At 37.6% G+C, this 72,089-nt stretch overlaps 1 protein-coding gene and 1 non-coding gene across 2 annotated transcripts; both read left to right on the top strand.

The window, feature by feature from the left end:
- The first annotated feature begins 39,917 nt into the window (after positions 1-39,917).
- LOC131046493 (uncharacterized) lies at positions 39,918-41,093 on the top strand. The gene is made up of 2 exons (XM_057980254.2): positions 39,918-40,338; positions 40,536-41,093. Exons 1-2 carry the CDS (start codon positions 39,936-39,938, stop codon positions 40,892-40,894), a joined length of 762 nt encoding a protein of 253 aa, XP_057836237.2. The 5' UTR covers positions 39,918-39,935; the 3' UTR covers positions 40,895-41,093.
- Positions 41,094-70,858: 29,765 nt separating this feature from the next.
- TRNAT-AGU (transfer RNA threonine (anticodon AGU)) lies at positions 70,859-70,930 on the top strand. The gene has a single exon. It is a non-coding gene; the product is annotated as a tRNA-Thr (tRNA).
- The last annotated feature ends 1,159 nt before the right edge of the window (positions 70,931-72,089 follow it).

Here is a 72,089-nt window from a genome sequence, read left to right as displayed (position 1 = left end):
CATTCGAGCAAAGAAAGGATGCAAAGTGGTAAGCCTACCAAACTGTAGATGAAGAGGGTAGGACCTTGTCAAATTCTGGAAAAATATGGTGAGAATGCATATAAGGTTGATTTACCTTCAAACTTAGCCATCTCACCAGTCTTCAATGTTGTTGATCTGGTAATGTACAAGGGAGAGATAGTAGAGTAGAATGAGACTCAAGCCAAGGTGTTACAAGACTTGGATGTGAACACCTTACCTCCAGTGAAGAAGCCTAAAGTAGTGGAGATCTTGGAATCAAGAGTGAAGAAGTCTACCAAACACTAGGTCTACATGGAGCACTTAGTGAAATGGGCAGATCAACCAGTATCTGAAGCTACATGGGTGGAGGAGAGCAAGTTCAGGAAGCTTGGCATAGACCTGACTCTCATCTCTTCTCCTATTTCTTAATCATGTGTAGAGGGGGAGTATGGTGTAGGAGAACCCTTTCAAGCTCTCCCTCCTTCTTTTTTTGTTTGTATTATGCTTCTTATGAAGCCATTGTATATAAAATAATGAGCCAAGTGCTCATAGGTCCTAGGTAGGGTCCTAGAGGAGATCTTAGGGGTCATAAGTCAAAATTGTGATTGCTTTGAAAATGGAGGTTGTGTGTGTCCCAAAAGTGTTTAGGGGTCCTTCATATCATGGTGGTTTCCTTAGGTTGGCCCATTGTGGGTCTAGGAGTCATGAAGAGCAACATTGGGAAAGTTGCTCAAAAGTTGCATGACAACTTTTAAAAGTTGTCAAGCAACTTTTCCACCATGTTGTCAAAATCATTAGGTTCGCATGGAAAACCCTAAATGTGGCACACTGACCAAGGTATGGGTATTATAAGATGTTTTAAACCCTAAGTTAAAGGGTTGGTTGTCAGAGATTATACGGCTCAAGCAAACTGTACTGACTGTGACTGTTTTGAAGTTACCAGTCTGTTTGAATGAAGTTACCAAGAAAGCAAATGGATTGATTTGTGATCAAACCTATGTGGAATGTTTTCTTTGATGTACATATCTTCATTTTGAGTGATTATATTATCATTTTGTTTACCGGTTGAGTGTGTTTGTAAATAATTTGTGTATTGCAGTTTTACTGTCCAATTTTGGACCGTTTTGAGTAAATAAAGTCTTGACTCCATTCCCTATTGTGGAACCACCATGAAACCATGGGGAATCTATGTGGAGACCCTTTAATATAGTCCCAACCAAACAGGGCCTTTGGAATTTCAGGGTGGCCAAGAAATACCCATTCCTAGGCGAGACTGGACAGTGCCCGATTAGGAATGGCTGTTGGTGCAGAGGTCTTGGAGAGCAAGGTTGTATAGTGGGGAGTGCATCCTTTGCAAGAAGTGTAGGGGAGTGAGTGAAGCATCATTGGTGTGAAGGAGGAGCTTCCACCAATCCAAACAAGGTGGCTAGAATACAAAACCTTCACTGTGACCTAGATAGACTCTAAAAACCCTCACAAAAACCCTTTAAAACCTTAAAATCCAAGAAGGAAAGAGTACAAACACTTGGAGGCCTAAAACCTAGAAAATCCTTGAGTCTTTGCCAAATGAATGGCAGTCCTTTTTGGGAGATTGGGTTGTTTATGCATCATTTGTGAGAGGGAGCCCTAGAAGACCGGTTAGGAGGCCTAATTGGTCCTAATCCTTGTAGCCCTTTTTGAAGGCAAAAACACTAAATTGTGAAATCGGTAAGGGATTAAAGGTTTGAAACCTCTTGGGGGCTCATGAATGGGTGGAAAAACCTTGAAAAAGATCTGAAACAACCTTGCTAAGACCTTGGAAGGTGTAGAACAATATTAGCCCTTATTAGCCATAGTAAGGGAACTTGAGTCTCATGGGTAGGAGAGACCTTTGGAGTAGCATTGCAACTCATTGGTGGGTAGATTGGGAAAGGTCAGGGGATTCCTCAAGAAAAGGGAAGTCCTAGAGACTCTAGGGTGTGTAGAGAACACCAGGTGATCCAAGGAAAGGATCCAAGAGCATAGACTAGGCTAGTCTATCCCATACCCCATCCCGTCAAAGACGAGCTCACTAATTTGGGTAAAACAGGCCTCATCTTCTGGTTTGTGGTTTTTTCCCAAATTAACTCCAGGTGAAGAAGGAAATTGAACATAAAACAAGCAGCTAAAGAACACCCAGATCTTTAAAAACAAACTACAGTAATTTTCTCGCTTTGAAAACTCCTTCCCCAAAACCTTCTCACAAAAAATAATACTTCTGATGAGAAAAACACTCAATTTTAAAGCAGATAAAATCTTACCCATCATTACTAAAACTGTCCTGATTACTCCTTGTTCATGTGAAGTTACCTTGAAATGATTATGCTATGGTTCGCCTTAACCGTTAAGTCACTTCTCTTCTGACATTGCCGATTTTCACACATTCTTGCCATAAATGGCAGATTTCAAATCACTGGAAAAAGAATATTCTTTCCTTTGGTGGTCGTCAATCAAGTTCTGAAAACCTGCACCATCACCATGTGGCAAGTCACACACCTTCCAAAGAACCCAAACATATAACTCAGAACCTTGCACGAGCACCACAAAAAAAACATTAACACGATGAATGTTGAACTTGAACCTTGAACCAAAATGGTTCAAGTTCAAGGTTCAAAGAATGCAAAATGCTGGTAATACTAGCAAAGCTTAAAGTTGCATGGGAGGAAAGGACACTCAAAACAACGCTCATTGAACTTTGAACCTTGAACCAAAAAGGTTCAAGTTCAAGTTCAATGCAATGAAAACTAACAAGGACCGAAAGAAAAGAGAAAAATTTGAACAAGCCTTCGACCAATGAACTAGACCATCATGACTACAAATAGGGGTGCATATAGAATGGAAATTTGTATATGGGCCCAACAGTGGCTCTACATGGGGACTGGGTGTCATAAGATACCAAGCAATGAATCACAGGATCTCTGGTTCGCAGCATAACTGACTAAGGATCTACCCATAACAAAATGAACATACCTAAACTAGCACAACAAAATAAATATGTACAAGTCAATAGGGGATGCCTATTTATAATTGATACAATTATAAATCCTACCCATTTTAGTACAGGGGAATCTCAAAACCATCTTGATAAGCAATTTTAAAATATTGGGCTCCTTTTCCTCGTAGATCACATAAGCTCCTTTCCACAGTGACTCAAATTTGCCATGAGCACCTTTCGGTTGTCTTCTTTTATCCCATAATAACACTAGGTCTCCTTTCATGAACCTCCTAGGCCTTGTCTTCTAATCAAAAATATTTTTAACCTTCATCTAATGCTCTGTGATCCTATCAACCAACTTTTCTCCCTCTTCTTCAATTTTGGTTAGATACATGACCCGCTTTTCGAGAGAACTCTGAAAAAATGCATCTTCTATCACCATCGGCAGTTTAGAAGTAGCTAATTATAAAGGAAGAGAGACTTGCACGCCAATTCCATAAACCAGCTCAAATGGTGACATCCCTATGGCCCGCTTTGGTGAAGTTCGATCTGCCCATAGTGCTTCATGTAACTTCTTATGCCAATCCTTGAAATTTTCTCTGACTAACTTTTTCATAATATTAATCAACTTCTTGTTACTTGATTCCACTTGACTGTTACCTTGTGGATAATAATCAGAAGCGTGTGCCAAGGCAATTCCATGGTCATAGCAAAAAAAGCTCAATTCTAACGAAGAGAAATTTGATGCATTATCTATGACTATTTTCTGAGGAACTCGAAACCTGACAAGAATATTCTCCTTAAGAAATGTACACACAATTTCTGAGGTAGTTTTTCTTATAGGGATAGCCTCCACCCATTTGGTGAAATAATTCATCGTCGTTAATATGTGGGTGTGCCCCACACTAGAACTAGGATTCAAAGGACCAATAAAATTGAGCCCCCACTGCTTAAATGGTTCTTCAATCACCACAGGCCTTAAAGGCAAGGCAACCAATTGGGGTTTACCAGTAAAAAGCTTGCATTTCTCACACCTCGCCACCCAAGAGTATGCATCCTGAAACATACCTGGCCAATAGTAACAATTTCACAGGATTTTGTATGCAGTAACCGTAGAAGAAAAATGACCACCTCATGCTTCATTATGGAAAGCTTTTAACGGAGCTTCTTCATGCAGCTTATCCATACATTAGAGAAAAGTGCCATCCAAGCCCTTTTTATACAATATGTTATTTGAGAGAACATACTTCGCAGCTTTCAAACTCAAATTCCTTTTCTCTCTAGGAGAAAGACAATCTAGACAATCCCCATATGTAAGATAATACGCCACATTAGTGAACCATGAATCTTGATGATCGATGAACAGAGTTACAGGTAAATTGTTGTCCTCTTTGAACTCATTCTCGGCCATCAATCTACAGAGGCCTTGTCCTCTGACTACTTTAGTGGGCTTGATATCTAAATTGAATTCTTGTATCTTGGAAACCCAAGACGCTCTATTGTTGATGCCAACCTCTTGTTGAGTTAACACAACCTTCACTGAAGTATTAGGAACAAAGACAATTTCATCTGAGTGAAGTATATAATACCTGAACTGCTTAACGGCCTTAACCATTGCATAAGTGTGCTTCTCTATCTGTGAGTATTTCAGCTCATGCTTCTTTAGGGGAACACTCATAAATGAGATTGGCACTTCCTCATTATCTTTGCCTTTTTGTACCAAAATCCCGGACATAGTATGGTTTGATGCATAACAATAAATAATAAAATCTTTATTAAAGTTTGGATTTACCAGGGTGGGTGCATGTGCAATTTCCTTTTTAATCTCTTTGAAAGCTTTTCTGCCAGCTTCATTCCACTTAAAATCTACCTTCTCACTCATCATATTCACAATGTACTTGGTAGTCTCAGCAAAGTCAAGAATAAAGCGTCTCAAGAAGTTCACCTGTCCAGAGAAAGACCTCACTCCATTTCTACTTGAGGGAAGGCCAAGCTGTTGTATCATCTTTACTCTCTGAGGATAAACTTTCACTCCTTCCTGTGAGACAATGTGCCCAAAATTTTTCCCTCTGTGACACCAAAAATAGACTTTTTAGGATTTAAAGATACGCCATGCTCTCTGCATCTCATTAAAACTTTCCTCAGGTCCCGCACATGATGTTTCCTTTTTCTGGAGAGTACTATTAAATCATCCAAATACACCACAATAATCTTATCCTTCAAGATTCCAAAGGAAAGGTCCATCACTCTTTGAAAAGTAGCTCCCGCATTAATCAGCCCAAAATGCATCCTGTTATAAGCGAAGGTGCCCCAGGGAGCTATAAAGGTTGTCTTGTGTTGATCCTGGTCAGCAACACTAATCTGATTATATCCAAAAAAACCGTCCAACATAGACATCATTTCTAACCTGGAAACAGTTTGTAAAATATGATCCATCGTAGGCAGAGGATAATTATCTTTCAAACTTGCTTGATTTAAATTTCTGAAAACAACACAGATTCGTATCTCGCCATTCTTCTTCTGGATAGGAACTATGTTTGCAACCCAAGTAGAATGTTATATAGGATAGATAATTCAAGCCTTCAACATTTTGTCAACCTCATGAAAAATTGCTTCTACTACCTTGGGATTAAAGTTTCTTAACTTCTGTCAGAATGGACTAACACCTAGTTTTAAAGGAATTTGATGCTAAAACTTACCATCCCTAAAGTTCTTCAAATCATCATAGCTCCATGCAAATACATCTTTAAACTCTACCAGTAAATCAATGAACTTCTTTCTTTCCACTTCTGAACAACATTTTCCCAAATTAACCAATTTAGGATCCTCATCAGTACCAATATTAATTTGCTCATATTAATGGGCACAAGTTGAGTAATTGCATAATTGACTCAGGAGCGTCCGATAACATCATGCCTTTGGTTGTAGCAAAAGCTTTAGATTTGACCCTAACAAAGACCTTTGGCAAGTGTTATTCCATGGACTCCAAGCAGGTTCCTTTATTAGGACAAATTAAAGATGCGCAAGTCGCCTTAGTTGCACATCCTGCCAAGAGAATTAAGTTGACAATCCTAGTGGCTAATATCCCTGCTAGCTATAGTATGTTGTTGAGTCGCACATTTTATAAAGACATGGGAAGGGAGATTAAGATGGACTGGTCTCAAGTAACAATCTTAGTTGGAAAATAGAGAGTCCTTTTGCACCCTAAAATGAAGGCTAAATACACAGTTTTTCCCTCTGATGATCCGAAAGCTCAAATTTTGTATCAAGATTGTGGCTTTGGCAATTACATGATAATGACTGACCCTCAAGATGAGAATATTTTAATAGGCTCAGGTAGGTCAAATGAACTTTGGTCCATGGAATTTGATGGGAGTTGTTCATCTTCAGAATCAGGTGCTGGGGTCGTTTTGGTGTCCCCTCGCGGAGAGATTATTCCTTATTCCTTTAAGCTGGATTTCCAAAACACAAATAATATGACCGAGTATGAGGCCTTACTATTAGGTCTGGATGAAGCAAAGAGGTTACAAGTTAAGATGTTGAGGGTGAAAGGTGATGTAGAACTTATTGTGAAGTAGGTGAGGGGCTTATTTGCTATCAAAAATGAGAGATTAAGACACTATATAAATCATGTTTGGGATGAGATTAAGGCCTTTGATTCTTTTTCAATTGAAGTCATTCCTCAAGAACTTAATTCAGAGGCAGATTCTTTGGCAGTATCTGGAGCCTTACTAGTTCCACACCTAGATTTCACAACTCATACGTATAGGGTTGAACTGGTTTATAGACCTAGTGTGCATGATAATTATGAATCCTGACAGGTGTTTGAAAATGATAAGCAGATTTAGAGCTTTCTGCAATGTGCTGACATTTTCACCTCCTTGTTTTATGAAGGTTTGGTGGAGAGTTGTAAGGAGTTTTCTCCTGATACGTAAGAAGAAGCACATGATGGGGTGTTGCAATTGAAGGGAAATAAAATTCCAAAAGTTTTAGTTTCTCTTGAACATCTCTTTGACAGGAAAGATGGGTATGTCAAGCAAGGGGATAAAGAAGCCCCTAAGGGTTACTTGAGCAGGACTGACATCAACATGTGTTGGTGGAACAATATTCACGGGTGTCTGGGCTTCGCTAGCTAAGGCATAGGCATCATCCCCTTTAACAAATTCAACTAATCTATCAAATTCCCATGGGTTCAACTTCAAATAATCAACTGGAGAAATCTAAACATGAGATGTTTTACAAAACTCAATGATATCAAAAGGGTTAGTAAAGGAATGAGAACTTAAAGGAGCAACATTTGCAACCACTTTTGACATACCTCCATGACGGGTTAAGATTTTTTTTCCCTTCTCTGAACTGTGTATGCATGTTGAAACATCTTGAGATTTCAAATTCTATTGAGTTCTTGTAAGAATTGCATATGAAGAATCCTCTAAAGATACCAACATGTTTCCTCCCCTCTCTGAGTCGGAGACATATGCCATATAATGAATTTCAGAGTTGCCAGGCATAGTTTGAGAGCTTACTTCATTCACTTCTAAGACTATTTCTCCTTTACTAATCATTTGAGAAAAATGAACCATTTCCAGGCATGAAAATCCATCATGTTCATCAGTTAAATGGAACACACAAGAATTTGTTTTGAGTGGTGTTGCCTCAATAGAAAGTCTTTGTTGGACAAGGGGTAATTGTAATTGTCTTCCTCCACCCGCTACCTATTGGTTAGGATATCTCCTAGGAAGGTCTTGATATGGCTGGGAATAGGAAGTATTTGCTTTAGGGGTCCATCTCTTCAAGGCAATTACATCATTCATTAATCGTTGAATGATGGGATCTGAAGAAGAAACAGGCTGTGCATTGGATGTTGCACTTCATGTTTCCATTTGCCTGCAGTGAACAAATCATCTTCTAGTTCAATTGCAAGGGTTTTAGCAGCACTCAAATCTACAACCCTTTGCCTACGAATCAAGAAACTTATTTCAGAGGGTATTGAGTTAATAAAGAAACATTTGAGATTGTCATTTGAGGGTTTTTGGTTGACCAGAATCTTGTGTAGAATCTTATCAAATCTGGCCATGAAATCTCTCATGGATTCAGGAAGTTCCTTTTTCAACTAAGACAACTGAGCTAGAAGTGAGTGTTCATCTTCAACTACCTTGAATCTAGCTTCGAATCTTGTCTTAAAATCTTGCGAGGTAGTTATCACACTATTTGGCAAATGATAAAACTAGTCCGCTGCCACTCCTGTCAATATTTGGATAAACAACCTAATAGCCACATCCTCATGTTGAACCACTATTACTCCATAGGCTACACTAAAAGCATTCAAATGTTCATCTACAATGACCATCCCATCCCCGCTAAACTTAGGCAGATGATCTCTAGCAGCCTTAGGCAAAGGGTTAAGGTTCAAGCATAGGTTCAATGGGCCTACAGTCGCCCCCCAAGGGTTATTGGCTTCCATTGGAAGTATAATATTAAGGGAAGTAGGGTTGAATGAAATGGGGATGGGAACGCCATGCAAGACCAAAGCTTGACAAATGGGAGAAGTAGGTGCTAATGGCAAAGGAGATGGAGGTCTACTTCTTACCCTTCATTGGGGTGAGAAATTGGATTGGGAACCTAGATTTTGTAATTCTTTAAAGATAGGATCAGAAAGCCCCCCTCTCCTCAAGGATCTGTATATGGTCTGGAGTCTAGTGTGGAACAATCAAAGCAACAAACGTCTAGGAATTTGGAATTGATTATCAGGGATGTGAATAAAGAAGACCCTAGGAACCACTATTCTTTCAATGGGTAACTCAGGCTGATCCGATTGTCTTTCAATTTCACTAAGAAGAGCACTGATTCTATCATATTCTGCCCAACTTCCTCTAGGCCTCTAGGCTAGAGTATCCAAATTTGAGGTAATGTTACTTTGTTCCTCTTGTACCCAGTTTAAATTTGGTTGCAAGAAAGGCAAGAACCCTTCAAGAGGAAAAACCATTTATATAAAATGGAGTATACTATAAAGATGATCTGGTTTTGCAATTCAATTTTTCTCTTCGTTCCCCAGCAGAGTCGCCAAAAATTTGTTCGTATACAGATTTGTCTTTCGTTATGTAATTAAATAACCTCAGTGTGAAACACAGAAAAACAAACAATTTCTCCTACCAAACAGTTGGAAAACCATTTAATTGATTAACCTCTGAATTTAGGTACAACTCCCTCTAGTTAATGTTCATTCGGCTCCAAATTACATACAATCAATGGAATGCTTTTCACCAAAAAGCACTTAAAGGCAGTTGCATACACCAGTCAATACAAAATGAATGTAGGTACTAATCCATATATAATTTTATATATAAAGCTGACAAACTTCATATGATCACTAAAACAAAATGAAAAGGCTTCTAAAATGAATCTAGCCAATAACCTTCTGCATATATAAAAAGTATAACAGCCCTTTCCTCAAAATAGACTTGCATAGAAATCAACTTTGAAATCAAACACATAGATTTGAAATTGAAAATAGTTGTTAAAAAGATTCACATTCACAGGTGTTCCTCCACTTTCTTCATACACAAAATGTATTTAACTAGTCTTAAAGCTAGTCTTTTCAAAAACTTAGCAAACCTTGACAAAGTCAATACACTAGATACTTATAGGTCACCAGACCCAATAGTTTTTAACCAAAGTAAAATTAACTCATAAGAGTTGATGGAAATCAACCCTAGCTACAATAACTAAATTTAAAAAAAAATAAACTAGACTTGCTGGCAAACAACTGCCAGCAATGCTAGTCATGCAGACTGCTCTTTTTCGGTGTTATTGCTCGGATTAGTGTCTTGGATAGACACCATCACCACCTTGGTTGTGCTCCACTCTCGAGGTACTTTTGAAAACTCCTGGATTACCGTTACGTGTGGCAAACTGATATGAATAACCCTCTACTTCTAAAGCTCCTTCTTCCTCTTTACCATTTGCACTTTATCCCTGTGAGAATCCAGATGATCAAGGCACACAATGAGCATTGATTCCACCTTAGATATCCATGTGAAATCTTCCATAGATAGGGTTTTCTCCATCTTAACATGCCTGATGTGACTGTTGAATTGATTAATTATTTCCATGGTGTCCTCTAGAGTTTCACTTCCTTCCTTAAGTAATTGAACATCCACACACCACAAGTCCTTCTACATGGTTGTCCTCAGGGCTGTTAATTCACTGTGTAGGCTGGCTAATTCATTATAACCCTGCTCAATAATCTGATTGCGTCATTCAAAACTTTCTTTGCAAATGAAAATGACATCTTTATTCAGGCTTGACACTTGGTTTTCAGTAAGAAAATTCATTAGCCCATAACGTTGGATATCCTACATCTGCTTCGAAATCATAGTCCATTTAGACTTTTCTTTCTGCCATGAGACCAAGTCAGTATATAAGGTTTTGGTGACCTCATTGGCATCCTTAAAAATCTGAACCAAGTCGGTTATGTAATTGGTTTCCTGGCACATCATTGTGGTCAGCCATTCTGAGAAAACTTCGGCGATCATCCTGTTCCATTGAACTTCATCCAGGAATTTCTGATTGCTAGGTGACTTTGGACTAACAGGTCCTGAATGTTGTGATAATGGAAACAGGCTGTTTTGCAAGGCATGGATATATTGAGCCATTTGTGTCAAACTCTATTTCAACATATCCTTGTCCCTTTCATCCTTCCAGGTACGCGAGATGATTCATTTGGTAGAAGTCTCCAGGTGTTTAACATCCATAGCTCTGGTTCTGACTCTCAAATCTATCTGTTCCACAGCATAATCCACTTCTAAGGCCATAGTAGCATCTTTGTTAGGCCCGGGTCTAGCGATATCTATAGTCCAGTGCTTCATATTTTTATCAAAGTCAATCATTGACTCTGTTTTTTACTTTTTAGGCTTCACAGACCTTCCCAGGCATTTGCTTACAGCGTCCTCCATTGATACTAAAATCGGAACTACTTTCCTTTTTCTCAAGATGGAGTCATTTAGCCATTTTGGTGCTAGGGTTAACTCTTTTGAGGACATGGATGAAAACCCTGCTGAGGACAGGGGAGTGGTATGACCTGCATGAGACTGAATCTCAAGTGTTCCTGAATCTTGAAAAATAGTATCAATGTCAATTGAAAGCTTGTCTGCTTCTAAAATAGGGGATGTCATTTTGCTCGGTGTTTCTTCTGGATCCAAATCGAGAATGAGGTGAGAAGCTAGCGGTTTGAAACCCTTCTTGATCTTCATCTGGTTACCCGACCAGCAACAGGAAATTCGACCCCGATGCTAGGTTTCTCCTCCTTAATCCTTCCCTGTACTTTCCCTGCATCAGAAACAAGAATGTTAGTCACAGCAAAAATTATATTCATAGTATTCCTCTTCCCACTTTTACTTCTTGGGCTGGTGGTTCACGCTAGGTGAGAATGATGACCCCTCAACCAATTTTTTGTCCTCCAGATTACACCAAAAGTGCACGTCTAAACATTGTCACTCATCTTCTTGTTCCAATCTACTTCCAGAAGAGGTTCATTATGAACCCATCTCATAAACTCAGAGTCAAGGGTATCCTCATCATCACTGGTGACACCTGAAGTATCCATGGGTAACTTCATATCATGAATTTTCTTCAAAGTTAGTCTTGACCAACTCCTTCTCCGTACTTCAAATTCATCTTGACAGCCCTCCCAATAATCTTCCAACTGAGAGACATGTTGATCAGACACCGCTTTCTTTACATACCGAGGAATGAAACCCCTACTGTCAAAGTTATCCCTCTTTACAAAGGACTTCAAATGAAACTTTTTAAATTCATGTTCAAGGTTCAATGCATCAGAAACTGATCTGTAGCTATAATGTCCTAAATCAATGAAAAAAATCTCGCTTGTGTTGGAGTCCTCACCATAATCTTTGGCCACATAATCAAGCTGTCTAGATACCTCAATCAATATGCAAGAGTCTGAGACATACCTAGGAAGCCTAAAGGGCTCACCCTTAAATCCTCTAACTCTTAAATAAGTGAAATGGCTGAACTATATGAAGCAACTGCCATATTCATTGATGAGTTCAACCGCTTCTACGGATATTCTTCTATGCAAATTTTTGTGTAACTCGAAGGTTAGCCTTTCAGCGAAAACATCATTCCAATGGAGGTAATCATCAACATTCCCTTTCAAGGTTAAACTAGGATGATACTCATAAATTCTCATACCTTGAACCCATTTTACATGTGACAACCTAGACCATTCTCTGACACAAGCAAGCATGTATAGCAGATAGGATGACATATAAAAATTGGACATTCCAAGATAGTTACTCAGACCCTCATGTAATCTTTCTGAGATAAAAGTTCCCCAATCAATAAGCCGATTTTTATCCAAAGTAACCTGGATGAAGAAATACATCCAATCTCCCAGTAAAAAGAATGAGAATTACCTTTTACCCTGCTCAGTAGTATGACCACATCTCAGATTACTAGGATTAACTGTTCATGAGTTAAGGGTCTCGGTACCCTCGAGCCTCCCTTTTGGAATTTTATTATCCAATTTCGGGCAATCACTATTCTATAATACTACTTCTTCTCATAGAAGATCCCGTATGATTTAACAATGGTCCAATCTTCATAGGGTTCCTAGTGTCGGATACCCATAGCTGCCATTAGCGTTTGTCTGTCAATAGACAACAAAACTTCACCATCATTTCTCCTTGTGCACCTATTGCCCTTGTCATAATGATTCATACAATCTAAGACTAATTCTAGACAAGGAGTAGCAGTGGGGAAAGCAGTGGCTTCCAATAAACCGCTTTGAGCCACATCTTTCATCATGTCTACGGTTGAATTTTTAATTCTTTCCAAAAAGACCTCTAAATCTAGTTGAACCAAGGTTGTGTCTCCCACTTCCAGTAAAGAGCTTACAAGGGAAGACGAGCTCACCAATTTGGGTAAAATAGGCTTCATCTTTTGGTTCATGGTTTTTTCCCAAATTAACCCCAGGTGAAGAAGGAAATTGAACACAAAACAAGCAGTCAAAGAACACCCAGATCTTTAAAAAGAAACTGCAGCAATTTAGAAAATTGTTGAACATACCTTCCTTTGCTCTCTATACACCTTTATTGCTACCTAATTTTGCCGCTCCGAAAACTCCTTCCCCAAAATCTTCTCACAAAAAATAATACTTCTGATGAGACAACTACTCAATTTTAAACCAGAGAAAACCTTACCCATCATTACTAAAATTGCCCTTATTACTCCTTGTTCATGTGAAGTTACTTTGAAATGATTATGTTGTGGTTTGCCTTAACCGTTAAGTCACTTTTCTTCTGACATTGCCGATTTTCACACATACCTGCCATAAATGGCAGATTTCAAATCACTGGAAAAAGAATATTCTTTCCTTCGGTGGTCATCAATCGAGTTCTGAAAAACCTGTGGCATCACCATGTGGCAAGTCACACGCGTTCCAAAGAACCTGAACATATAACTCAGAACCTTTCATGAGCACCCCAAAAAAAACATTAACACAATGAATGTTGAACTTGAACCTTGAACCAAAACGGTTCAATTTCAAGGTTCAAAGAATGCAAAACGTTGGTAAGACTAGCAAAGCTTAAAGTTTCATGGGAGGAAAGGATGCTCAAAACAATGCTCGTTGAACTTTGAACCTTGAACCAAAAAGGTTCAAGTTCAATTTCAAGTTCAAGTTCAGTGCAATGCAAACTAACAAGGACCGAAAGACAAGAGCAAAATTTAAACAAGCCTTCAACCAATGAACTAGACGAGCATGACTACAAACAGGGGTGCATATAGAATGGAAATTTGTATATGGACCCAACATAAGGCAGTACCTCTTCATCAAGGAATAGTAAAATATTCTTCGTTGTAAGAGCTATGCAAGCTCCACCATATTGGTATTGAACAAATAATTTAATTGCTTTACAATTTTGGAGAATGAGAATAACCACGATGAAAAAGAAAAAAAGTATCACCTTGCTTATGCTTATAATTGTAATTAAGTCTAATGGAAGGAAAAACAACATTCTCATCATACTTTAGTCTCCAAAAGATTACAGTGGCTAATTTCTCTTGATAATCAATAGGAGTAGGTCTTGTCTCTTGAGATGTAGGACATGGGTTGCTAGAAGGAGGAAGATTGTCTTCTTTTATTTTTTATAGTTTCATTATTAATGACTACTTGTATTCCTTTTTGAGAATTAGGACAATTATTGGCATGATGATCACTAGTTTGATGATTTGAGGAAGAAGCTCCTTTAGATGCACAATACTTTCTATGTATTGCAAGATACTCCTTAAAGTTTTGAATCCTAAGGAGATCATCTATAGGTAAATGGTGAGGATGTCCTAGACCTTGGGTACTAGCTTGTGAATGAGGGTTAATAGGGACTTTAACCTTGTTTATATATTTTCCAAGACTTTGTCCCCTACAACCTTGTTTTCAGATTATGTTATAACCACTCTGATAAGAGATTTTTAATTGTGCAAAAGAAGGATTATTATCATTAATCTCTTTAATATTTTTTGTTTAATTTCACATGGAAGGACCAAAGAGAGACTTAGATGGAGAAGGAATATCCTTTGTAGGGAAATTTTTGTTTCTATCATTATTCATATCCTCTTTGATAGGATAGGAGGGAATATCCTGATCATTTAAGGTTTCATCTTTACTTAATATTATATGAGGGGATAGGTCATGAATAAAATGCGTAACATCATCTTTCCTACATATATTTTGATGATTAAGACAAGCTCTAGGAGAATAAAGAGGATCTAAGTGAATGGTAAAGAAATATTTTGATCTTGCACCCATTGCAATGGGGTATGCCAATGAGAAGAAGATGGTGTCATGTTTCTCTTAAATGCCTTCTCTCCATTAGAGAGATCATTGATAGGAGTTTAATTTTTCCTTATTCACATTAGATATCATAGGAGACGTATAGGTGTTAGCTCTGTTGATGTCATCTTTAGGATTTTCATTATCTACAAAAGCCTTTATGTGATCTACAGATGTAATGAATGTACATAAAAATATCATCATAAAAATCCATATAATGTGGATAAAAGCTTTGAGATATGATTTGCAAGTAGGAAACATTTTATAAACCCTAAAAATGCAATATGCAAAAGTACTATGAATGAAAAGAAGCAATGTAAAATGAAAGAAGTCATTATCCAACACATGATTATAATAAATGTAACTAAAAATTTCATGTAATCATATTGGAAATAAATAAATATATATATATATATATATATATATATATATATATATATATATATATATATATATATATATATATATATATATATATATATATATATATGTTATAATTTCCATTATGAGTGCTTTAAAATTAGATCTCAAAATATAAGTGAAAAATAATGCAACCCACAAGATAAAATTAGCAAGATAAATTAGGGTTTTTAGGAAATTAACCACTTGATTTATGTAATTATGATATATGAGTGTAAAATTAATTTTTCAAATACCTAAAAATCAGATTTGATACCACAAATAAAAATTAAGCATGCAAGGAGTTGAGTTCACCAAAATGTAATGTATGAAAAATTAGGAATTAGGGTATAAGATAATAAGACCACTAAATAGCCCAATTAACTCGCATGCATTGAAAGAGGGTTGAGCCCAATATATCTAGCCTCAATCCTCAGTGAGAGAAGAGACTAAGATTCTAACTGGATTTAATTGGGGTGTCAGGTTTATTAGTCCTCTTTCTAAGTTCACTTTGATTGATTATGAAATTAAAGTAAAATGAGAGATTATAGAAGTAATATGATAGAAATAGTAAGTTACAAATGTCCCATGTAGCCACCAACTAAGATATGCACATAATAAGATGATTAGAACCTGTCAAAATTTTGGCCTATTTTTTTTGGATCAGGTAGCACAGATCTGCTCTGCTCCTCCAAATTTTTCAATGTTGAAAGATGACCTATTCGCCACTATTGACTCTACTGGATTTCCTGAGTACATCTTTGCACCTATTTCCTACACATAGAAAGAAAGGGAAAGATGTTTGGATAAGGGTTTTCCTTACATCAAACCTTGGTTTTGGAATTAACCATGAATTAAAGTAGTGCAAATACTAAAATAAATGTTAGGGAGATATACCTTAAATATATGATTGTTGATGATGATGCAATGCACTTTGAATATAATCATCAATGTTGAATGTAATGGCATGGAAAACATGTGAACACGAAAGAATCCTAATCACACACACATGCTTGCATGAATATTTATGTGTCATTTCTCCACAATGGTTGAATGATGAATATGCCACTTTGAATCTTCTAATATGCTTGATAATGAATCCTTCATAGATGGGTGAATAATAGGGATGAATTCTTACATCTAAAATGAATTGATATAATATCTTTATATAGGGTTCCTTAGGTAATTTATTGATTAGGTTGATCTCCTATGATCATGTATAGTCTCGAGGATCAACTTATAGTAGGGAGATATAACGCTTGACCCATTTAAAGTTGGAACCCCTTTGAGAGAGACCCATGCATTTTGGGTCACCATGGTCCAGACCAAGGTGTTCCTTTTTATTGGATATTATGTAAAGAGGATGAAAACAAGTAGCCAAGGGGGTGATCATCTCATAGTGGGACCCACAAAAAGGTGTACATGACATCAAAGTTGGATAATTGGCCCTGAATGGATCTAGAGAGGGGATGAGGATAGGAAATGCTAAAGTGGGAGCACAAACATGAGGCATAATTTAGACTGGTGATAATTTATGATGCTACACATACTTATCTTTCAATTAATGAAATAAGCGACCAATTTACCATCACTATGGTGTCTATTAAGTGGGGGCATCTATCTACACCATTTTAGGAGGCATGTCATCCTAGTCACTTGCTATGTAGACTACTACCTTACTAAAGTAGGTCCCACAAAATGGCATCATTAGATGAACATACAACATAGGCTATATAAATAATTAAACTATTAAATCAATAATTAGTGATAGGACTTGTGTGAATATTTATGTGTCTTTTCTCCACAATGGTTGAATGAATATTTATGTGTCTTTTCTCCACAATGGTTGAATGATTGAGCCACCATAATCCCAACATATAATTCTCTATTGTTGGGATCACATCCTTAATAAACTAAGTTTTGATACCACCTAGGTAAGAGAAATTTGAAAACACAACCAAGTCTTGTTCCATGATTACTATACAAGAAACGGGTAGATGACCAAATAACATGGCATGCTATAGAAAGAAAAAATAGAAACTTTTACCTCTTGTAAATAAAGAATCAAGATTTGGAAAGCATTACTGAAAATCATGAATGAAATAATTGTGTAGGTTTCATAGGGATTCAAATATCCTAAGAGACATAATTCTTAAATTAATGTTGAGAGCTATTTTATTATCTAGGACATTTAGAGTAGCATAACCATTTGGATGAGAAACTTCCTCAAAATTTAAAGTTCCTATTTGAATGGAATGATGGATATGATTTTATTTTTTGGGTACATGTTCTCCTCCTATCATTATTGGTGGGTTTGGGAATCCATAATTCAAAGCTAGGGGTGCACAAGTATGTGAAATTGTAGGATTTTGCCAAGATCAAGGGCACAATGAAAAGCATAAAAGAGACAATAAGATGACAAGAACAAACTGTATTCTCATCAATATGAAAAATGATCAAATGGATTAAACAATACAATGAATAGAGGCCTGCTTATATAGGTAAGGCCATATGGATGTATGAGCACACAAATATGACATGTGGCTCAATGAGAAACAAGGGTAGGTAGGAGAAATAATATAATATTCCACAAGAGGTGGATGACCCACTGAATGTGGAGTGTAACAGCAAAATAAGACCACAAAAGGTGGAATTTCTCCTACAAGCTCTATCCCTAAGTGCACACTTCCCTAAGTGTCTCAAATCCAAACTACGAAGAGATGCATTATCCTAAGTTAACTTAAGTAAGTGGAATAATATCCAAAATGAATATTTATTTACACCAACACCCCTCATTAAGTGTAACTTAGGGGAATGAAGACTCAAGTCAACAATGCAAGATGGGCCCCAACTACTAGGCATGATAGGTACCCACGTACAATATGCAAATGCAAGCAAAACTATGCAATGCAATCTCTCACAAATGGAGAAAGGGAGAAAACCCAGTGGGAAAAAACTCCCCCCCAAAAGAGAGAGGAAGGAGAAGTCAGCTGACCCCCCCTAATGACACATCCTGCACCCCTAAGAGAGCTTGCAACTGTTGGAACTTACTCTCAGTGAAAGGTTTGGTGAATATGTCAGCAACCTGCTCTGCTATAGGACAATACTGCAAATCAATGACCTACTCCTGGATGAGCTCTCAGATATAGTGCATATGAATCTCGATGTGTTTGGTCCGCTAGTGCTGGACTGAGTTCTTCAAGATGGCAATAGCACTCTGATTGTCACAATGTAGGACTGTCGGTCGTGGAGTAGTGAATTCAAACTCTGTGAGGATCTGCTAGAGCCAAATGGTCTCAGTCACTGCGTTAACAGTGCCTCGATACTTAGCCTCAGTTGAAGAGAGAGCAATAGCATGTTGCTTCTTGCTCTGCCAACAAATGGGGCCCGAACCAAGGTGAAAAATGTAACCAGAAGTAGACTTACGATCAACTAGATCGCCAGCCCAATCGGAGTCTATGTAACCAACCAAGCGAAGTCCTATGCCTACTGCATAGTGAATCCCATAGTGATGTGTACCCTGGATGTAATGAAGGATGCGTTTGGCAGCTTTCCAATGAAGCTCATGTGGATCTTGCATGAAGTGGGAAACCATGCCAACTGCAAATGAAATATTAGGGTGAGTATGAGTCAAGTAGATGAGACTACCCACAAGCTGACGATACAAAGTGGCATCAACTAGTGGAGAAGAACACTGAGCCTCAAGCTTGACTCCTGAAAGAAAGGGAGTCGGGGTAGGCTTACAATAAGCCATATGAAAGAATGCTAGTAGATCAAGAGCATACTTGGGCTGTGATAGAGTAATCCCAAAAGGTGACTGTGAAATCTCTATCCCGAGAAAGTAGTGCAAAAGACCTAAGTCAGTCATAGAAAATCTGTCATGCAAAGCAGATTTGACCCTGCTAATGATGGATGAAGTACTCCTTGTAATGATCAAGTCATCAACATAGAGCACAAGTATCAAGTGAGAGTCATCCTATTGCAAAATGTAGACATTCAGATCGGAATGACACCTGGTGAAACCTGCGGAGAGAAGAAAGGAATCCATCTTGGCATACCAAGCCCTGGGGGCCCGCTTAAGGCCATAGAGATATTTCCTTAGTCTGCAAACCAAGGAAGTATCCTAGATGAAACCCTGTGGCTGCTCCATATAAATCTCCTCATCAAGATCACCATGAAGAAAAGCACTCTTCACATCCATCTGATGTACAGCCCAACCATGAGCTGCAGCAATAGCAAGTGTCAAACAAATGGAGTTCATCTTGGCTATGGGTGCAAAGGTCTCAGTATAGTCAACACCTGCAGCCTGCGAGAAACCTTTTGCAACAAGCCGAGCCTTATACTTATCCACACTACCATCCGCTGCAAACTTGGTTTGATAGATCCACTTACATCAAACCATCTTTCTCCCCTTAGGGAGATGGACTAGATCCCATGTGTTGTTCCTCATCAAGGAACTATACTCTTCCTCCATAGCTTGGTCCCACTCAAGAACCCCTGACGCTTCCCTAAATGTCTGTGGATCGGAAGCGGTATCAATGAATGCATGTGGAAGATCCTAATGTTGTGATTGAGTTCTCCGTGTATCCGAAGGATCCCCAACAAGAGAACCCACGAACTCAAGTGTTTGTCAAGCCCAACGAGGTCTAGGTGGAGGTGGAGAATGAGGCTCCTCAACTGCAAGTGGACCCTATGAAGGTGTAACCCTGCGAGTCGGAGTTGAGGGAGTCTCATCATCTGAATCACTAACATCACTATCCACAATGGAGGAAGGTGGAGGAGGTAGAGAGGCTAAGCTAGGAGAGATTTCCTCAAAGTGAACACTCCTCTGAATGAATACCTCATGTGTCTCTGGATCCATCAATCTGTATGCCTTAACACCCTCAGGATATCCAACAAATATGCAAGGCTGACCCTGTGGTTCCAATGCCTTGCATTTCTGTGGAGGTATGCGAGCCTGTGCTAGACACCCAAAGACTCTAAAATGTCTCACAATCGGTTTCCTACCAGCCCAAGCTTCAAAAGGAGTAATACATTGCAAAGCTTTGTGAGGAACCCAGTTCTAGATGTGTGTGGCATAGCTAATAGCTTCTGCCCAAAAAGTGGGATCAAGAGAACGTGCATGTATCATATAGCTAGCCATTTCTTTGAGAGTTCTATTCTTGCGTTCTGCAACCCCGTTCTGCTGTGGAGTATTAGTGACAGAATGTTGAAGATCAATCCCCTCAAATGTACAAAAATCCTCAAGTCTTTTGTTCACATATTCCCTTCCATTATTTGTGCGAAGAATCTTGACCACTTTCCCTGATTGCTTCTCCACACGAGTCTTTAAGTCCTAAAATCTGTCAAATACTTCACTCTTATGAATAAGAAAGTAGACCCAAGTGAAGCGGGAGTAGTCATCAATGAAGGTAAGGACATAGCGGGCCTTGCTAAATGAAGGTGCTAGAAATGGACCTGCTACATCGCTGTAAACAAGTTGAAGAACTTCCAAAGCTCTCCAAGTTTTCCCTTTATCAAACTTCTCTTCGGGATGCTTGCCCATGGAACAACCTGAACATACACCCTCTGAAAAATTGATTCAAGGTAGACCTGTGACCATGTCTTTAGTGCTTAGTTGCTGAAGATAGTGGTAGTTGAGGTGACCAAACCGCTCATGCCATAGCTTACTTTCTGAATTTGAATGAGTAAGCAAGGCCCTAGAAGGTGAACTTGGCACAAAGTGGGAGAATGAATAAAGCCTGGAGTTGTCATTGACTTGTCCCACTGCTACCAAGGCATCATCATCAAGTTCCTTTACCACAACTGAATCTGGTGTAAACTCAACCTTTTTCCCATTCCCATAGTGAGTGATTTGGTAGATGGAGAGAAGGTTGGTAGACAAGTTAGGAACATAGAGAACATTCTCAAATGTTCCATCATCCATGTCAACTGAACCTTTCCCTTCAACCTCTACTTGTGTGTCATCACCTATGTAAATGTGAGGTACCTTAGATGGTTCCAATGAAGAAAAATGCTCCTTTGTAGAACCCATGTGATATAAGGCATTCGAGTCAAGTATCCATTGCTGTGAAGAACCTGTTTTAGCCACAAATGCTTGCCCTTTTCTCTTAGACTGTGAGGAAGAGGAAGGAGATGAATCCTTCTTTGTGTAGGCAAATGGCAAGTTGATGTTGTTTTTCTTGAGAAGATTGGTTAACTCATCAACTTGTTTTGTGTGGCATCGATGCTCATCATGACCATACTTTTTGCAATATGCACAAGTTGGTTTATCCTTCTTAGGTGGTGTCCCCTTCTTGGAAGAGGATGAAAAATCGTCTTGTGATAGAGAGGATGATTGTCCCTTTTCCTGGTGTGGTTTAGACTTAGATTGCTTCTTCTTCTTGTTGGAATCTTTGCCTTGACTTCCTTGATTTCCTTGATTTTCTACCAAAGCCTTGGACTTTGAAGACTTGAGAAACCCCATGTTCAACAACTTAGTTTGTTCCAATATCAACATTTCTATGAAGGCATCAAATGAAGGCATAACATAAGAACTCCCCACTGTCAAACGATGAGTTTGGAAGCTAGACACAAATGCTGCATATTCTGGTGCAAGCTTATCGAACAAGTTGAATATCAATTGAGCATCCTTTTTGTCAATTCCACAATCTTTTAGCTTTGCTCTTAGCTCATTTGCTTTGGTGACATAATCTTGGATTGTATCAAAACTCTTGGGATCTAAGTTGGTGAGCTCATTGTCAATCCAATAGCCTCTTATTTCATCAACTTGTCCATACAGTTTCTGAAACATATCCCAAGCCTCTTTGATTGTTTTACACTTCTCAATGTGAAAAATGAGGTCATCTGATACATACTTGCGTAAGGTTCCAAGAGCCATGCAATTCTTTGTGAGCCATTCTAATTGAGCATTTGCATCAGCCTTAGGATCAGGTGGTGCTATTATTGTTCCATCTATGTAGTGTGTGAGACCCTTTTCCATTAGTTTACCCCATACTTTAATTTTCCATGATGCATAATTATGTGGAGTTAAAGGTGGAAATTTGTTAGGACTCATTGCAACAAGAATGGAAAGAGCACAAAGAGAGGTACAATCACACAAGACACCCCCCCAAATTCACTCAATCAAAGAACCCCCCCCAAATGTGATGATTTTGGCACTTTATAAGTAGTGCGTATACAATGGGCCACTCGCAAAAAATGGCAAAGTGGACTTTTGATTTACAATTTTACAACTACCTCAATAAGGCCAAAAGAGTCTCAAACTGATAATGCAAGAGATCTTACTAAGATCCAAGCAATTTACAAGTACTTAATAGGCCAAATAAGAACAATATCTGAAAGTACAATTTTCACTCAAAATCTCTGAAATATGATCATAGATTCTGAAAGTAGACAAAAAAATAAGCACTTTCAAAAAAAATGACACCTGAAAAGGAGGTCGTATGAGCTCAAATGAGGCCTTTGAAGTTGCAAAATTGACGATTGGACAGGTACAACTGAGAGAATCTGAAAATTCCGAAAAACCTATGCACCAAAATCATAGAATGACCACACCACTGTGAAGATCATGAAATTTTAGCCCATTTCAAAAAAAATTGCACCAAAAAAGGAGCAAAAATTAGCAAGATATGGCCTTTCAAACTTGGACTGCAAAATTGAAAAGCCCAATGGAGAGGGGTCAAAAAAATTTCAAAAAGTGCTAATGTGGTGCTGATGTCAGCAAGTCACTGTGTTAAATTTAACGGCCATATGACCATCGCAAAAACTTTGCCTCCCTGCTGACTAGGCGTCCGTACTGTATGGACGGCTGATTGTGTAGGAGACTGTGCAGACCGTACGGATAACATGGCACTGTACGGATGACTGCATGGCTCTATGATTGTGTAGACCATATGGTCGACATGGCATACGGAGGGCTATTTTTGATCCATGTGGCGGGGTCTGTATGCTGACTGGGTGTCAGCGTGGCACTGCCGGAGGTCTTTGGACGGCGCCGGAGGTCTTTGGCCGACAGCGATGCCGATGGGGTTGGCATCTCGACAGCGACCAGGGGAAATCGAGGTGGCGGTGAGAGGATGAAGACCTACACGATGAAGATGGGAGCTGCGGCCGGGAAGCGGGGGAGGCGCCGGGAACCTGCGGGCACCAATGGCGACGGAACCGGCGGGTGGACCTGCATGAGTCGGCGGCGTCAGGTACGACGGTCTACGGTGTTGCAGAACCTGCGGCACATAGATACAGTGTATGGGGGGGTCTGCGGACCCCCAAACAAAAACCCCCCATTTTTTTTTGTTTTTTTTTATTTTTGAAAAAAAAAAAAATTTTTGTAAAAAAATTTCGAAATCCATATGAAAATAGTCAAAATGTTGAAAAAAAATTTCTCACCAAAATAGGTCAACTTTATAGTCAAAATAAATGGAAATGGCCTCCCGGATTCAATGGTGATGTCCAAATCGTTGTATGATGCCCCAAAAAAATGAAGATCCCCAAATCCGAAAGTAGAAGCCTTCCATGATGTCTCCAAAAACTGATCAACGAAGCCCCAATAGCTCTGATACCATATAGGATTTTGCCAAGATCAAGGGCACAATGAAAAGCATAAAAGAGACAATAAGATGACAAGAACAAACTGTATTCTCAACAATATGCAAAATGATCAACTGGATTAACCAATACAATGAATAGAGGCATGCTTATATAGGCAAGGCCATATGGATGTATGAGCACACAAATATGACATGTGGCTCAATGAGAAACAAGGGTAGGTAAGAAATACTAAGGGTAGGTAGGAGAAATAATATAATATTCCACAAGAGGTGGATGACCCACTGAATGTGGAGTGTAACAGCAAAATAAGACCACAAAAGGTGGAATTTCTCCTACAAGCTCTATCCCTAAGTGCACACTTCCCTAAGTGTCTCAAATCCAAACTACGAAGAGATGCATTATCCTAAGTTAACTTAAGTAAGTGTAATAATATCCAAAATGAATATTTATTTACACCAATAGAAATGATGATCACTTTTTGAGAAGTTAAAACTACACAAGTAATGACACTTGAGAGAATTTGACCTCAATAGTAATCTTCCCATGAGGGGACTCAACAAATTTCCTCATGTTTGGAAGTATTGAAATTGTATTTTGAGACTTCAATGATTGAGCCCTAGATATCAACAATGGTTTACCTAAGGAGTCATTATAACTAGAATTCTTGGCTTTGAGATTCAATAATGTTAATTACTCTTATTTTTTGTAGGAGGTGGAGATTTAGAAGTGTGTTCAGTATTTTATTTAGAATGGGGAAACACTAGAAGGAAATCCTAGATCTTATGCTTGGAATATTGGCAATTATGGAAAAGGTCAACTGACTAAGTTTAAATAGAGGACACATTGGTTGTATCTAATTTCATTAATTTGGATATAAGATATCTCCTTTAAATCCTTGAAGATATCCTCTTCTAGGGCCAAGTTGAGAAAAAAATATTTGGTTTGAAACATATAGTAGAAGCTAGATTGGGTATTGTTAGTGTGAAAAATTCTAACATAGTAAAGGTAAACTAGGAAAATCCATTCCAATACAATTATAACTTTCTCATCAAAGACAATGAAATCTCTAGTCCAATATGAGGAGACAGATAAAGAAGAGAAAACAAATTAATGATCATGGGTGGGTGCAAGAAGTTGGGTTGCAAGTAGGGATAAGTTCATACATTGGAAACAATGCCCCTAGGAAAAGGGCCTCGTTTTGGTTTGGGGTCGCGATACCAAAAAATAGTTGGGCCCCATTATGCTTCGAGGCCTAGATTAAAATGGGGCCTTGCTTTGTTTTAGAACGAGGCCCCATGTTGTAAAAGAAATTTAATAATCAAAAACATAACAAGGCCCTGCTATTTAAAAAATTAAAACTTACCCCACCATGTGCATCAGGATTCAAGTTGGGTAAGTCCTGAAATGCCCAAACCTAATCGTTGGACTTGCAAGTGCATGGTTGGAATATGTGAGTAACAAAATGCTAACTTTTGGCATATGTTTGATGCCCATTTTATAGATTTACTAGAGATGAAATTAAAACCCATTAGAGATTACATTGTGTAGATTCTATATATATATATATATATAATATTTGGTTATTTTTTCTATTTTTTAATTAATTTGTACTAGATTTGGTTCATCAACTTGAAATATCAAGTTTTCTTATTTATTTATTAACTTTTTTGTTTTTATGTATTTTGAAAAACAAATTGTATGACATCAATCTAAACAAAATTATTTTTGATATTAATTAAAAAAAAATTTAAAAATGAAAAGTTTAGATCAAATTATGAAGGTTGTACACAAGGGGTTTTTAAAACAGCAAATACGACCAATAAAAAAATAATTAAAAAATAAATAAAAAATTACAAAAAAGGTATCCTCATCAATCTTCAGTTTGTTACATTTTTTTTTCCCAAAGGGGTTTGAAAAAAAAAAGAATAGTGTCAAAAAGTGGTGGTCATGCATGTGTATAGTATGGTCCTAAAATAGACATTTTCAAATAGTGGTTTTTAGAAATCCCTTTTGAAAGTCAATTTCTATTATCTAGGCATTGAAATAATTTACATATTTAGAAACTAGACTCCAAGTACTACATTTTATATTGCTAACATTTTTCAAGGATCAATCTCTAAGTGCTTCAAATGTTTAGGTCAAATGTGGGTAAAATTTTAAAACCACAAAAAATGCTTCCACTTTTTGGCTAAAGAGTGGACTCAACTTATTGCACACAACCTCATGTTTAAGGATTACTTTAGCATGATTAAATTCAACAAAATGAAAATGAAAAAATGATTATGGTAAAGTTTTTTATGATGTTAAGATGAAGCCCATGTGGAACCAAAACCTTGGTGACCCAATTTTTTGCATGCTTTCATTGCAACCCCTCCATGAAATATCTTATTAAAGTCTTTTAATCAATAATATGTATTTTCAAACTTGGGAATGTAAAGAATCACAAGATTGAATCTCCAATGAATTCATTTAAAACCATTCAACTTTACTAATAAATTAAAGATCAATTGATATTTTGTAATGTTCCCATTTTGAAATATGATATAATAATAGATAATAATAATAAAATTTAAATACAAAAGAATAAAAATAAAAACTAAATTATTATCATTAAAATACAAAACTAAAAAAATAAAAATTTAATTAAAATATAAAAGAATATAATTAAATATAAATAAAATTTGATTAAAGTTAATGAATGGTCAAAACTCATGAAATGATAAGTTGTGGATCCCTCAAATATGAGGTATAAAAGGGAGAAGACAACTCATTTGAAGAGGGGATAATTTGGGAATTAGAAGTGCATATCTGATTTAAATAATAAATGGAGATCTGAATGTAAAAGGTTGTGTCCCTTTCAAAGGACAAAAATAATGAAGAATAGCACTCTTCGAAATGGTGCTAATAGTGAAAGAGTTTGTGTCTTACCAAAGGGCATACATGATGAACTAGTGTGACCTCTCTCACACATTGAGAGATATAAAGGAAAACAATCAAAAGCCTTCATGGATATCACCATCCATCATATCAGATCAGATCAAAACTACTATTAGGTTATATGCAGTAAAATCCTTGTTCATGGTGGTATGCATGGGGATGTACTTAATATGTATGCTTAATATATGAAGCTTGATCATGTTCTTATGCAAAATTTAGTAGTAATATTAATACAAACTACAATATGTATGGCAGTTATACTTAATTTCATATTAATTCATAGTGCATTAAAGACCAATATATTAAACAGTCTAGTCCTCGATCTTTGCTAATGCCTACATACGGATAGGGGTTTGTGTAGGGAAAGGTGGAGTAATTCAGTCACTAAATTGGTAAATCCCAAGATGGGTATGGACATATTTGTAATGCCTTGAGGAAGAGTCGCAAGATGGACATAAACATATGTTCCTAAGAAACCTTGAGATAGCCTGCTCATAGACTATTTTCAAATGCCCTAGCATAGTAATTCCATCATCTTCCATAAGATTAGACAAAAAAGTGAGAACGAACCCTAAATTTAATTAGTTATTTATTGCATTATATATACTTCGAAACTCAATTAACCTAATTTAAGAAATAATGACGTGAAAACAGCTGAAAAGGGTAATCCCCTCTCCGTCCTGAATGTAATGGACACCAATGCAAATAACTCAAGTTGGTTCATTAACATTGGCGAGATACGTGAAAACGCATCCGGAAGAACTTGAGACGTCTGAATTCAAGAGCAACGAAGAGTGTCTTTGGTGGTTCCCAGACAGCGTCACAGTCTCTACCTTTACACTATCCACTGAACATTGTGACAGTCCGTACTTAAATATATTGTACCTCATTCAAGTAGAAAAAAACTTGCATGCACTACTTTATACCAGTCACCATTAAGGGTAGCCAAAGTATGTGTCTCATAACCACAATATGATAATTTAACATCGCATTTATCTCAATTTTTGTTTAAATTGCTTTCGTATTTATATATTGGTTATATTTAAAGAAAAATTATATAATTTTTTTAATTTATAATTAAATTATGTTTGATTTTATAATTAATATTATTATTTTAAGTTATTTTAAAAATTATATATATATATATATATATATATATATATTTCAATAAAAGGTTGAAATCAAAAAATCATTACAACTAGGCAATATTCTTACAGAAATTTGAAATATCATACGAATAAATAGTCTTTCAAAACTAGATTATGTCAAAAACATTATATTCTTTTATTATAATTTGAAACCTTTGAGAACTAGATTCTTTCAAAAATTTATATTCTTTTATTATAATTTAAAAATGATATTTAATTTTTTATGTTTAATAAGATAAAAAAAATAAACTTTAATTTGAATTGTATGCATTTTATAATTAATATTATTATCTTAAAAAGTAGTAATATTATCTTGTTTAAATGTTTTTTATGCTTAACAATCTTTTAATTTCATATTAAACTTATTTTTAATTATTTTAGATTTACATTATATTTATTATTAGTCTTTTATATAAATTATAAGTCCTTCTCAAATGTTTTTCTCCATTTAACATAAGATTCTTTTAAAATAAAATAAAATAAAAAATCATATTAGATTAAGAACCATTTATCATAATTACTAATATGGATATCTTAAATACTTTATTTGAAAGATAAATGATGAATATTAATTATAGAAATAATTTTATTTTAGTATGTAATAGATATGTCACTATTGAATGCACTTTCTAAATGTCATAAATGATAGATTTTTGTAAAAGTTATTTTGAAATGAGTTTTTATTCATGATTTTTTTCCTATCACTTCTTTTTATTTTTGTTAAAAGATTTTGTTTTACTAATTTCTAACTCAAAGGTTAACTTTAGACAACTGAAGTGATCTTCGTCAATTTTAGTGTAATAAATAAATTTTCCACTCATTGATTGGATATAAATGGAAATTAATATAATTAAATTATAGGATTATAACAAAATGCTTATAGAAATTTAAAGATTTTGACATGTGAATAATATTAAGGAACTATGAGAATCCACGCCTAAACCAAAATAAAAAAAATTAGTGTTCATTTAGGGTTAGAGTTAAATTAACTATAGGGTAAGGACTAGGGCTTCCAAATAAATTGGGTTCAATTACAATTAGAATTAGGTTTATGGTTCTACCATAAAGAGTTGGAATAGGGTAATGATAATGGTTAAAATGGTTCATTTTAGGTTGTGATCTATATAATTTTATTTTACTTTTTTTCAAAGTGTTTCAAAAGAATGTACAAAATAAAAAAGAATAATATAAACATATAATTATATAATTTAGGTTTGTTGGTCTCTGTGGCGGCACTCCCTTTGGGCACCCAGACTAACCATTTTGCAAAGGCCAGCGCTGCCTACATACTACACATGGAAAGAAAGGAAGGGCTCAGATGGGTTTGACTAGAGAGTGACTCACTTAATATTGTGAAATACATTAAGGGAAGTACAAAGCCTAGTTGTTCAAACTTAATCAAGGATTGTCTTGAAATGATTACTGGCCTGGAGGATTTCAAGATCTTGCACGTTTTCTGGGAAGGAAACAAACCGGTGGATCATGTTGCCAACTTGGCTGCACATTACGTGGTGGTTAAATGGTGGAAAGGAAGGGAAACTTACCTGAAAACTTTGTGCGACCTGGCAAGAAATGATGTTGAGATCTTTAGCCTTTCCAATGATTTTAATGATGATGATGGGATGAGAGTCGTTGGAGTGGTATTTTGAATTATTACCACTTTGAGAAGTTCTAGAACTTTCAGTCCACCCTATTTTTGTTTTTGTTTCCTCCTAGTTTTTCTTTTGGAGTATTGCTTTCTGAATTGCTCGAGCTACAGAATGGGAGGTGAAAAGAATAGGTTTGAATCCTTGACCTATGATAAGTCGTGGAAGAATAAGGAGGTTTGGGAGGAAATTTCTGATAGTGATATGGTGTCCTTTTTGGAGAGATTGCATGGTCATTCTTCCCTGGTTATGAAAAGATTTGTCAAAGGTTGGATTAAGGGTGTGATGGCCACTTTCAATGTAGAGTTTTAAGTTAATGAAAACCCGGTTGCCATTATTACTAGTCTAGATATGAAAGATAGGAAATTTTATAGAGACAGGAAGTTGAGTGAGGAGGCCATCGCTGCCTTTTATGATAAGGAAAAGGAACAACAGAGGGTTCCAAAAATGGTAGACGATGGCTACAATAGGAAAGAGTTGATTTCCCTCTAGGCTGATATAGTAGAATTCATCATGAGGTACATCACCCTTGATGGTAGATATGCTAGTATTTTCTCATATCATTTTACTATCTTAAATCATTTTAGACATGGCAGATTTATCTCCATCCTCTTCTACTTGGTTTCATCATTGGAGAATAGTTTAGTTAAACATATTGAAAACTAGGATAACCATGTGCTTCATGAAGGGATTATCATGTTGATTATGGAATATGCCAAAGCTCATGAAGTGAAACCCTCCCCCAAAGATAAAACCCACATTTCCTCCTTTAACCCTAATGTGCAGTTTGTTTCTGACATAGAGATGGATGAGGATGATAATGGTACTACCATGGACTGGCGCGACATCAAGGATTCAGAGGACCCTGAGTATAGATCAAAGAAAGAAGCGGAGCTTATGGTGACCTTAGGAACTAACAGTAGAAGGAAAACCAATCCTCCAAGGTGGGCGTCAAGTAAGTTTAAATCTAGCAGCAAGAAAATGCAAGCCTTGGAGCCCCCCACCAAAAGGAAAATGAAATTAACCAAATCAAGTGGGTCCAAAGACTTGGACCACAAAATTAGGTTGGACATCCCCATTAATGTGGATAATGAGAAACAGGGGAATGTGGATAAGGAGAATGAAGGCGACAAAAAGGAGGAGAAGGTGTTGGGAAACCTGTTTTTGGAGGAGAAGATGTTGGGAAACCTATTTTTGGAGGTCACTAGAAGTTAGGAAAACTACTGGAAGTGGGTGGATAAGGAAATTGGAACCCTGAAAGATGGGATTAAGGGAATTATTGAAACTTTCACAAAGTCCCTTGGGCCTAGTAAAACTGAGAAGATCATGAGCATGATCTAGAAGATATCTCTGGATGTTGAAACTTTGAAGGTCTTCCATGAGAACATAATTGATAAGCTGGAAGAGTATGTGAATGATATCAAGGAGAGCCTGGACAATCTGGTGGAAATCAACAGGGAGGCGATGAAAAGTAGTGCTGATGGTTTGGATAAAATCCGTTCCATGATGGCCGACTATAGATCTAGACCCATTTCTAGTGATCCTCCCTTGGGGGTAAAACAAAAAAAGAATACTTCAGAGGGTGGATAGAGTGTTGTTGGTGGGAAGAATAGCTCAGGTCCTTGCACTAGAACCAGGAGCCGAAGCTAGGACCAAGGAACCTCTAGATTCATCATAGATGATTTGGAGAAAATTAATAAGAAGATTATTCAGAAGAATACTGAATTGGTGCACTATCTCAGTTGAGTGCTTTGCCCTATTTTTTTGGCTCTATTTGTCTGTCTTTTTGGCATTTAATCTATGTGGGAGTTTTTCCCCTATTTCTCTTAGCTTTAATGTTTGGTTGGCTACTAGCCTTGGTCTGTAAAACTCTAGGTTTCAGGGCTCTGTAAAACTTGTTTATCTTTATCAAAAACAATAATAATACAATATCATAATCATTATAATATATTAATACTAATAATATTATTATATAAATTACAAAAAAATAATATAATAAGGATAATATAATAATAACAAAGTATTATTCTACTATGCTTAATAAGAAATAATTAAATTCAAATATTAATAAATATTTTCAATATGATAACTTTTTCAAACATAATATAACTATTAAAAATTCAATGATTTAATTTTTATTATTATTATTATAAAAGAAGTAATAATTGAAAGGTCCAACCTTCTTGTAATTCAAAAAAAAAATTCTTTAATAGTTCAAAATATAATTAAAAAAAAAATTGTTAGATTAGAACAAAATACTTGTAGTAACTATAAAGATTTCAAGATGTGAATAATTATAAGAGTTGAAACAAAAAGGAAAATAAAAATAATTAGTTGAAAATAATAAATTTTAAGTTACATTCGGTTTTAGAGTTATTTGCATAAGCGTTTTGGTTTAATTAATGTTCATTTAATGTTAGAGTTGAATTAAGTTTGATAAAGCATTGAGTAGAGTAATTGATTATGATTAAATTATATTCTATTTTGGATTATGGTGCAATTATATGATTGTGTGTGTGTGTGTGTTATAATCTTTAATAATATATAATAATAATCTTATGAATAATATATATATATATATATATATATATATATATATATATATATATATATATAATTACTTAATAATATAACAATAATATAATATTGTAATAATAAAATTAATATAATAATTCAAATGTCAATAATGTAAATAATAACGGGTTGTGGACTTCATTGTTGAGAGCTCTCATTGTTACACTATAAAAAACAATGTATATTTATCTAAATCACAATCAATTCTATTTGTTTATGTTCTTTATGGCAAGTCTTAAAATGATTGATTACCACTAACTATGATATTAAATAAATGATTAAATAATATTCAATGTGGTATTCATAATAAATAAATGAAACTATTACATAATGTTCAAGGTGGTATTCACATTTATTTTAAACATAGTTGTCTCTTACCATGTTAATTTTTAAATAATGCAATACATAAACATCATTATTAGGATTTGTAGCCTTTAATATATCATTCAAAGTATATTTGACTATAGGTGTAACCATTGTACCTATTTTTGGTACAAGTGCTAGTTAATTAGAAAAAAGCATAATAAGTTAGATAGATGCATTCTTAGATACTTTCCACACAATACATTACTAAATTTTCTTAGGAAAAAGTGAAAGAACTCTACACCTTGACAAAAGAATGAAAAATAATGCCAATATATTAGATGCAATCCTAGAGTGCGACTTCATTAAATAGGTCTACCAATAAGTGAAAACATGCCATAGGAAAATACATTTATTAGATGGATATACTTTGTACTTAAGCGAATACATATTTTTGGGGCTTTCATTAAATCTATGATCAATTAGGCAAATACACTATGTGAAAAGTTGAATATGTCTACATAGTAGCAAATTTTATCTATACATTAATTGTGTAAGGTACAACCAATCAAATTTCAATTCACTTCCTTTTCCCATTAGTTTCAATTCACTGTGTGGCTATCTCAAACTTAATGTTTGGTAATGTTAATTTAGCTTGCCTCCTCAATCAATCATACACATTTTGCACCATTCATCTCATATCAACTTCCTTTTTTTCACTACAACCTAAAAAAATATCTATACATTCAAACAAAACAATAAATCACGGGTCATACAAAAATACACATTATATATTATTTCTTGTTTGTTTGTTGGAATTAAACATTGTTCTTGGTCATTCAATCTGTGTATCATCGTTATACGATTGCCCTAATTTTTTTTCTACTTATTGTTATTGTTAGAGTAAAGGTATTAGTTTACTTGATTAATTAAATCATATTGATTTAATAATTAAGTCACCTTTTCTCTATTTCACTTAAGATAAATTTAGGAAGCTAAACTTAGGAATATTAATAATTAATTTATTAATTATTAATTTTTTTTAGGGTTTTCCTTTTTAGGTTTGATCTCCTTTTACAATGATTGATCCCTTTGAATTCCTTAACCAATCTAATTATTATTATTGCATATTCTTTCTCTGGGTTTTCAAAGAAATCTTTGTGTTTTGTGAATCTTCCATTGTTGTAACTAGTTATTTGCATACAGGTGTTCATTGGGTTATGTGAGGTTGTATTCTACTACTTTAAAATTGTATCAGAGCTTCAGACCTAAGGCTTTCTTGTTCTCTAGATTGGGAGATTCTACCTGTAACAGGTCTTTTGTGCAATTTAGGTTGATTTGGACCTCACCATTGAATCTAACACATGCAAAATAGTCAATATTGACCTTTTGTTTGTCAATTTTTTAATCATGGGGCTAGGTTTGTGAGGGTTTGAAGATTCAACGTTTTTTTGTGATCCAAGGGGCACCTATTTTTTGGAGCAATTTGGGCACAAAAGGACCTCGCAATTGGCTTCAGGAGGTTGATTTCATGAATTTTTTGTATATAATTCGACGAATTTGAGCATCAGAGACCTCTGAGGTAATTTTTTTTTCTTGTACAGGTCAATTTAGCTGAGGGCACACAAATTGAGGAAAAATATGGGGGTAGCTAAAAAATTTGGGCACTTTGGCACAAAACAAAGGTCGCCATTGTGCTTAGAAGACCCAAAAGCCCCTAAATCACCTACCAAATCATCAAAATCGAAGGTCAGAAATTGTTTTGGTGAGTTTTTATTAGCACACTTTACAAGGCACAAAAATCCATACAGTCCTACAACCAGTACGCGCATCAGAACCTGCATCAAAAAAATTTCAAAAAAAATCTGGTTAAAAAAAAATCATTATGCATAAATATTTTTGTTAAATAATATTTTAGGGATGCAAATTTTCTGTTTTGAAGGTTATTTTTTTTAATGAAAAAAAAAAGAGGTCAAACTTTTTGCAAGAAAAGTACCATGCATTAGTGCTGACATCAGCATGACATCATTCTAACATCAGCAGTACGGACAACATATTGGCCCCCTTTTAACCCTCTTTGTGCCCTAAAATAGGTTTGTTTGTTTTTTTCCCATAACTTGGGCATAAAATATTATTTTTTGGCAAACTAGATATCGTCGGAAAGTTGGTTTTGTCTACTTTTCGGAGTTATGGTTTTTATTACTTGGTTTTGCTCATGGTACGTTCTACATGCATTTGAAGTCAGAGGTTTTGTTTTTAGTCCTGAGCTCATATCTTTTCATCATTTCCTCTATTTTTTGTGATTCTAGCAGTGTTGGGATGGTGTTTTAGAGCTCTTCATAGCTACCCATGCACTTTTCCCCTATTTTACTCCAGGTACATTTTATTTAGTATTTTGTGTTTTCACATTCTGGTGAATTACTTCAACATATGAGATCGTGAAAGGTTCTTGTTTGCATGGGATGAATTGTTTTTGGTTTTTCTTCATGTATTTATAGCCTTTTGTCTTGTTTGAGCATTGTATACATCATTTTGTAAGCATTTTCTTTTTTGCAAACACACTAAGATAAAGTACCACTATGCCTTGCATGCTTGGGATCTTGCACATCTTGTGCCTTATTGTACTCGCAGTCCATAATAAAATGCCATGGGGGTTTGATTTTTGTCTTTGTTTTCCATCTACCTTTGTCATGTGAGTATTCCTTCCATGACATTAGCCTCATGATGTGTGTCAAGTGAGTCTTCCTTCCACGACACTAGCCTTTATATGTGTTTTTACTTTTTTTTGCACTCTCGATGTTCCTGGTTCTTTGTCATGCAATTTTTCTTAGCATTCAGTTTCAATGTACCTATCACTTGTCCCTTGTCAGCATTATGGGGGGTTTTCTCCTATTGGTTGTTGGTTCTAATCCTTCCTTGGTTCACTGGATTGAGCTATGTATTCAGTATTTGTTCCTATGTACTAGGTGGATGCAGTAGCTGGTTACCTATGCATTTCAGTGAGATGGATCATTTACCATATGGCCACTCTTTCATTCCTATTTTTGGAGGCAACCTTCCATCTTCAATTGATCGACTCTTCAAACTTTGGTGTTTTTTGCCATCTGTATCTTCGATTTTAGTCATTTACCTTTGTTTGCCATCTAATTTGAGTAGTGTTATTTGGGGGCACTCATGTAGATTATAGTCTTCTCTACCTAATCATCTTCTATTCTAGTGGAGGTTCTTCAGATCGATAGTTATTCTTCGACAGTGTTTATAGCTTCATGCTTCAGTGGTGTTCTTCATGTTCATCCTTTATTCTTTTTTTTGGGAAATTTTCTTGTTTGGAGGCTTCTTAGTCCTTAACTTGAGCTTTCATCTCTTCTTGGAGAGGAATTTTGTTCCCACAGGGTTTTCTCCTTTTTCTCCATTTTATAGAGATTTCATTGTACTTGGGTACTTCATCAAGCCTTGTTGTCGGGACCCATTTTGGCTTTCATGTATCCAATCCTTAGTTGTTTTTTAGCTTCTCCCTAACTTCTCTTAAAGGAGGGGGGGGGTGTTAGAGTAAAGGTATTAGTTTACTTGATTAATTAATTCATATTGATTTAATAATTAAGTCACCTTTTCTCTATTTTACTTAAGCTAAATTTAGGAAGCTAGACTTAGGAATATTAATAATTAATTTATTATTAATTATTAATTTCTTTTAGGGTTTTCCTTTTTAGGTTTGATCTCCTTTTAGTAAGATTGACCCCTCTGTATTCCTTAACCAATATGATTATTATTATTGCATATTCTTGCTGTGGGTTTTCAAAGCAATCTGTGTGTTTTGTGAATCTTCTATTGTTGTGATAGGATATTTGCATACAGGTGTTCACTAGGTTATGCAAGGTTGTATTTTACAACTTTAACAATTATGTTTAAGTTCCCTTGATTATTATCTAACATAAACATAATTAATACCTAGATATTTGGTTTCACTCATTTGGTAAAATACTCCCTTAAATATTTTTCTTATGCTCAATTTTGTGATTGTGAAATTTAGAAGGAATAATATAATCTACTTGCTTTTAATTCTTTATTATGTCCCCTACCATGTGAAACTTTTGCTATGCTTAGTTTTGTGATTGTCAAATCTAGAATGGATAATACGATCTACTTGTTTCTAATTCTTTATTATTTCCCTTCGTAATGTGAAACTAGGGTTCAATTTTGTAAAGTGATGCCATAGGTGAAGCACATTTACAAATTTGTATAAGAGATTCATTTTTTTAACTTTATATAACTACAAATTGCACACTATAGAAATTATTAACAAGGGATGATTGATTATTTCACTTACAAATTTACACCAGTTCTCCACATATCTTGTTTAGGCAACTAAATAATAAATGATAAATCATTTACTAATTTTATCCCATTGAAATCTACTTATCCATAAAACATCTAATCACATGTTCAAAAGAGAGAGTCAAGACTATAAGATGTTGGATTAGATTTATTGACCTTAAAGACCCTTCGATCAACAATATGCTTGATAATACTCCTTGGTACATCCATATGTTTCTTCTATGAGGAAACAATATATATTTCATAGAAAGGCAATATCTGGCAAAAGTAAAGCCCCACATTCAACCATGAATATGGTCCAATGAAATAAATCAATATAAAATCAATCCATTGAATTTGATGTGTCCACCATCTTTTAGTACAATAGAAGTTACATCTAAAGCTGATAACAGACATACTTTCATTAGTCAAAGTTTTTGTACACTATGTCACAAATTGGCCTTGAGCAATGATCTCATGATAAATACTTCTAGCACCTTGTTAAAATGTATGCACTCAAAAATTAAGCCACCACAAATTAAAAATTCTATTAAAATAGTAGGCTTAGGTATGATATCTTTAGAATATTTGGTGTCTACTTCCCTTGAACGAGGAATACGTCAGATGTAACCCCTGTCATACATCAAGAACAAGAAAAAAATGCAATAGCTTGATATCCTTCATGTCAAACTCGAAGGCCAACTTACATTATGAAATGAGTTTTCATTGCTACCTATACCAATACAAACTATATCATGAGACAACTGTAGACAAAGGATCACTATCCATTGCATGGACTAACAACCAATTATATCATATTATTCATGTAATGGAATGTGTCTATGTAATGTCCCTTGTAGTGTTTTAACTAAATATGCAAGGGAAACCTGTCTTTCAATCCATGTGCTATGCAACTTTGGTTGTTTTGTGTGTTATGATGATGAATGTCTCATTAATTTTAGTTTATTATGAAGAACATCCAACACTAATTCCTCATGAAAGAACAACTACAAATGACTTGCAACGAAAGGTATGATAACTATGAAATGCATAGACAACTACCTAGATATGTAACCTAACAATTTTTGCTCTCAAATATGGACAACTACTAACTGGCATAATGACAAACAGTTGCCACACATCCTCAGAAAAAAGTTATACAAGATGCAGCCAATACTCCAACCTTATTTCATATGATATCCCAATAGGACATTACAATGATAGTGTCAAACACATGGACTGATATCATCTAACCATTTCAGACTTCTGAGGACAAGTGGCATTCCAAATCCAATACACACCAAACTGAAAACCTACAAAGAAATCTATTTGCAAATGAACCTGGGATAAGGCATCTGAAGAAGCAAGCAATATCAAGGTCAATGGTGCCTCCAATGTGATAGATTGACCTCCTCCAGGGATCGCCCCTATTGTTGCACTGAGCTCTCATATATTGATGATTGGCTGGCTGCAAGTCCTTAATTCTAAATTAATCGCTCTTCTTTGGCAAGTGTGGCGCTATCCTACAAACTGAGTTTCAATGCTAATTAGAAGACTTATGAGTAAAATAAAAGTTGAGGTTGCCTGCAACAATTTTCTATCTGAGTCTGATATAGCTTTGAAAACTCCTCAAAATGAACCCCAAATTGTCTACAAATGAATTGCCTCACTCCACAAAAGATATCGTTGTATTCACATCCATGAAATGATGCATTACCAATGGACTATGAGCAAAATCGTGATGGAAGAGGGTCTGATGCAATGTCTCTTCAGATTTGATCACCTACAAATAACACAACACTCCCCCAAATACTTCAAGGAAATTCGGCTAGCTTCACCAAATGTGTAAACCCAAGTATCATCATTTATTCACCCCAAAGCTATAGTCTTTAACAAGAATCGTACTCCATCAATCTGATATAAAACCTCAATTAGCTCAATATGAAGAACTAAATGGTTCTCACTCTCAAGGCAACCCTTCGGAGGATCTCTCACCTCCTCAGTTATGCAGATCGAAGGGAGATATCATTCCCTAAGGCCAAATCTGTGGACAATCCTTGGCTCCACAACCACAACACAAGAGAAGATAACAAACAACTCCAGGCCAAAATCCAAAAATCGGGGACATTACAGTCTATTTAGATTCTTCATAAGAATCTGATTATTCCAGATAGAATGGAGAAATTCAACAAGAATTGAAAACTTGTTGAATAACTTTTATATCTAATTATATGATATAATGATTATTTGTACAAATCAAAATTCATTGGCATGACTGACAATATAACGCAATTTGTATAGTTGAGGTAAGTCACTTGTCATGGTTTCAATGATTTTTTATATGAATTTATACTTGGCCAGATCATTTCTTTGTTGTGTTATATTCTCTTTCCAAAATCTAGCTTGACAATAGACAAGTAGAAAATATCATCAAATACTTTGAGTTATGTCATATTGTGTAGCTTCTACTCTTGTATGCTTTTTGTCCATCATGTTTTGTTGATTGAAGGCTTGTTTCTTGTAATCTAGACCTAGCTTCAATTTATTCCAATCTATACTACAAAAAGAAAAAACAAATAACAAGTATGTTTTGATAATGCATAATGCTAATAAAATTAACTTCAAGATTTTATAAATAACTTTTATTAACAAAAACATATCGATAAAAATTAATTATCAAAACATCTATAGATTTAAATTATTATATAACCAGTTATGTTTTGTTGATTGAAGGCTTGTTTCTTACAATCTAGGTAACTTCAATTCATTCCAATCTATACTACAAAAAGAAAAAAACAAATAACAAGTATGTTTTAGTAATGCATAATATCAATAAAATTGACTTCGAGCTTTCATCTATAACTCTTATTTACAAATAGTATCGATAAAAACTAATTATCAAAACATGTATAAATTTAAATTATTATATAATCAGTTATATAATATTAAAATATATTTACATTCTAACCTTTAATTACCTATTGGCTTGACTATTGCACCTAGGAGTTTAATTACGTTCATGCATCGAATGTTCTAGATAGAGGGGGTACACCAAACATTGTCTTGGCGTGACATAAGATGCGTCTAAATGCAAAATGACTGATGAGTTTTCTCGCAGGTGTTTATCATTGAGTCGTATAATCCTGGCTTTTGTAATTCTTTCCACAACCGTGTTTGACCAGAAAAACACCGTGATTTATTGCAATAAATATACATCTTATTCAGGTGTCGCAACACTAATATCTTGATTACAGTTCAACATGGCTCTCGCAGCTCTGTCCACGGCCTTCTCGTTCCTGAAAGCAGCGATGAACAAGAAGGAGCTCCTTGCGACGGGTCAAGCAGGGGACGGGCGAGAGAAAGCTCTGCTCGACCATGTCCTCACAACAGCTGAAAAGGGCAATCCCCTTTCCGTCTTAAATGTAATGGACGCTTATGCAAAGACCTCTAGCTGGTTCATGAACATTGGTGACGACAAGGGGCCCATTTTAGATAAGGCCCTTGAGAAATATAGTCCAAGGATAGTTCTTGAGCTCGGGACATTCTGCGGGTATTCCGCTGTGAGGATTGCTTCGCAGTTGCACAAGGAGGGCAGTAAGCTTCTCACACTCGAGATGAACCCAGATAACTGCAAGATCGCCAGGCAAATCATAGAGCACGCAGGTGCTACATTTAATTTACATAATTGTGCATATAAATGCATGAAGTTTTAAAAGTTCATCATAATAGGATTGATTTTTGTTTAATTTTATAGATTTTTCTGTTTCCTATTTAACTCTGATGATAGATCATGGAAATTATCTGAACATCGAATACTAAATCACATTGAATCTGATATTTGAATTGTCTCTGTTTGACAGGGCTATCATCCAAAGTGGTTGTGGTGGAAGGGAAGTTCAACGAGCGTTTTGAACTAGCCAAGAAATTTCTGGAGGAGATGAATTCCCGTCATTTTGATTTCGTTTTCATTGACCACTGGAAAGACCGCTATATGCCAGACTATCTTATCTTGAAGGAAAATTCTATGCTGGGCAATGGCAGCGGAGTATGTGCAGACAATATGGGGGCTATCATGGGACCCGCCGACTTCAGGAAATATGTGAAAACGCATCCAGAAGAACTTGAGACGTCTGAATTCAAAAGCAATGCTGAGTACCTATGGTGGTTCCCAGACAGCGTCACTGTTTCTACCTTTAATCTACCAAGTTTTAGTAAATAATTCATTACGGTCCACACTTTATGTATTGTGTTTGTCCTTAACAAACATGAAGTGCGACCTACTTTTTAAGGCTGGCAATGGAAAGGGACTTGCCATCGTAAAATCAAACATGAAGTGCAACTTTGGTGGTTGGTGTAATGTGAAAGCAAAGTTTATGTTATAGGTAATTTAGTTCAAATTTTTCAGGGAAGAACACTAGCAGCAGTGCACGTTCTAATAACCTTGTACTATTTGTGAGTTCAATTCTTTGATTACTAACTTTAAATAAATTACAAAAAATAACAATTAAAATCTCATTAATAAATTTCACATGTACTAATAGCCCATCACTTTTTAGCTTCATAATTGACTTATTTATGCATTACTACTAGGAAATTTATGCACAACTATAGGTTCACTTTTACACAAGTATTCGCAATTTAAGTACATGATTATTGGGGCATCTTTAAGTAGGTATTAGGGAGCACTTTGAAATGTGTACTTTTGATTACGTGTGCGAATGGATCCCATAGCGTGCATCATTACTACCTAGAAGCCAGAACAATAACTATAATTGTGTCTCATTACAACCAAAAAGATAAAACAATCTCCATAAGTAGTTAAGTCACATACAAAGACAACAATTTTTTTTTGTTGAAATCCGATCAACCATTTAGGATCTGTGGGTACACAAAGTTAGCTATAATAGCTACTGATACGCTTCGCTTACAATACCAATTTAAAAAAAACTGCCTTTTAGTTTAAAATGACTAACTGTTTCAACAAAAATAATTGTACTTTAGTATGTTGAGGACCTCTTTATAAAGTTAGACATTAATACTTCTTATAAAAGAAAAAGCTCTACTAATTTAAAAGAAGAAACATACTATAGCACATTATTGAAGAAATAGACTATTCACCACTTTATGATTATCTTGGAGATTTGTTAGTTGTTAAAATATAAGTATAAGGGAATTTAGATAAATTGATTATTTAAAGATGGAGTGAGGGTTATATTTAAATATTGTTCAATTCAACAATAGTCATAAGTTAATTTTGATCAATAAATTTAAGATAAATGTTTACCACTTTTTTACATTGATAACGTGTAAATTAGATAGGGATTATTCGACATTTGAACTACAGTATTCTTAAGTGGACTATTGAATATGTCTCCCCTTTCATCCTATTTCATGTGATGTGATCTTTTTAAAATTTATAATTATATTTTATTGTAAAATACTTAAATGCATCCATACTTATATATGCAAATGCATGTCAACACACCTCCAAATGACGCCATGCACCTACATGGATGCATAGGTACCTACATTAAATGGGATCCACATGTCAATTTTTTTTAATCTCTATTTTGAAATCTTACATTAGCATAATCTATTATGTGATAATCATGTCATAATTAATCATATTTATTTTACAACCAATGTAGAAAGCCATCAATTTAGCTTCATTGTGGGGTCATGTTTGGAACAATTGAAATTCTACTTTTAGACTTCAATGATTGGGTTGAAGATCCTAATGATGGTTTGGCTAAGGGACCATTACATTTAGGATTCTTGGCTTTGACACTCAATAATGTAGATCACCCTTCTTTTTCATAGGTAGGGATCTAAAAGTTGGTTGAGTGTTGTCCTTAGAATCGAGAAACACTAGAGTGGAATCCTAGATTTTATGCTTAGAATATTGACATTTATAAAAAAAAATTGACCAACTTTGAATAGAGGACACATCGGATATATCTCATTTGATTTATTTGAATAAAAACTATTTCCATGAAATCTTTGAAGATATCCACTTCTGAGCAAACCCTCTTCTAGAGTCAACTCAAGAAAAACATGTTTGGTTTGACACACATAATATAACCTACAGAGACTCTTATTTGTGTCAAAAAAATTTAGTTCATAGAAAGATAATCTAACAAAATCCATTGAAATAAGAACAAGCATAACTTTCACATAAAAGACAATGAAATCTCTAGTCCAAGATGAAAAGATTAATAAAGAAGAGAAAACAAATTAAGAGTAATGTTTAATGAGGGCTTTAGCATGAATAGATTTAATAAAATGAAAAAGAGAAAAAAAAACTAATTTCATTAAAAAAAATGGTGAATCCCATGTGAAATCAAAACCTTAATGACCCAGTTTTTTAACATGTTCTTATAAAGACCCTTCAAGCAAAATATCATTTTAAAATTTTCTAATCAATAACAATACTATGAAATATCCCTCGTAGACTAATTTACAACCATTCATTTGGAGAGAAACCTATAAATACAAAAACAATTGGATGGACATGAAGGGACTGTTACATGAAACATTACCTTGGTGTGACACAAGACGCATGGGAAATGCACAAGGGCTTTAATGATTTTTTATTTTCAAATGATAATCATCGTGTCATAAAAAAGTCGACACATGGTTTCATGAAAAAGTTGACAATGACGGCTTGCCTAACCCTATCTTGAAGGGTCATTGATAAGGGAGATGCAGGTCATGGTTGATCACATAAATCCAAAGCAAGGATCCGAACACTGATATCTTCACTACAATCCAACATGGCTCTCATAGCTCTGTCCATGACATTTTCCTTCCTGAAAGCAATGATGAACATGAAAGAGCTCGTTGCAACAGGTCAAGCAGGGGACGGCCGAGACAAAGCTTTGCTTGATCATCTCGTCAAAATAGTTGAAAAGTGTTGGACGTGAAGTCTAACGGACTCCTTCTCTTTGCCGTCAAATCTTTTGGCCTTTCAATTTCTGATGTAAAGATCTCTAAAGAGCTGGTTGAATATCTTTTTTCAGTGTGTATTTTGGAAGTTGCTTGCAGCTGTGTATGTAAACCAGAATTGGTCATCAATATAATTGATTCCCCTACTTTGAGTGTGGATGTAGGTAATCTGTCAAACCACGATAAATTGTGTGTTTCTTTTGTCCCTGTCTATCAATTCTTTGTTTAACTTCTGCTCTTATAATTCGCTTTAATATCCTAACAATTGGTATCAGAGCGAAGTTAGATCAATGTTAAGATTTTGGTGGTTAAAGTTCTGGAATCATGAAAGAAGTGAAGATAGAGAAGTTATCAGGTCAGAACTTTGAGTTATGGAAGGTGCAGATGGAGTCCTTGCTGATAAAGCAAGACCTTTCACTTGCACTTGAAGGGAAAGCAAAGAAGCCAACTATGATGGCTGATGAAGAATGGGAAAAATTAGACAAGAAGGCAAGAGTGACAATTTTTCTCTCGATGTCCAACAATGTTCTCTTCAATGTCATGGGTGAAGCAACAATGAAAGATGTATGGGATAAATTAATAACCATGTATGAAATGGCGTCGGCTGCAAATAAAGTGTTTATCATGAAGTGATTGTACAAGATTAAGATGAAGGAAGGTTGCGTGATGGAAAATCACATAAATGAATTTAATACATTGATCAATCAAGTAACTTCGGTGGGGATGACACAAGACGATGAAAGAAAGGTTGTCCTTTTATTATTCTCTTTACCAAGTGGCTAGGATGGGGTTGTAACAACCGTTAGCACATTGATATCTAGTAAAAATAAGTTAGTTTTTAATGATGTAGCAGCTACTCTTCTCAGTGAGGATTTGAGAAGACAAATGAAGAACCTTCATCCGGTGAAGCCTTAACGATGGTAAGCACCGAAAATAGAGGTAGGAGCCATAATATAGGCATAATTAATTATCATAGGTGATCAAAACCAGCAAGGAGATCGAAATCTAGAAACAGAAACGGTGATTGTTGGTTTTGTGGCAAATCTAGTCATGTAAAGAAGGATTGTAGAAACTACAAAAGGGCACAAGAGAAGGTGCAGAACATCGAAGCAAATATTCTGTACGACAAGGATGATAGTGTACTTATCCTTTCAACAACTGACACTACTCTGGATTCATGGGTACTTGATTTTGGTGCCTCCCATCATGCTACCTCATGCCTTGAAGTGTTCATTAACTACAAAGAAGGTCACTTTGGAAATGTTTTCTTAGGAGATAACAAAGCTTGCGAAATTACAGGCAAGGGTGATGTGTTGCTACCATTAGAAGGTGGTAAAACATGGCTTCTCAAACATGTTCGCCATCTCCCACAATTGAAACGAAACTTGATATCCATTGGGCAGCTCTTCAATCAAGGTCTTAATGTGAATTTTCTTTTGGATATTTGGAAGGTAACTCGTGGTACCATGTTGATTTCAAATGGCAATAAATTGGGTAGTCTCTATATATTTAGGCCTCATGGTGAAGTGGGAGCTACAATGGTGGTTGAAGACAACAAAGAGGATCTTTGGCATCAAAGGCTTGGGCATATTAGCAAGAAAGGGCTCCATGTTATGCACACAAGGAATTAGCTTCTAGGTCTCAAACTTGTAGATTTAGCCTTTTGTGAACATTGTCTTTATGGCAAACAAAAGCAAGTCAGTTTTTGAAAGGTGGGCATGATACGAAGACAAAACCGCTAGAGATTGTATATTTGGATGTTTTTGGGCCTACCAAGGTAACCTCCATTGGAGGAGCTAACTATTTTGTCACCTTTCTTGACGATTGTACAAGAAAAGTATGGATTTACATGCTCTCTAGGAAATTTGAAGTTTTTTCAAAATTTAAAATTTTTAAGGCTTTAGTTGAAAATCATATTGGGCATAAGATCAAGTGTATACAAACAGATAATGGTGGAGAATTTTGTTCACAAGAATTTGATGGTTTTTGAGATGATAATGAGATTCAAAGGATTCAGGTTGTTCCTTTCACTCCTCAAGAAAATGGTGCAATCGAGAAGATGAACAGGACAATCCTTGAAAAGGCAAGATGTATGTTATCAAATGTAGGTCTAGGTAATTGTTTTTGGGCAGAATCTTGCAACACAACAGTATACCTGATCAATTGAAGTCCCTCATCTAAATTAGACTTTGGTATTCTAGAAGAGGAATGGCAAGGGAAGAGGATTTCTCTCTCGCATCTTCATGTGTTTGGATGTGAAGCCTTCTCTCATATAACCAAGGAAACAATAGCTAAATTCGATCTTGTTAGGGGTCAATAACACATGTTAGTAGGGATGATAGATATAATTGTGTTTATGTTTATGTTGAGTTGCCGAGAGGTTCCCGTCGGGTAGTTGGAAGTTGGTGATAGTTGGAAACCTGGCCAACTGTCGAGTCTATATATGGTTTGGATGGAACCTCTGATGAATAATGATGAACAGTAAATACACAACAGATACTGAGAGGGGTGGGGGTGAATCAGTATAGACAAAAACTTCTCCAACAAGTTAAACTACTAAGACTGCACTAAATGGTAAACAATATCACCACTCTAAATCAAGGCACTACCGGTAAAACATAGTATGACCGTGAAAGACATAAACTAGTAACATCTAGATCATCTCAAAACCTAATATCTCAACTCAAATTTACCCATATTCTTAAGAAAGTAAAACATTATAAATACAATGACCATTAGATCAGCTTACATTACCGCTTAACAGAAAACACTAACACATCACATGAAAAAGCATCACACATAACACACTGATTTTTTCACGTGGAAACCCAACTGGAAAAAACCATGGTGGGGATGAATACCCACAAGTTGTTCTTGAACTCTTCAAAAGTCCACTTTGTTAGGAGCCTAGTCCAGTTAAAGACTTTACAACAGGTTCTTCTAGGAACTGATCTTGCTAGGAATCACCCAGTCAAGGGATGGCTAAATACCCAGTTAGAGGTTAAAACCCTGTTAAAGGTTACCTTGTTAGAGGATTTGAAGAGCTCAATGATTTTGAGTCACCCTGTTAAAGGATTTACAAAAATCCTGTTAAAGCTAACCGCTAAAGGGATTTTCCATCTGCTGGAATGGTTAGAAGTCAACAAGTAATATACTGATCTGATAACAGCACTTAATGCCAAGGTAGATCCACTTCATTTCCTTTACATTTGCAATCACACACTATAGATCTCTACTCACTTCTCCGATCAGGCAAGAATCACTTCACATACATTCATTTTCCAACAATTTCAAATGAGAATCATCATCGACCTTATAGACAACAATTAGGTCAATGGCCAAAACCTAAAACCCTGAGCATCTAGGTTAATAATACAGTTGGTCCAATCCTAACCGTTTAAACACATTACATAGGGTAAAACAATCTTGAACAAATCTCAAGACGTTCTCCATCGTCTGTTCTTCGCCGCTTCTGGAAGCTTGATAGCCCATCACGCGCTCTCCACCTTTACTTAGATTTTGTACATTCCCGAGGTAGATAGAATCAATATTTTTCATGCAAGATCCTCAAGGAAATTCTTCACGTGCACAATCCTTACATGGAAACACGATCTAATCTTCATTTCAATGCTAACTCATCGCAGGATCTCGTCGGTTGAATCACAGAGACTTTAAATGCATTAACTGGAAACCCTGAAGCTGAGACTACCAACCGGTAGTCATATCAAATGAAACCCCGATACAATCTTTGCATATACCAGTTCACACTTCAACATATCGGTTCATCTTTTTGCATATACCGGTTCATATCGTCATATTGGTTCACTTCATACCATCATACCGGTTCTCTTGCCAGTTTGATTACTTCAATATACCTATTCATACTTCAACATATTGACATCAATGACAACATACAATCATACCATGTCATCAAACACTACACATATGCCAACAATCTCCCCCTTTGGCATTGATGGCAATACACAAATATATCTCTACATCTTCTTCCATATAATATGTCTTCAATACTACAGATATCTTCTCTGCTTCATATCTTCTCCCCCTTTGACAACAATGTCAAAGTGGAGGCATAAACATCCATGATCTACTATGCTTCTCCCCTTGAGGAGTAGCATCCTTCAACACATCAATCCTGAAAAGATTTGGTAATGCAATACCTAGTTGATGTGGAGCACATACCTTTAGTTCACCTCTTGAAGGGGTAGCACCCCTAATTCACCTCTTAAATAGGTAAATGTAGCCTTCAGTAGAGGCTTGGTGAATATATCTACTAACTACTCTTTACTGGAAACATGTTCCAGTACAACCTCTTTGTTCTGAACTTTCTCCCTTGAGAAATGATACTTGAGCTCAAAGTGCTTGGTTCTAGCATGCAATACCGGATTCTTGGAAATATTAATTGCACTTGTGTTATCACAAAATATACTCACCGGTTCAGATATAGGGACTTTGAAACCACTTAATACATGCTTCATCCAAATTGTCTGAGTGCAGTTCATAAATGCTGCTACATATTTTGCTTCTGTTGTAGACTGAGAGATACAACCCTGTTTCTTTCTCATCCATGAGAGTAGTCTACCACCGAGAAAGAATGCACCACCGCTTGTGCTCTTATGGTCATCCACATTACCAGCCCAATCAACATCAGTAAACACTTTGAGATTAAAATCATTATTGTATGGATACCACAATCCATAATCTATAGTTCCCTTCAGATATCTAAGAATCCGCTTGACTGCTACCAAGTGGGATTCTCTTGGACTTTTCTAAAAACGTGCAGCAATGCCCACTGCATGTGCAATGTTCGATCTATTGTGTACTACATAATGAAACTTACCAATCATTGACCAGTATTCCTTCTCATTCACCAACGTTGAGTCATCTTCTTTAGACAATTTACAACTGGTCATCATCGGTGTACCAACCAGTTTGTTGTCTTCCATGCCAAAGGTCTTCAACACCTCTTTGACATACTTGGACTGAGTGATAAAGATACCATCTTTCATTTGTTGAATCTGTAGTCCAATGAAAAACTTAATCTCTTTGATTAGTGACATCTCAAATTCCTTCTTCATTTCATTTGCAAATGCATAGCTCATCTTGTCATCTCCACCAAAAATTATGTCATCAACAAACACTTCACAGATCATAATCTGATCTCCTTCTGACTTCAGATAGACATTGCTATCTTCACTTGTTCTTTCAAATCCAATCTTCACAAGATGGGAGTGTAAACGTTCATACCATGCTCCAGGTGCTTGATTCAATCCATACAAGGCTTTATGTAGCCTACACACCATATCACTATCTTCTGATAGGGAAAACCCATTTGGTTGCTCTATATACACTTCCTCTTCAAGTAATCCATTCAGGAATGTAGATTTTACATCCATCTGATACACTTTGAATCTCTTGAAGGTTGCATATGCAAGTAGCATTCGAACTCCTTCCAATCTAGCTACTGGAGCAAAGTTTTTTCCAAAGCCTTATCCTTCTTCTTGAGCATATCCCTTACATACCAATCTTGCTTTGTTTCTTACCAATGTGCCATCTTCATTCAGCTTATTTCTAAAAACCCATTCGGTGCCAATAACATTTTTGTGCTCAAGTTTGGGTACTAAAGACCATGTGCCATTCTTTTATATCTAGTCAAGTTCCTCTTCCATAGCCTTAATACAATCTTCATCTTTGTGTGCCTCTTTAAATGTTTTGGGCTCAAATTTAGAAATCATGCAAGAATTCTCTCTGACCTTTCTTCTTGTAAGTATTACTGCATCTGTATCCCCTATGATCTTCTTTGGATCATGATGCAGCTTTACATACCTAGGAATGATCTTAACTGATTCCTCTTTCTTTTCCTCTTCATCCTCATCTTCATCAGCATCTACTAGTGTAGGAGCACTCTTACTTGTACTTGATTGTTTTGCAACCAGTTCCCAGAAGGTTACATCTGGTTCATCTACTGCTCACTCGCTACTACTTTCCTCATGTTTCTCAGAGGTTTCATCAACTCTAACATTGATACTTTCAACAATTTGCTAAGTCCTATTGTTAAAACACTTGAGAGCTTTGCTCTTGGTAGAATACCCTAAGAATATTCCCTCATCACATTTTGCATCAAACTTACTCTGGTATTCACTTCTCTTGATATAACACTTGCTACCAAACACTCTAAAGTAGCTTACTAATGGAGTCTTACCGGTCCAATACTCATAAGGATTTTTATCCTTACCTTTCTTGATGAGTACCCAGTTCATAGTGTAGACTGTAGTGCTCACCACTTCTCTCCAAAAAGTACGAGCAACCTTCCCTTGAATCAGCATCATTCTAGTTGCTTCAACTACAATCTGGTTGTTCCTTTCTTCTAGGCCATTCTACTGTGGAATCCAGGGGGTAGACAGTTGCCTCTTGATGCCATTCTCTTCACAGTACTTATTGAATTCACTAGAAGTGAACTCACCTCCTTGGTCGGTTCTAAGGCATTTAATCCTCTTACCGCTTTCCTTTTCAACTAGTTCTCTGAAGGCTTTAAACTTTCCAAAAGCTTCAGACTTGTCTTTGAAGAATGTGACCCACATCATCCTTGAGCAATCATCAATAAGAATCATAAAGTACCTATCTCCCTGAACACTCCTAGTTTTCATAGGACCACACACATCAGTATGCACAAGATCAAGTAAATTGTCTGTTGTGAAAGATTTACCTTTGAAGGTTGAGAAAGACATTTTCCCTAGTTGACATTCTCTTCACAAAGGATTCTTCGGTTTGTTCAACACTCTAACTGCCTTGATCTTACTGACCTTCACAATATTATCAAAATTTACATGGCAAAGTCTCCTATGTCATATCCAACTGTCATAAAACTTAGCCATTAGACATTGACTAATATTTGTATTTAACTGAAATAAGTTACCTTTGGTGTGCATACTGGTGACCATCAGTTCACCACTCTTTCCTTTTATTTTGCACAATCCATATTTGAATTCCAGAGTGAGTCCTTTATCATTCAGCTGGGCAACACTCAAAAGGTTATGTCTGAGACCTTCTACCCAATATACATTATCAACACCGTTTTTCTATTTAGAGAGATGGACCCTTTGCCTTTTACCATACATGGTGCATCATTACCAAATTGGACTACACCTTCATCGTACTCTTCCAGTGATAGAAACTTTTTCTGGTCACGAGTCATGTGGGGAGAACATCCACTATCAATAATACACTCATTAGAATTATCAAAGCAGGAGACAAGAGCCTTCTTGCCTGACACATCTTCCTTAATGGCTAAAAAAACTATGTCTTCACTTTCTTCATCTTCTGATTCATCATCAGTGACACCTTCATCAACTGCAACAAGACAGTTTCTCCTATTTCATCCTTTGAACTTTTTAAAGTTATTCGGTTTGTCCTTATCATCACTATTGGGACAGTTGATAGCATTGTGTCCTATCCTATTGCAAGAAAAAAATTTCAAAGGGAGCTTACCTCTGTATTTTCTAGTTCCCTTAGGAAGTCTCTTGGCAAGAAGAGCTTCAAATTCCATCAAGATCTCCTCATCATCCATATCCCTGCTTTGTCTAGGTTCACAACTAGTACCAGCTTCGTTTCCCTTTCTAGATAGTGTAGTAGATGCCCTAAAGGTTGATTCAGTCTTCTGAACACTGCCATCATAGCTATTTAGCTCATATGTGGTCAACTTATCAGTGATGGAGTCAAGGGATACCTTTGTCTTGTCAATAGATCTCAACTCCTGAATAGCGGCAACCCTTATTGCATAGGCCGGTAATAAGGATCTCAAAACTTTGCTAACAATGATGGAATCATCCATTGTACCTCCTACACTCTTGATGTCTCCTACAACAGTTTTAATTCTTATCCTATATTGTTGAATGGTCTCTCCTTCAACCATCCGCATGTCTTCAAATTTTCCTCTAAGGATTTCTTCCTTAGCTTGCTTCACATGCTCATCACCGCCATAGATAGACTCTAAAGTATCCCATACATCTTTGGGATTGTCTTTATCTTCAACATCTATAAACTCAATATTAGATAGATTGTTGATAAGGGATTCCATGACTTGCCCATTCTCTTGAATTTCTCTTCTTTGATCATCGGTGAGAGTACCGGTAGGAACAACATAAGTATTCTCAACATAGTTCCAGTGTTCAGCACCCATGCTTTTAATGTATATCTTCATTCTGTCTTTCCATATCTTAAAGTGATCTTTATTGAACTTAAGACCTTCCCTCTTCATCATTAGAATAGGATCTTTTCCTCAAGCGGTTAAGCTTACAACACAGAGGACCTGGAGGACGCTCTGATACCAATTGATGAATAATGATGAATAGTAAATACCCAATGGATACTGAGAGGGGTGGGGGGCTGAATCAGTATAGACAAAAACTTCTCCAACAAGTTAAACTGCAAAGACTGCACTAACTGGTAAACAATATCACCGATCTAAATCAAGACACTACCTATAAAACATAGTATGACTGTGAAAGACATAAACCAATAACATCTAGATCTTCTCAGAACCTAATATCTCAACTCAACTTTACCCATATGCTTAAGCAAGTAAAACATCATAAATACAATGACCATTGGATCAGCTTGCATTACCGCTTAACAAAAAACACTAAAACATCACATGAAAAAGCATCACACATAACACATTGATTTTTTCACGTGGAAACCCAACTGGGAAAAACCACAGTGGGGATGAATACCCACAAGTTTTTCTTGAACTCTTCTAAAGTCCTCTTTGTTAGCAGCCTAGTCCGGTTAAAGACTTTGCAACAGGTTCTGCTAGGAACCGATCCTACTAGGGATCACCTAGTTAAGGGATGGATAAATACCTGGTTAGAGGTTAAAACCCTCTTAAAGGTTACCTTGTCAGAGGATTAGAAGAACTCAATGATTTTGAGTCATCCTGTTAAAGGATTTACAAAAAGCCTATTAAAGCTACTCGGTAAAGGGATTTTCCATCTGCTGAAATGGTTAGAAGTCAATAGGTAATACATTGATCTGATAACAACACTTAATGCCAAGCTAGATCCACTTTAGTTCCTTTACATCTACAATCACACACTATAGATCTCTACTCACTTCTCCGATCTAGAAAGAATCACTTCACATACATTCATTTGCCAACAACTTCAAATGAGAATCATCGTTGACCTTATAGACAATAATTAGGTCGGTGGCCAAAACCTAAAACCCTAAGCATCTAGGTTAATAATACAGTCGGTCCAATCCTGACTGTTTAAACACATTACATAGCGTAAAACAATCTTGAACAAATCTCAAGATGTTCTCCATCATCCGTTCTTCACAACTTCTGGAAGCTTGATAACCCATCACGCGCTCTCCACCATTTACTAAGATTTTGCACATTCTCGAGGTAGATAGAATCAATCTTCTTCATGCAAGATCCTCAAGGAAATTCTTCACACGCACAAGGCTGACGTGGCAACACGATCTAATCTTCATTTCAATGCTAACTCATCACAGGATGTCGTCGGTCGAATCACACAGACTTGAAATGCATCAACCAGAAACCCTAAAGCTGAGACTACCAACCGGTAGTCATATCAAATGAAACCCCGATACAAACTTTGCATATACCAGTTCACACTTCAATATACTGGTTTACCTGTTTGCATATACCGGTTCACTTCATACCATCATACCAGTTCTCTTGCCAGTTTGCTTACTTCAATATACTAGTTCATACTTCAACATATTGACATCAATGACAACATACAATCATACGATGTCATCAAACTTTGCACATATGCCAACAACCTTGGCAAGGGAGATTATGTATGGATATATTCTAGATAATTCAATAAAGATATAACTCTTCCAGTCTACTTGTTTACCATTATTACTTATGATGTGATATATGAATGTTTTGTTACATTGATAACGGGTACGTGTGGAAAATATTTTGTTATCTGTGAGTTTTATCAACCTTACATCAAAGACAAAACATTTTGGCATCGTTGCCTGAATGAACGTGGAGATAGTTATGGCAGCAGCTGGAAGGAATTGATGGGTCATCCATTCAACCAACAATTACTTGTCATGGATAGCAACACACGCGAAGAAAGTACCACAGAAGAGATTTGAGAGGATCAGTTGATGGTAGACTTGGTAGAGTTGTGGGACATGTCGGTCACGAAGTATGTGTAGAGAGAGGCTCACGAGAGAGTCATCTCGAAAGGCTCAGTACATGGTGAACTCACCATCAACACTCCCATCTTTGACCTACTCGAAAGTATTCCAAGGTTACTCACTAGAAATCTGATTCCACTTCAAGACCGAAGGGAGGAACCTACATGAGAACTCCATCGACAACATGTACTTCGAAGGTACGAGGAGTGAAGACGTATGGAGGAAGAGGAGAGAGAGGCTAGTCGAAACTGTACCTCTGCCACTTGATGCCCCTATGGACAAACAAGGACGAACATACCACTACCACCGAAGGAGTAGACCAGGGAACTATATGGAGATCTCTCTATATAAAAGAACAGGTTGAACAAAGATGACGGCTAAGGGAGGTTGCTGACTCGAAGATCTCAGAGAAATGCAACAGAAGTCAGAGTGTAGTGGATTTGTAGCTGGGAGAGGCAAAGGTCGTGTATGCAGAAGGAGTTGGCTGAGGTTGCTAGGAATCTGCCTCTTCCAGACGTAGAGGAGGAAGATCTTGCCAACCAGGCCCCACACTCGACATCAAGTGAAGAGGACTCTAGAGCAGAGTTGCAGATCAACCTGTCAGAATATTCTGAACAAAAAGATGAGGCGGTACAGGACTTGCACGAAGAGATCACCACTATTTCTGAAGCAACATTATCTGGCATCAGGAATTTATCCTTGTTAGAGGGCATCAAAATAGGAGGGTTAGATCCAGAAACCCCAGAAAGGAGGGACTATAGGAGTGAGGGTGACCAAAGCCCTGCACACAGGAGTCCAACCAGACCAAGAGTGTACGGTACCTCCTAGACACATAATACCTTTCTGACATATATTCACTTCCAAGCGCTACATTAAACCCTCCAGGCAAGAACAATGGCACACACCCCGGAGAAACAAAAGCTTCCAAAATTCATGGGAGACGGGTCGGAGGACCCCGTACAACATTGTAAGACATGCATGACCATTTGGGAGGAAAATGGCCAGGACGACCAGGATTACTAGTTGAAGGCATTTCCAGCCACCCTGTGGGGAATAGCAATTGATTGGTATACAGACATGGATGCCCAATATAAAATGTCATGGAACAGTCTGAAGAAGGCTTTCCAAGAGGAGTTAAAACTCCTATGAGATGACAATGAAATTGTGGCAGAGATTTACAACACGAAGCAAGGAAAAAGTGAAGGTGTACGGGCATATAACAGAAGGCTGAGAGAACTACTCAACAAAATGGAGAACCGGTCAGTTGATGGCCTCAAGAAGTGGTGGTTTGTTGAAGGACTGGTACCGTCTCTTAGACAAAAGATAAAAGTGGTCCCTCCGTCCTCATTTGACAAAGCATACAACCGCACGATGGATATTGAAAGTGAAACTAAGACATCCCAAGGGAAGTGTCGGGTGAGAAATGGTGACAATGCGGATGAAGATAGTGATGGGGAGTCCAAAACCATGCAAGAAATCCAAAGGGATATGATGAGGATGATGAAAGAACTAAAGGCTAACAAAGAAGGTGGCAGGGAAGGTAAGGAGTTATGGTGTAGCGACTGCAAGACACAAGGACACACTAAGGGGAGTTGTCCCCGCAAAGCCTTCTATGACATCTGCCAAGTAATGGGACATTCCATTAAGGAATGCCTGTACAACTTGAAATTACGGAGCACACAAGTGCTCTATGCCCAACTTGACCAAGTCACACTGCTAGCGACACCTCTGAAGCTAGCAGTAAACTCTAACGGGTCTCCTAGAGGGTAAAAAAACAATCGATGAGGTAACAACAGGTCCAATAATAACACGCCAATGAGTAGAATTTAATATGACGCGAAGGGACAACCCATGATTCAATTCAGAAAGTGCAATGAATGGGGTCACTTTGTGCGGGAATGTCAAAACCGGGGTGATGCAGGAAGTTTGTTGTGCAAATGCTGCGGTCTAGGAAATCATGAGGACATGGACTGTCCAAAGCAAAAAGGGGTGAGTGTGTTGGAGGTAGAAGGACTGGGGGAAGGCGTATTGGCAATCACAAGATTGGAAAATAAGAAAGCCATGTATCCTGACCCTCGCACGGAGAAGGAAAGACTCCAAGAAGCCAGTGCGGATATCGAGTGGGCGATGGTAGAAGAGCGGCGGGCCTCGCACCTAGCTACCAGTACACTACTCAAGTCAGGACCAAAGAAAACTATCATTAAGCAGATGTTACAAACCACAATACCCATACGAGTATCCGACCTTCTAGAGACCATGCCATAGTTAAGGATGGCCCTGACAAATGTAGCTGGTGACACCACCATCAACCAGGAACACCTTATGATGACAAAACCACATAGTACAGATCTGGTGGAGGAACCTGGTATGGACGCCATGAACCCTATGCTACTCACGGTAAGCAATGGGTGGAAACCTGTCGTAGTGGAGATGGACATAATGGGACAAAAGCTCACAAACACCATGGTGGATGGCAGGTCCGAAGTGAATGTGCTATTAGAGGAAACGTGGAGAAGTCTTGGTAAGCCTACTCTCTGGCCACCAACATTCCATCTTGTCGGTGCAGACCAACATGGTATCAAACCCCTCGGTAATCTCATGGACTAAAAGGTTGGGATTAGGACACAATAATTCCTTATGGACTTCGTAGTCATCCCACTAGAAAGAAAAGCATACGACACCCTCCTAGGAAGGGGATGGTTGATCATGGCTAGAGCCAATCATAACTGGAGGAAGAATACACTCTCAATTGAGAGTGACAGTCATAACTATGTAATCGACCTAAGGAATCAGTCCGTTAGTGAAGAGCTCACGTCATCCGACTCCGACTCAGATGATTCAAATAGATGGGAATGGGGTTCCGAAGGAGACAGAGGAGGGAAGGAACCCAATGAGGAAGGAGTGTTAGAACTAGACGAATGTTTTGAAGATGGAACTAGTTCGTTGGCTGGACTCTTCCATTGGCAAATGGAGAATGACGAGGTCTTCCACCCGAAGTGCGACATACTACAAATATGCGAGATAAGGGAATCAAGTGGTGGTATGGGAGACCAATCATTTCCCTCAGAGTATAGTAGGTACGAGGAGGGAATTGCACGGATGGACAACACGCCAGCCCACCAGTTTGAACGAGATAAACATATCAAGTACGAGAAAAGAGACGTGAAGCAAGTTAATCTCGGCGATGACGAGGACCCACAGGAGATACTCGTAGCAGATGACACTAATCCCATACTGAAGGTAGCGACTTTCAGAATATTTATGGAATATAAGGACGGCTTTGCCTAGACCTACAAGGACTTGAAGGGGGTACCACCAGAACTATGTGTACATCGCATAACCCTCATACCAAGAGCCCAACCGATATGGAGGAGATCGTACAGGATGAACAAGAACTATGCAGCCAAAGTAAACTAGGAGATCAACAAAATGTTAGAAGTAGGGATCATATTCAAAGTAGAAACTAGTGACTGGGTTTCTCCAATCATCATCTCTCTTAACAAGGAAGCTAATCAGATAAGGATATGCGTGGAATTTAGGTACTAAATGCAGTAAGCATCAAAGAGCCATTCCTGATTCCATTCACTGACATCATCTTGGAGGAAGTAGCCAGACATGAAATATACACATTCCTAGATGGGTTCTCAAGGTACAACTGGATAAGTATTGCGGAAGAAGACAAGCTGAAGACCACATTCGTGGTGGAGGAAGGGGTGTATGCCTATAATCGCATGCCCTTTGGACTATGTAATGCACCTGCAACTTTCCAAAGGATAATTCTACACATTTTTGACAAAATGTCCATAGAAAACTTCAGGGCATTTCTGGATGACTGGTCGATTTTTAGCAATTAGGACACCCATTTGAAGGCTCTCAGGGAATGTATGGAGAGGTGTTGAAAAGATAGGCTAGCTTTGAACCCAAGGAAATGTAGGTTTATGGTACCGCAAGGGAATCTTCTTGGCCACATCGTTTGCAAGGAAGGTCTGAAGATAGACCCGAATAAGATAGATGTAATTGTCAACATGGAGAGCCCAACAAATATGACAGGGGTGAAATCATTCCTGGGCCACGTCGACTACTACCAGAGATTTATCAAACACTTTGTACAGGTCTCCTAGCCCCTAGATAAGCTAACAAGTAAGGGAGAGTCGCTCGTATGGAGTACAGAGTAGGAGGAAGCGTTCAAAGAATTGAAAGATCGTCTGGTGAGCACACCAATACTGGTATACCTGGATTGGAATAAGGAGTTTCATGTACACGTTGATGCCTCCAACTTTCCAATTGGTGCTACCTCGTGCAGGTAGGGACACAAGGGTTGGACCATTTTGTTTTCTTTGCCAGCCGACTACTATCAAGGGCTGAACAAAACTATAGCACAACAGAGTGAGAGGCACTAGGGATGGTGTAAGCTGTATAAATTTTTTGGCACTACCTATTGGCTATGTCGTTCACATATTATGTGGACCATCAGGCACTAATGTACCTCGTAAATAAACCAATTATCCAAGGTAGGGTAAGTAGATGGCCACTGCTCCTGCAGGAATTTACCTTCACCATTATTGTACGACCAAGAAAGTACCATATAATAGCCGACCAACTATCAAGGATCAGAATAGGGGAACCAACCGAATGGATCAACAAATAATTTCCAAATGCACACTTATTCCAGATTGCAATACTACCATCCTGGTATGAAAAGATCGGTCGATACCTCTCTACCTCCACATTTCCAAGGGAGATGCCTCCAGGGGAATGAAGGAAGCTGGCACTGAAGAGTAAGACCTTCCAACTTATCAATGGGTTGTTATAACAAATGTGTCCCAACCAAACCTTGAGGAGATGTGTTATGGAGGAGGAAATCCTTGATGTGTTGATGGAAGCACACAACGGGTTAGCAGGCGAAGATATGGGACTAGATGTGACTGCCAGGAAAGTGCTTTTTGCTGGCCTATGATGGCCGACTCTATACACTGACGCTCGAGAGTGGGTGATCAGGTGTGACACTTGCCATCGTGTGGGAAAACCAATCAAGAGGGATTTTATGCCCCTCTTTCCTTCACAACCACAGGAGTTATTCAAACGGTGGGGTCTAGACTTTGTGGGACCTTTGAAGCCAAGTAGCATGCATAGGTGCAAATATATTATAGTAGCTACGAAATACTCACCAAGTGGACAGAAGTGAGGGCCTTGCCGGATAACACGGCTCTAAGTATGACATGGTTCTGGTATGAACAAATCATCACAAGGTACGGGATACCCCTTCAAATCACGAGTGACAAGGGACTACACTTTGTCAACCAAGTAATCCATACCATGACCGTAGAATTCAAAATCTTTCACAATCTCTCTATTCTGTACTACCCCCAAGCTAATGGGAAGGTAGAACCAACCAATAAGGCATTGGTATCAATAATTTACAAATCATGTGGGGTGGAGCAAGAAGATTGGGAGGAAAGGCTACCAACCATACTATGGGCTTACCACACAAAATACAAAGTCACTATGGGGCATACCCCATTCCAGCTCATGTATGGGCAGGAGGTAGTAGTACCAGTCGAGTACACCATACCTAGCCTATGGGTGGTAGTGGATAATAGACTCAGTGATGAAGAGATCCTGAGTGAAAGACTTGGCAGCCAGATAAAGTTGGACGAACGAAGAATAATGGCGCAATGGGCAATGGAGGTGGTGCAATCCTAACGGAAGTATTGGCATGACCAGCACCTATGATGGGTCAACTTCTAGCTGGAATGAACTTCGACCAGGGAAGTTTAAAGTTTGATGGTTTGGACCCTATAAGATCAGAGAGGTCAGGGAAAATGGGGCGGTGAAGCTTTTGACTCTAGACAACAATCCAATTAGGGACCTAGTGAATGGTTCCAAGCTGAAAATATACAAAGAATGAAACAAACCTGTAATTGAGATGAATATGCTAGGATACGCTACCAAAGGGCACTGGACCATTGGCCAGAGAAAGGAAGTTGAAGAAGACCTAGTGGTTAAAGAAGAACCCTACCAGAAAGATGAAGAATGGGCGAAGCCTTTTGCAGCCACAGAAGAACGACTTGTGCCACAATGGGTGGAAGGTTTGGCGGTTCCCAGGATCCACAAGCACCTTAGAAATTCATATTTTTGGGACCTAGCTATGTGGGTACGGGTTTCAGGACATTGGAACAAGCGGGCCCCATACAAATGTCTTCGGGAGGGGTACGTAGTATATGATATCGATGAAGAAGCGGAGGCCCAAAAGAGAGCGAACAGTGCAAATAAAGAGGAGGAATTGTTAGACCTAGAGGAGGAGCTTGACTTAGAGGTGTATGGGGCAACCCTAGGCCCTTGCTTAAAAATGGTGCTGAAAATAGAATATTTATTCATCATCGCCTCCCAGCCAAGTGAAGTAGAAGCCGAACCCAATTCATTGTACCAGGTGATCCGTAACCTTGCGAGACCACCGGAAGTTGATAGATAGAAAGTAAAATGGTACCAACTGTATGGGGGCCGCTACATTCACAACCGATATAAAGGGGTGGGACCCGCTCTGTCAGTTGACAAGATATGGGACCTAGAGTATGTAGGGACATGTTGTGCACAAGAATGTTATAGGAGGTTGCCGCACGTCTGTATGTGGTTACACAATTCAGAGATAAAAATGAAGACTCAAAACGATCCCTTAGGAATGAAGAGGAACAGTGGGGATGAGGACATTGACTAGGGATCAAATAGAAAATGGAAGGAAGACAGGACATGTGACAAGGGAAGAGCAAAGAAGAAATATAGTACCCGACCAACAAGGAGAAAACAAAGGGGGCAGAAAGATTATTCAACGGCAGTGGTAGAAGCAATAAAATGGCCGGTGGACCCCAAAAGGCCACCTAAACGACACATCTTGGCTACAGGATACCTTGGTAAACTGAAGGTACGAAGAATTACATATAAGAAGTACAATCAAATAGAATAATTAAAACAATTGCAAAAAAAAGAGGTATTAAAAGTTGGTGAAGGGAAATATAGGGAAAAGAGAAAAAGGCTAGGGTTAATATGTCTTAAAAAATTAAAGTGTCAGGCAGAAGTAAGGAAAGTAACTAAGGAAAAATTACAGGAGATAAAAAGACAATTATTTTATAAAAATTAATAAGGTATTTGAGCCTAACCCTAACCTTGAAAAGAGCAAAGGATTATAAAAACCCAATAGAAGTTCATTCCTATACAGCACATAGGCAAGAGTGTACATGTGACAGCAGAAGGATCAAGGGACAGGAAGCAAGCTCCGAAGACGCAACCAAGGGAAATCTATACGATATAGAAAGGGAGAATCCGTACATTGTACGGATTACAAGTAATGAGGGATCATGAAGCAGGTCATATGAAGGTGGTAGTAAGTCATACGACGATTTTGGAAAAGCGTATAGGAGATCCGTATGTAGGTTATTATCTCAGGAGAAGTCGTACGGTGGAGCCGTATGGCTTAGGCGATTACACCTTCAAGAGAAACCGTACAGTGTGCCCGTATGGTGCATGAGTGCACACCAGCAAGAGACACCATACAAAAGGAGGAGGCATACGGAAGAATTTCATACGCATATCATATGGAACACCAACATCAACGGTGCAGTAACTGTATGGTCAAAATAGTTACGAAAGGAACAAGAAGGATTGTGTTGTATGGAACAGACAGGATAACACGTATGGTATACTTTTGTATAGTATCAGAAGAAAGCTATAGGATAATATGTATGGTAGTCTGTACATAGCAGGAAGCGCTACAGGAGGCATCTTGTATCATCCATACGGAGTTGGAATCAGCGTGCAAAAAAACAACTAGAGGGTCAGGGGAAGGAAGTACACAAGCTCATCAGTATGCTAGAGATGTATCAGTTGGTCTAATGGTTCATACCAATTGGTGAGCCACACTTCCAGACAGTTATAATAACAACCAAGGATGGGGTAAAGGCAGGAAAACATAGCAAAGCAGTTGCAGTGCAACCATGACTGCCACAGAGTTGGCCAGCAGCAACAACAAAGCCAGAAATAGGCCAAAGGTACAAAATGATTCAGAAGGAATCATGGCGAAGAATATAGCATTTGATAGTGTCACCGGCAATGAATGTCATACGTAGTGGGAAGAAACTCCTCCAGATCATGTGATAAGAGATTCCCTCAGGAAGGCTCAAGTAGACCATGCCATCGAAATGCCCACATTTAGCATGAAGGATTTTGAGCTAGTACTGTGGAATATGGTGTCCGGATACAACCCGTAGGAATAAGCCTCCATCATTTAGTTTTAGGGATGTACGATGCAAATTTATTTCAAGCCAGAGGACTTCAAGAGGGTATTTGGTATACCCGAGAAGGGGGCATCTATGGCCAAACCAACCAAAATCTCACCAAGGAAAACAAGAAATTGTTGATGGATTTGGTATGCAGGAATGACCTCACAGAGGAATAGTGGAAGAGTGCCTAGTCTGACAGTAGGGGGGTGAAGTGTGCGTTTATCACACCAGGAGAATGGAGAATGCTATTGGACATGGTAAAAAGTCGCCTTACAGGAGCCAACCGTGCATCTGACATAGCTAGTTGGATGATAGGGTTAATGAATGGGATTAAGTGTGGGAAATTGTACAACAAGGGGCAACTTCTAGTGGAAAGAATCCATGATTTTCTCAAACTAGAACACAAGACATTTTACATGTGCCATCATGTCATTAGCCTATTCCTGGACATTGTACACCTGCAAGTACCACCAGAAATGTGGGGAACCTTCAAACCGCATGGATAGGTGGAGCCAAATAAACCTACCATTTACTACTTTACTCACCTAGACACACTAGGTGATACCACGCAGCCAGCCAAAAGGAGAAGAAAGTTGGACACATCCATAGAGGTCGAAGATGCCAACAGCGTAGAGGATTCTGAGGAGAAAGCATAAGAGACTGAGGAGCAGGAAAGTAGTGATGAGGAGTTTCATATGGAACCACACATAGCTGCAAAGGATGAAGGGGAAGCAGAGTCGCAACAGTAGTAAGAGGAGGAAGAGGAGGATCATCACAGAGGGTTATGGGCACAATGGAAGAGTACGAGGTTAAAGTTCACACCTCCAAAATTATCTTCGACACACTTGGTACTATAGGAAGCACTTATGGTGGCCAGCCCTATGGGGGACATACGACTAGTAGGGATGTTGTTTCGAAAACTCAACAAAGGGGAACCACTAGCGCAGCGGTGGATATCACTACCACAAATCAGCTTGCTTGTACTTGCATCAGAAGCCATGGAGGGTACCAGTACGATAGACCAGATAATGGTAAGAGAGGCAGTACCAGGAAAAGACACAATGGCCGAATAGAGAATCGATACGGTAGATCCAGGTTCTGGTACAATAGACATTGGTACGGTACTGGTATGACACCAGTAGGTACTAGTATGACATCAATAGGTACTAGTATGGTACCAGTAGGTACCAGCACACCAGGTGCTAGTACAGTTCCAACAGGGAAGGAGGAGGTAGGGAATGTATCGATGACTGGGGATGGCCTAGAGGCATTAGTAGCACTAGAGACTCTGACAGATGAAGATATAGATGCTTCGCTAGATGAATAGTTGGGGAAGTTTGCACTCACACCGCACCTTTCCCCTCCCCAACATTGCAGAACATGGCCATTAGGGTGCACTAGACACTAGACAGGACTATTACTATCATAGACCAGGACATGGGGTGTCTATTGACCGAGAGCATCAGGCACTAGGAAGGGGTGGGCAGAACAAAAAGAGAAGCTATGATAGAGAAAGCAGGCCAGAAGGATCATTGGCAGGGCTTCACCTCATTCCACTAGATTTGAGTGATCCAGCAGTCTCCCTCTAGCGGTTCCTTGAGAGATGGAGGTCGACACCTCTACCGACGCTACGCAACTATGGCACTTCATGACTGCGGGGTGTGTAGCTGAGTTTGCATGCCACTTCGAGTAGCAAGGGTGGCTGGATAGTAGTATGCCAAAGATGGTTCAAGAATGGACTCATAGGTGCCTGGTAGGAAGCAAAAGCACTTTGGGCACTACCTTCTGTAGCATGGAGAGGGCCTTCCAGGATGTATACTTACAGATGTGATGACACCAGATAAAGTAGGAGGACCAGCATCTGTATATAACAAAACTGGAGAAGGAAGGGGAGAAGTATGCATAACTAGCTACAGTAGAAAATAACTTGCAGAATGAGTTAAAAATTAAGCTGACTACCTATGAGGCCCATTGCAGCTTGCAGAAGAAGGAGGTGCAAGTACTGGCAGCCAAGGTGGCAGAGCTCACCTCACAGATGGAGCAAAAAGATAAGAAACTATTGGAAGCTTCCCACATGGTAAAGAAGGCATGGGAACAACAGCTGCTGGCAGAGAAGAACCTAAGACTTCACACTAGGAAACAACCTCCTTCTTCGACCACCAAAGGGATGCCTCCTCCCTCTTCTCAATCCTAGTTTGTGTTTTGTATTTCAGCTCCTATTGTCTTATTCGTATGTAAGACGACTACTTTTTTTTGCGGGGGGGGCTAATGCTAGGGGTCAATAATACATGTTAGTACGTATGATATTAATAATTGTGTTTATGTTTGTGTTTATGTTTATGTTGAGTCGCTGAGAGGTTCCCGTCGGGTAGTTGGGAGTTGGTGATGGTTGGCAACTTGGCCAACCGTCGAGTCTATATATGGTTTGGATGGAACCTTGGTAGGGGAGATTATGTATGGATATATTCCAGATAATTTAATAAAGATATAACTCTTCCGGTCTAGTTGTTTACCATTGTTACTTATGTTGTGATATATGAATGTTTTGTTACATGAATAATGGGTACGTGTGGAAAACATTATGTTCTCTGTAATTTTTACCAACCTTACATCAAGGACTAAACAAATCCCAAGTCGTAGAAGTGTAATTTCATTGGGTATGGAGAATAAAAAAAAAAATTTAGGTTGTGCGATCCGATTCACAGAAAAATTATTCGCAGCAGGGATGTTATTTTTAATGAGACTTCTTTCCCTACGCTGCAAGTTTCGAATAAATTAAAAATAGAGTATGTTCCTCTATTGGTTTCTAGAAATTATTCTTCACCAATTCAAAATAATGGTGGTTTACATCAGTCTTCCCATCAAGTGGGAGCTCCAATGGTTATTAATCTATCATTTGATACCAGATTATAGTCACTTGGATAGACTCTCAATGGTGACTTGAATCTGATAGCCCCTCTATTGCATCTCCTCGACTCATAACAGAGCTATCACTATTTATAACAGGGCCATTCGGCCTCAATTCGAATCCTCATAGGTTAAAATAGGGGCTCATGTGGAGGATCTTGGAACTTCCAGCAAACACTCTTCATGGCTTGGCATCGAACCTTTACACCCTGGATTAAACCTTACCCTGCGCCCTGCATCTCTGTCAAAATTTCTTGGTGTAAAGCAGTCTGGAAACTACACACTGCAACTTGCACGACACACTGGGAAATATCCACAACATACTGGGCAATCTCCACGGCATGTTGGGCAATCTCTACGGCATGCTGGGAATTCTCCATAGCACGCTGGGCAGTACGCACGTCTGCCCTAAAACTCCTTCTCCAGAGGCTCATAGCAGGGGCGACCAAATTCGCCTGTCGTGGATGATGCCTCTGCGACAGAACACTCCCGCGGTCTACATCATCCATGAATTGGAAATTCCAATCCACATGGTCTTCGTGGACTTCATGGTCTGAGTCCTCCCTGTTCTACACAGAATGATTGCCTTGATTCTGAGTATGCTTGACCCGTAGTTTCCACACCAGAATTTAGAATTCACTCTAGGCATCAAACGTTGCCTGCAAAAGACATTGATTTGAATAGATAGAGACCGAATGATTTGAATAATCTCAGTAGGAATAATCTCACTACTCACATAGAGAGTCAATTGAGAAAGTCTACTAGGCAGAGAAGACCTCCGGCTAAGTTCTCTGATTATGACTTATTATTCTGTGAAGAAGCTAAGCCCACTTAGTTAATCTTTGATCAAACAGAGCTTGCAACTTATAAAGAAGCTTGTAAAACTGTAGATCGTGATAAATGGAACGATGCAATGCATGAAGAAATGGACATTTTATTGCAAAACCAGACATGGGATTTGCTGAAACTTCGGCCTGACAGAAAGGCATTACATAATAAGTGGGTTTATAAATTGAAGGATGAAGCTGGTGGTCGGAAATGGTTTCAAGCAAGACTAGTTGTCACGGGGTACGCTCAGCAGTAAGACCTCGATTTTAAGAATTTTTTTAGCCAGTAGTAAAAATGACTACCATTCGAGCCATCTTGGAATTGGTTGCCGCCTGGGATCTTGAGCTTGAGCAATTGGATGTGAAGATGACATTTCTTCATGGTGACCTTAATGAGGAATTTTTTATGCATCAGCCTCAAGGATTTATCAAAAAGGGTCAGGAACATCTCTATTGCAAATTGAAATAGAGTTTGTACGGGCTTAAGCAAGCCCCAAGATAGTGGTATCTCAACTTTGATAAGTTTATGATTAATCAGAAGTTTACTTGTTGTGAGTTTGATCCTTGTATCTATTTTGAAAAACTCCCCAATGGTGAATTTGTTATACTTCTCCTTTATGTGGATGATATGCTAGTGGCTGGCACAAGCATGAAAATTGTTTGCGAGCTTAAATCTCACTTAGCTAATGAGATTGCCATGAAAGATTTAGGGGCAGCAAAGAAAATCCTTGGGATGACCATTCTTTGGGACAGGAAAAAGAGAGAACTCAAACTATCTCAACAAGACTACATTAAAAAAGTTTTGGATAGATTTGGTATGGCAGATGCTAAGTCTATATGCATCCCCTTAGCCTCATTTTTCAGTTGTCTTCTCAATTGTGCCCAAAAACACAAGAAGATAAGGATTTTATGGACAATATTCCATACAAATATGCAGTTGGGAGTCTTATGTACGTTATGGTGTCTACTTGTCCAGATATTGCTCATGTTGTGGGAGTGGTGAGTAGATTTATGTTTAATCTAGGAAAACCACATCGGGAGGCGGTCAAGTATATTTTACGGTATCTCAAGGGTACTTCAGATTTTGTTTATGTTTTGGGAAGGGCAAGGCACACTTGCAAGGGTTTACTGATTCTGATCTTACTTAGGATTTAGACAAATGGAAGTCTACTTCAGGTTATGCTTTCACATTTGTTGGGGCAGCGATCATTTGGGCTTCTAAATTACAACATATAGTTGGTCAATCAACTGCAGAGGCTGAATACATAGCTCTTTCTAAGGGAGCCAAGGAGATGGTATGGTTGCAACTCTTGTTCAGCGAATTGGGTTTGAAACAATCAAATTTTGCCTTGTTTTGTGATAATAGCAGTGCCATGTTTATGACTGAGAATCAGACATCTCAACCTCGGTCAAAACACATTGATGTATGTAGTCACTATGTTCATTACATGGTTGAAGAGGGCAAGTTTCATGTAGACAAAATTCACACTGAGGAGAACCCAATTGATGTGCTCACAAAAGTTGTCAAATAGGAGAAATTCAAGTTTTGTCGAGCTTCTCTCAGCCTTTCCAATATATGATAGCAGGACTGAGTGGGGGAATCTACTTGTGCAGTAGTTCGTTGGCCTTCATGTGGGAGATTGTTGGAAGTCAAGTCCAGTGGACTCCTTCTCTTTGCCGCCAAATCCTTTGGCCTTTCAACTTTTGATGTAAAGCTCTTTAAAGAGCTGGTTGAAAATCATTTTTTCAGTGTGTATTTCTAAAGCTGCTTGCTACTGTGTATGTAAACCAAAACTGGTCATCAATATAATTGATTCCCCTACTTTGAGTGTGGATGTAGGAAATTTGTCGAACCATGATAAATTGTGTGTTTATTTTGTCCCTATCTGTGAATTCTTTGATTAATTTCTTCTCTTCTAATTCACTTTAAAATCCTAATAAAAAGGACAATCCCATGTCTGTCTTGAATGTAATGGACACCTATACGAAGAATTGTAGCTGGCTCATGAACATCAGCAATGACAAGGACCCATTTTAGATAATATCCCTTAAGAAATATAATCCATGGGTACTTATCGAGCTTAGGACATTCTGTGGGTTTTCTGCTATGAGGATTGCTTCGCAGCTGCATAGGGACGATAGTAAGCTTCTGAGTTTTGAGATAAACACAGATAACTGCAACATTGCCAGACAAATCATAGAGCACGCAAGTACAACATTTCATTATCTTAATTGCGTATATTAAAACTATAAATTTTTCATAGTTATGATAATTGATATCATTGATTTTTTGTGTAATTTTATAGTATAGATATTGGAGATCTAATGAAACAACCATCAATTTCTCTCTTTTCTATCTATCTATTATTGATGGTGGATAATGAAATCAAATTTGAAACATCAAAGCAATAAAATTACACAATTAAATCCAAAAATTTGGTGATATTTGTTGTGCATATTCATCTTGGTAAGAAATCACATTGAATCTGATGTTTGAAATCTATTTGTTTGGCAGGGCTGTCGTCCAAAATGGTTGCGGTGGAAGGGAAATTCAACGAGTGTATTGTTAGTATTTAAAGTGAATTAGAAGAGCAGAAAATAGAACAATGAATTCACAGACAGAGACAAAAGAGACACGCAATTTATCATGGTTTGACAGATTGCCTATGTCCACACTTAAAGAAGGGGAATCAACTATATTGATGACCAATAATAGTTTGTACATACATAGCTACAAGAAGCTTCAGAACAACCACAATAATGATGTTCAAACAGCTCTTAAAGAGCTTTACAAACAGAAGAGGGGAGCCAAAGGTTTTGGTGGCAAAGTGGAAGGAGTCCGTTGGACTTAACACTAGTACATTTGGGCTTGATTTCCGACAGACAATTGTCGGTAGTCCGACGAAACCACGTCGGACTTCCGACCAATTAAACCATCGAAAACTCATCGTCGGTCTTTTCGACGATGCCATTAGCGTCAGAATTCTGACAATGTTATGAACTCTTCTGACAGCTACTATATTTGCTCCCCCGACCAAAAAATTAAACAGAATACCGTCGGAATTCTAACGGATGCTATGTTTTCTCCTCGACAACTGTCCAACAAGGAAGTGGCGTCGGATATACAGCATTCTTGTCAGATGTTTCTTTAGTTTTCATCAGAATTCCGATGGTATTAGATGTTGTGGGTCAAACAACTTTGTCGTCGGTGCATGAAAGCATTGAATGAGTTCTACTTTTGAAAATTGCATAAAACATTTTTTATTTATTTGATTCAGTGTTATTTTTGCAAAAAATAGATTATCAATGATGTTTCTTTCTCCAAGAATTGTCTAGGATCTTTCCATCAGATAATATGTAACATCCAATGACTAAATCTTTTCTTTACAAATTCTTATTTTATTTAATTATCATCTAAGTGTGAATTATAATTTATATCTGTGCGGAAGCAGAAAATACAACCTGAAGACTCGTGCGCAAGTAAATTTTGTAAAAGAAAGCAAGCAAGCATTATCTTGAATGACATGGAAAGAAGCTCATCATCTGCCTAGAAGAGAGAAATTGGAAAAAAGCAGAGGAAAGTGTTAAAGGGTGATAAATACATAGAGAGTATGCAATACAAACAAACAATGTCTGGAGTGTGTGATGTGACATCTCTAATTTATGTCCGGAAGGACTAACTAGTTTTGGAGTTCCTGGGAAACCTATTGGGCCACGCTTGGAGGAAATAAATGTGTTCATGCAAGGACCACCTTTTTTCAAATATGAGAATGATGCTTTTTCACCGAAGGATATTTAGAAGGCAATATCCAAAAATTTCTATAGTGTGGAACCAGAGTTGGCAGACTCGAAGTACTTTTCAGCTTCCAAAAAACCAAGAGGTTATGTACACAATCTCACAATAGAATGGTGATTTCAAGCATTACCTCTCCCCCCCATGACTATTCAGGAAGCACTTCCTTAGACAAAGGACTATTGGCCTCCATGGGATCAAAGAAAAAAATTGAAGCATAGACTCTAGACGATGTGGTGGTGTCCTTCGTGAAGAACTCTACACTATAATTGAAAATTCACGAGGGAAACTACAAGATAGTGAATAGAAATACATTCTTGAAAAGTAGGAAGAATGGATCTTGGTTTGGGTGGGGCTAGGTCAGGTGGCTCCTCTAGAGGTTGACGAGATAGAAATCATATTAGGATTTGAAAAAGATCACACTCGTGGAACTTCGTGTGCGACTGATCGATTGCACTGTTTGGGTAATGCATTCCAAATAGATATAGTTGCATACCATTTATCTGTATGCACAAGTAGGTCTCTCCCTCTTTGGTGAATTGTCCTTCTTGGAAGAGGATGAATCTCATTGGTGTGGAGAAGGTGATGCTCTTTTCCTAGGCTTTGATTGTCATTTCTTCTTGTTTGAGTTGTCATTTCCTTGATTTCTTTTGTTCCCTTGAGTTGCCACATATGCTTGAGACTTAGAAGTCTTAAGAATGCCCATGCTTATCAACTGAGTTTGTTCCATCATCAACATTTTGGTGAAAGCATCAAATGTAGGCATTGTGTAGCTTGAACCCATTATCAACCTATGGGTTTGAAAACTAGAAACAAATGCTGCATATTCTTGTGAAAGTTTTCCCATGAAATTGAAGATAAATTAAGTATCCTTCTTATCAATGCCACAATCCTTGAGTTGTGCCCTCAATTCTTTTGCCTTAGTGACATAATCCTATATAGTATCAAAGTTCTTGGGGTCAAACATGGTGAGATCACTATCAATTTTGTTGGTGTTGGAAATAAGCCACACTCAGACCAATGATGGACTGGTCCAAGAGGGGCCAATAGCTAAGTGGTAGAGAAATCCAACAGCGTATGGAAGGTCCTAGGTTTGAGTCCTAGCTGGTCCATGTCTCAACATAGTATCAGAGCCAAGTCCAAGCTAGAAGCGCCAAGCACACGAGAGGTGTGGCTTAAGGGGGGTGTTGGTGTTGGAAATAAGCCACCCTCGGACTGACAATGGACTAGTCCAAGAGGGGCCAGTAGCTCAGTGGTAGAGCACTCCACCAGTGTATGGAAGATCCTAGGTTCGAGTCCTAGCTGGTCCATGTCTCAACAAATTTGATATCCCCTAATCTCATCAACTTGACCATACAAGTCTTGAAACTTTTGCGAAGCATCCTTAATTAAGGTACATTTATCAATATGAAAGATGAGATCCTTTGATACACACTTTCTTAAGGTACCAATTGCCATGATATTCTTAGTGAGCCAATCCAAGTGAGCAACAGGATCATCCTTAGGATCAACGGGAGAAACAATAGTTCCATCAATGTAATGAGTTAGTCCTTTTTCCATAAGTTTACTCCGAGCATCAGTTTTCCAAGTAGCACAATTATGCGGAGTTAAGAGAGAAAACTTAGGAGAACCCATAGTAGAAAAAATGAAGGAACAAAAGAGAACAAAATCACAAGATACACCCCCCCAAAATTCACTCAATTAAAGTACCCCCCTTAGAATGATGATTTTGGCACTTTATATGTAGTGTGTGTAGAATAGGCCACTTGCAAACAATGGAAAGGTGGACTTCTAATTTTGTTTTAAAACTGCCCTAATAGGCTAAGAACTACAATGCAAAAGACCAGAAAGATAGATCTATGCAATACAAATGCCAAAGTGGCCAAAAAAGACCATATGTTGAAAGTACAATTTCTACTCAAAATCACTATAAACTAATAGCAGATTATGAAATTAGACAAAACATTATGTACTTTAAAAAAAATGGCACCTAAAAAAGGAGTTCGTATGAGCCCAAATAGAGTCCTGGAAGTTGCAAAAACGGGGATTGGACAGGTACAGTCACCAAAAACTGAGATTTTGGAAAAATATGTCCATAAAAATCAGAAAATAATGCTGCCACATGAAGGTACACAAAAAAGTAGCCCACTTAAAAAAACATTGCACCAAAAAAGGAGCAAAAATGAGTAAGATATGGCCTTCCAAAGTTGAACTGCAAAACTGAAAAGCTCAACGGGAGGGGGCTGCTAAATTTTTGAAAAATGATGACGTTAGAAAAACACGAGGTTAAATTTGATGGTCATATAGCTATAGCCAAAACTTTGCCTCCCTGCCTGCATGGCATCCATACAATACAAACTGCTGACGTGTCAAAATGTGGTTGCCGGAAAAAGATGATGTGGCAAGATGACACAGTGTACGATCCGTTGATGTGGCATAGTGTATGAAAGATGACGTGTTCACTAATGT

This window comes from Cryptomeria japonica, chromosome 7 (assembly GCF_030272615.1).
Source record: "Cryptomeria japonica chromosome 7, Sugi_1.0, whole genome shotgun sequence".
Classification (NCBI taxonomy): Eukaryota; Viridiplantae; Streptophyta; class Pinopsida; order Cupressales; family Cupressaceae; genus Cryptomeria; species Cryptomeria japonica.
This window is presented reverse-complemented; position numbering and strand designations above follow the sequence as displayed.

Coding starts and splice junctions, on each gene's coding strand:
- LOC131046493 (XM_057980254.2), top strand. CDS start 39,936: ATGGCTCTCGCAGCTCTGTCCACGGCCTTCTCGTTCCTGAAAGCAGCG. Junction 40,339..40,535: donor GCAAATCATAGAGCACGCAG/GTGCTACATTTA, acceptor TCTGTTTGACAG/GGCTATCATCCAAAGTGGTT.